General features: G+C 39.1%; 1 long non-coding RNA gene across 1 annotated transcript; it reads right to left on the bottom strand.

Moving 5' to 3' along the window:
- Positions 11,183-59,514, bottom strand: LOC110396810. Its single transcript, XR_002437278.1, has 7 exons — positions 57,078-59,514; positions 54,642-54,845; positions 51,189-51,400; positions 20,255-20,368; positions 18,493-18,615; positions 13,903-14,078; positions 11,183-11,368 (listed from the first exon to the last, which is right to left on the bottom strand). It is a non-coding gene; the product is annotated as an uncharacterized LOC110396810 (long non-coding RNA).

The raw sequence follows: 60,948 nt of genomic DNA on the forward strand, positions 1-60,948 counted from the left end.
GACATCTCACTAAAAATATCTTCAGGGAGCATCTGAAAGATCTTTTCTTCCCAACACAAAAAGAAAACTCTCTTGACCTCAAGAACAGGATAGACAAACTCAGCTTGCAAAAGACAAGCAAGTTAATTTCTTGACTGAAGTACAACTCATAGTCTCATACTATACATACAACTCATATTCTGCTTTGGGGACAACTCGGAATGCATCTGCAGGAACTTTCTTTACCTAGAAAACATTATACAGAAGGAGCCAGTCAAAAGGTGTCAGATAACTCTTAGTGTCTCACAAAAGCAAATTAAGAAAGACCTCCAGACTTTGAGACAGTCTGCTAAAAGTCCTGAGGACTAAGCTGAAGGCTATTGTGGACCAACGTCTCTTTCGCAGGTATGGGCACCTTAACCATCCTAATCTGCTAAAGAATTTACAGGTAGAGAGTTGTGAGATATAAAAGATTTCCTCAGTGGCAGACTGTTGGACCAAAATCAGCACTTCAAAAAGCCAGACTTAATTCTCTGAAAACTTCAAGTAATATTTATTTTCCATTACTGGTCATGAATTCTTGCTCAGGAGAAGTGCAAGCATAATGTGGTACATGACAGTCAAACAGCATCCATCATGTGACAAGCAGAGAGAGAACAGTTAATAAGTATTCCGAAGTTTCATTTTAGCAGTTGCAGGACAAGAGACAGAAGCCTTGAAACAAGGCTAAGAGGCACAGGAAGCACTGACACTGGAACTGACTTGGCCAGATGGAGTATGCAGAACAATCCATGCTGCAACAGAACATCATCAGGACAAAAAGAACTGAAGGAAAGATGTAAACGACTGTTTGTACTTACAGGAGCAACAAATATACCATGGATCCAAAACAGTGGCCAATTCCAGAGCTGAGCATCCAAAGGTGCTGTTTTAACTTCATCAGAACACCTAAACCAACAGTTGTTAATGTAACTGTAAAAAAGATCAGGCGGTGCATTCCCAGTATAGTCCCAGCTTTCTGCACGTGGAATTGACTCACCTTTGTGCTGGCCTGACATAGTAAAATGACTCAGCCATATGCTTGAGAACTTGCCACATACAACCTGCTGACAGGTAGTCAGATGACACTTCAAACAGTTGACCTCCTCCCAGTAGCTACCAATTGTGCTATACAAAGAGGCTCAAAGGCTTCAGAGCCAACAGACATGCTGTTAAAAAGGTAAAGGAGATAGTGGTCTTTCTAAAAACATCCCAGAGGGCTTGAAAACACCCTATGACATCATTAGTAGAGAGAGAGAAGGATGCTCCAGTGCCTGAGAGGCCTGCAGCAGACAAACAGTATGCTCCTCCTCTGCTTTGCGTTTTTACAGCAGAGTTTGCCAAAAGGTGATAAGCAAATTCTAGTGATTGGAAGCTGTCCTTCTGCAGGGTCTTCAGGAGTCCTGTTGCAATATGAATCCTCAAACTGCTGATTCAAATGTGAAATATTCATCTCCAATTTCTTTATCTTAATGGCAGAAAGTTGAAGGTCCTGGTGGGCCTACAACTCGTTATGTGAGAGTATTGTTGAAGGATGCATTAAGCATGGCACTGAAAGTGGTATTCAGGGTCAGAATTCAGAGCAATGGTTAAACATATGTTTGACATCCCTACAACACTCGGCCTCTTTTGAAAAGTGTGTGGAGGTCCTCAAGGCTCTGAGACAAAAGAACAGACTACAGAAATGAGCTTTTGGAGCTGTAGGAATATGCTGCCAGTTTTGAGGATGTGTGACAGCAAAGACAAGGCGATCCCATGTGCTGCTTTAAAATTTATGTAGGTGGGGACTTAAGAACAGAAAGGCCAATTAGTTGGAGAGGAAGGAAAAGTTTCAAGATGATCTGGGACAGTATGCATCACTAACACAACTGCTGACTTCAGATATTCCTGTCTCGAGAGCTGCAGAGAGAGAAATGTGAGCTTTGTACAGGGTATCCTCTGTTTTACAAAACAGTGCGCTTAAATATGAAGGAAGATAGGCAGTGGATATGCCTCCAAGGATGTATTAGGGTAAACTATTACTGGGGTTCAAGCAAGAGGAAATACATGCCCAGAGTCAGAGTATACATCTTGCAAATATATATAAAAATATATTTTTAAGGGAAACAAAGCTCATTCCACTATGATAGGTGATTTTTTGTTTGTTTTTGTGTTTTCCTCTGGATTATGCACACATTTCTGTGTATTCAAAAGTAAGAAGTGAGAAGAATCAGTGGTACATACATCTTTGAAACCAGGGTGCCAATATCAATGACACTGGCTGGTTCAGACAGGTAAAGGCCATAGATCGAGGCCTGCAGTAGCCACAATCATCAGATGCACCACTGTTCCTGATCCTCTAAGAATGTCCAAATACAGTTCCTCAGTAATGAGCCACGCTGATTCTACAGAGGATCACAAGCTTACTCATCAGATGTTATCTAGAGGGCAAAACCCCAATTTCTGAACAATGCAGTGAGACATAATCCTTATGAATTCTGTAAAGTGAGCTCAATCACTTTTACCTGAATCCTCGAGTCTTTGATGAATGATCCATATGTGTTTGCTCTCCTGATGCAATGCTTTGAGTGTTGTACAATTCTGAATATATCTCTGTGAAATGAGAGATCAGCCTAGGACAGTGCTTACATTACAAAACCAGCATGTACCCTCAGTCTTTACAAAGGCCTCCTTTCTATATGTATTTTTTCTTTACATTAAATAGAACATTGTCTATATTAATAACAGCACCTTTTTGAAAGCTGTTTGCCTTTTTTCTTCTCTTTGTTGGCTTCCCTTTGATATATGTGAGCTGATACCATTTAAGTCACTAGGAAGAACAGCAACTTTTAAGTTATCTTTTAAGCATCTTCTAAAAAATCCCATCAGATGTATTAGCCTGATATTTATAGCATAACTTTGATAAAATGAGAATTTAAAAATAATTTGTGAGGTTAAGAACAATGCATAATACTATGTCTTAAGGCAAAGATGATCAAAGTAGCACATGTCCTTTTCATATACAGTTAAGGTCATTATTAAGAAGGCTATCTTCTAGGTACTGGAAACTAGCTTTCCTTGGCTCCTTCTGAAAACTACAGAGAAAGGAGGAACCTAATTCAAACAGTACCTGGAAGAGCAACTTTGACTAGAACAAGCCTAGGGAGAAAAGCGTCTCCTACCTGCAGTAAGCCTCTGTGAATACTTTGTGTAGTTAACACTTGAATTATACAATGGATCCTTGAAGAAACTTGGCTCAATTAACATCAGCCTGTCAAACTTCAATGCATTGGTGGAAAAGGCAGCTAACATCATAGCCACTGCACCACTAAACCTGACAGAAGTCATGAATGAAAGCCCTTGTTTACCGTAACTTGACATCTGGCATAGGAATGTAGAATGCAATCGTTAATAGCTTAACTGAATACTCCTAGCTGCGAATGCTGGCAGCCTGGGAGCAGACACACTGTTCAGCCTCTTCCATTATACTGCAGGTATAACAGAAGGTCGAGTGGGTAGCTCCTTGGACCTACTGAATCACCCTCAAATCTTTCCTATATACATGAGCAGAGGACATGAATTAAAGCCTATGTCATCAAGTCCTCACTGCTGCTTCGCTGAGCTGTTTAGACTTCCAGGATTGTGTTCATCTTCACAGAGCTTTGGGGCATTCCTGGATGAAAGCAGAAGGCTCATGTCTTTGTACTGAGGAAGCATGGCATTCTCTGCACCACTTAGCACAAGGGCTAGACTGACACTAGAAAAACAGCTGTGGTAAAAAGACACCGGTAACTTAACATGCCACGTGCCTCAGTGCCTTCCTTCTGAAAAAAAAAAAAAAAAAAAAAAATACAAGCTTTCATTTATTTTGAGAAATCTAATCCACACCATATACATAATGGGGGAGAAAGTATCAGAAGGGTGGTGAGAGGGAGGGAAAAGAGTCTCCATTTTCTAGTATTTGTTAAAAGAAGTAAAGCCTTCACTTAGAAAATGGCTGTCAACACTGCACAGCAACATCTGCTTTGTGAGTGTAATCCATAAAAGGCTTCCAAATGCCCTTAAAAATTGTTCCCTCTTTTCTCCATTCTGAATGTCATCTCACAGGAAGCCATCTGGGACAAGCATGCCAGCTATTCTGCTGCAGTGATAGCAGTATTGTCCTCAAGTGCCTCAGGATGAGTCACGTCAATGCAAAAGTCCAATTATAGTAGAAGCCCCCCAAAGCAGAAGTATCATTTCAAATAAATAAGACTGAACCAGTGGATTCAGAATGTAATTCAGTCACTTAATCACCTTTTGCTCAAAAACTCTGCATCCCTTAAAGCACCTGTGCTAAATCCCCAATCTGGTTGTGACATTCCCAGCACAGATGTGATAGTCTTAAGCCCAATATGTATGCATTTGGAGGAGTCAATAACAAGGGGTTTAGATTATTTTTTAAAAATATAGCATTTTTAAACTTAGCATTTCCTACTACTTTAGAGCAGCGAATGAACAGTGCCATCCACTGTTCCTCTGCATAATCCACTATACTTTCCTAGGACAGTCTTAAATAAGTTTTAACATGTAAAAAAGCCACATTTAAAACAAAGAAATACACAGTGGTAAAAAGATGCAAGTCAAAAATACTTTTAAGGATAAATCATAGAATTACACCTCTAGAAGCAGATTAAAACAAAGTAGATTTTCAAAATATCTCTCAAATGTGGATGAGCCATTCTAACTTAATTAGTTATCTTTTACTCATTTATCCTGAAACTAAACATTTCTCCAATCAATTAGGCCATCTACTGCAGTGTTGAGTATAAATTCTCTCTTCACCTTACTATAAGAACTATATTTCTTCTTCAGTGTGATCATCAGCTCTCTGGAACATGATCCTGATGAATGATATTGCTAAAAACAGGTACTTTTAGAGAGGCTTACTAGAGAAGAATAAATAATACAGTGTTAATGAAACTCTGCATTCGTGGATTAATATGATCAGTACAAGACTGTATGCTCCTGAATGTCTTTGACAACAGAATTCAGTCTTTGCCTTTTAGATGTACATTTTAGAAGCCATTCCCATGAAAAGATTTCAAATTCATCCGATCTATGGTGATGCACATCTTGTTTGCTAAAAACAGGTAGCTGCATTGTATAACAATGCTGCAGTTCAATAATGCAAATATGCTCTATGTTCACCAAACCAGAAATCCTAAAAGTATTATACCCATTTTTTTCTGTTCGCTAGAACACAACTTCAGCACTTAGCATTTTGCTAGACAGATTTCACAACACTTACCTTACATCCTTTTAAAACAAAGGTATAATATTCATTGACCACAATGATGAATGAATTAAACCCCACCAGTTTGCCTTTCACTGCTTTACTCTGTATCATTTTATTGCAGGGAATGTCTAGACTCTCAAGTAAAGACCAGTTTACAATTCAAAGTGACTATAATTCCCAATTTTTCTTGCATTACAGATCTCTCATTGACACAAATAATGGTAGAAATACTCTTTAGAAAATTGTATAACTGCTGAGTCCCAGGTAATTCAAAGGATAATTACTTGTTCATGATCCATGACCACTGACTATATGCCGCATAGTGCAGAGCTATAAAACTGACAGGTTATAAAAACATATACTTATAACATGCTGTGCTGGCAACATGACTTTTATGAACCCTATGTGTAGTACCCAAAGTTTTCTCCAAGACATTTATAGAATGGAGAAAATGTACAGTAGAATTGGTTTTACTGATCAGGCTCATGCTCATTCATATTTCAGGATCAAAGATTATTTTCCAAAAGCCATTTCCTATTGATGCTGTTGTGTTTGCTGCTCACTCACAACGATCAGCAGGACACTAGGTCAGACTGGAACTGATTTCTTTGATTTTCCTATTATGTTTTCAAAGGTAGGAGAGAATTTCAGATCTTTCTGAAAGTCACTGGCTGTACGCAGAGAAAGCTAGAGCTCCTTCGAGAGTAGATTAGACCCGATTATAACTTGACTGAAATGTTATTGCAATAAAATATCGAACACAATTCCCTCTTCTTTCCACATAGATATTTTGACACATTCTCCCCATACTTGTAGATATTTAGACTCCCACAAGTTGGGGAGCCTACTCATATTGAAAATGAGATTTAAAGTTAACAATATTTAATTTCAATTACCTGTTCTTTACTACAATAGTCTACTGAGGAAAAACATAACATAAATTGAATTTTTTTTTATTTTTTACATTATGTTTGGAATTACAAAACAATCATAGAATCATAGAATCATAGATTAGCTAGGTTGGAAAAGACCTACAAGATCACCTAGTCCAACCATCCACCTACCACCAATAACCCCACTAAACCATGTCTCTCAATGCTATATCTAAACGTTTCTTGAACACCTCCAGGGACGGTGACTCCACCACATCCCTGGGCAGCCCACTCCAGCACCTGAACACTCTTTCAGATAAGCAGTATTTCCTAATATCCAGCCTAAATCTCCCCTGGTGCAACTTGAGGCCATTCCCCCTCGTCCTGTCACCAGTTGCAAGAGAGAAGAGGCTGACCCCCAGCTCACTACAACCTCCCTTCAGGTAGTTATAGAGAGCGATAAGGTCTCCCCTGAGCCTCCTCTTCTCCAGACTGAACAATCCCAGCTCCCTCAGCCACTCCTCATCAGGCCTGTGCTCCAGACCCCTCACCAGCTTCGTTGCCCTCCTCTGAACATGCTCCAGGGCCTCAATGTCTTTCTTGCAATGAAAGGCCCAAAACTGGACACAGTACTCGAGGTGCAGCCTCACCAGAGCTGAGTACAGAGGGACAATTATTTCCCTACTCCTACTGGCAACACTATTTCTGATACAAGCCAGGATGCCACTGGTCTTCTTGGCCACCTGGGCACACTGCTGGCTCATGCTCAGTCGAGCATCGACTAATACCCCCAGGTCCGTTTCCTCCACACAACTTTCCAGCCACTCTGCCCCAAGCCTGTAGCATTGCCTGGAGTTGTTGCAGCCAAAGTGCAGGACCCGGCACTTGGTCTTGTTGAACCTCATCCCATTGGCTTCAGCCCAGAGATCCAGCCTGTCCATATCTCTGTGTAGGGCCTCTCTACCCCCAGGCAGATCGACACTTCCTGCCAGCTTGGTGTTGTCTGCAAACTTACTGAGGGTGAACAATACTTACTTAACTTACTGAGGGTGAACAACATTTGATAATGGCCTGGATCTCCAGTTCATTAATTGCCCCTTCGTAGAAGAGAGTTCTCTCCCACTGAAATGGTGAAATTATGCCAAACTCTTCAGTTTCCAACATGTAATTGTCATAGAAAGAAATAAGAGATTTACAAGTTGCTCATATGAGGAATGGAGCAGTTGTTAGGATGCGCAGGGAGAAAATTAGGAAGGCAAAAGCCCAGCTTGTACTCAACTTTACCGCTGGGGTAAAAGGGAAGAAGAAACTCTTTTACAAATATATTAACAGTAAGAGGAGGACCAAGGAGAATCTCCATTCTTTACTGGATGCGGCTGGGAACATGACCACTGAGGATGAGGAAAAGGCTGAGGTTCTCAATGCCTTCTTCACGTCTGTCTTTAAAAGTCAGACCAGTTATCCTTGGGGTACTCTACCCCCTGACCTGGAAGTCTTGGGTGGGGAGCAGAATAAACCCCCCAGGATTCAGGAGGAAACAGTCAGAGACCTGCTACTCCACCTGGAACACCGCAAGTCTGTGGGGCCAGATGAGATCCACCCAAGAGTGCTGAGGGAACTGGTGGAGGTGATGATAGCCAAGCTGTTTTCCATCATCTATCAGCGTTCCTGGTCAACTGGAGAGGTCCCAGAAGACTGGAGCCTTGCCAGTCTGACTTGCATCTACAAGAAGGGTCATAAGGAGGATCAGGGGAACTACAGGCCTGTCAACCTGGCCTCACTGCCAGGGAAGGTTACGGAGCAGATTGTCTTGAGGGAGATCATACAGCATGTGCGGGACAACTGGGGGATCAGGCCTAGCCAGCATAGGTTCATGAAAAGCAGGTCCTGCTTCACCAACCTGATCTCCTTCCGTGATCTAGTGACCCACCTGATGGATGAAGGAAAGGCTGTTGATGTGGTCTACATCGACTTCAGCAAAGCCTTCAACACTGTCTCCCACAGAATTCTCCTGGAGAAGCTGGCAGCCCATGGCTTGGGCAGGTACACTCTTTGCTGGGTAAAGAACTGGCTGGAGGGCTGGGCCCAGATTGTGATGGTGACTGGAGTTAAATCCAGCTGGCAACGGGACACGAGTGGTCGGTACTGAGGCCTGTCCTCTTCAATATCTTTATTGATGACCTGGATGAAGGCATTGAGAGCACCCTCAGTAAGTTTGCAGATGACACCAAGCTGAAAGGAAGTGTCAGTCTGCCTGGGGGTAGGAAGGCTCTACAGAAGGGGTAGCTGACCTTTGGTCAGCATTAAGGAAGGATGGCAGAGGGGGGTCTGAGTGTTAGCTACAGCTGCTACTGGGAGCGTGGAAGAAGACGGAGCCTGGCTTTTCTCACAGGTGCTTGATGGTGGCAGGAACCTGGAGGAGTCCAGCGTATGGACCTGAGCTCCCCGGGGCTTCCAGGGGAGTTCCTGTGGACAAGCAGAAGACTTTGGTTCTGACAGGAAGAAGGATTTTTTTCAAGTACGGTCAAGGATTTAAAAAAATAGAAAACAATTTAAAAATGAACAATATTTAAAAAAAAAACACTAAACCCACAAAATTTACCAAATTAATGATTGTTCCCCTGATTTTTTGGAACTCAAGTGTCTGTATGCGAAATCCTGTGTCCACTCCTGGTCTCCCTAGTCCAGAGATGAATGCTGCTTCCATGTTTTTTCTGTAGCTGCCACGTTGCAGCAGTGGCAAGAGAGATGTGAAAGACAAGCCACATTCTGGATGGCCATGCACCATATTCACATTACAAAACGAAGAGCATTTTGATCAGCTCATGCACAAATCGGCTAATGGTGGGGACTATGTTGAAAAACAGTGTGCTGTAGCTGAGAATTTGCTCTCTCAGAGACTGCGGTTGTACTCTTTGTATCTGTTGCAGTGTCTATGGAAACAAATAGGAGGTGTTAAATTCAGAGCAACCTATACGTATATCTCTGTCTCTTGTATTTTTATTTCTTATGCAAAAATATCTTTCTTGTTCAAAACTTGGAATTTTCTATGTTTCCTATCCCTGATGCTCACTGTGGTCTTCAGGGACAGTGCCCAAAAGATTTAAAAAAATAAATTCTGCACACCAGGCAGACAATTTTTAAATTCAACAAAACCACAGCACCAGAAGACTTTTAAAAATCTATTCTGAAATGAATAAGTAAATAAATAAGGAAAGCCTAGACTGATGCACAAACAAAGTAGGTTTTATGTGGCTTGCAGAGGAGTGTGAGTTGATAGCTACTCATATAGTAGTGTGATTTTTATATGAAGTACGTGTTGAAGGATTTTTGAGTTACACAGGATATAGATGTTTCTAAATCATCTTTGGAGGTACCACTGTACACATTACCCACTTGTTTGGGCAAACTGTTTTGGGCACCAGTAGCTAGCTATGATCTCTCAGAGCTCTGATGCTTTACCAAGGATTAATCCCTGCATCTTCTGTTATGGCCCCTGTAGAGCTGCCCAGCAACTGTAACCAGACCAATAGATTAAATGCTGCTCAGCCCTTCACACAGCTTTGCAACTGGTTCTGCCCCAGCGACAGTAGCAGCTCCACATCCAGGTGGCTCCATCTACAGGCAGCTTGGCTGGGGGTAGTGGAGACTTCCCGTCCCTCTTGGAACACGCTTGCCACTATCTCATGGAAGGGATCTCACACATGGGTTGAAGAGGTGGCTGGAGCCCCTTTCTTTAGCAAGCAAAATGGCACAAGGGAGCCACCCTCAGGAAAGGGGCCCTCAGCACCCCCATCCTCCTCCTTCAAAACTGGGACAACTCTTAGGCCAGAGGCCCCAACTCCCAACACTGTCATGTTTTGGACACCATGGGACATTTTTAGTCAACATAAACATGTTAACCATGAATACTCAAATGGAATGTACAAAGTTGCAATTGGATACTCAACTCAAAAATCTCATCATGCCTCTTTACCAGAGTTTTAAAACCTCTATCACAACCATGCCTTATTCAACACTTTTTGGTACTATGTACATTTGTGCACAACTATTGTCAAGGATGAAGCAGCGGAAGAGTAAAATTTCATAAGAAATTTCTGACAAACACTTTGAGACCTCACTAAGAATGGCAACCAGTGACATTAAAAGAAGACTGATGCATTGGTTGTGCAAAAACAAAGTCAAATATCCCACTAGATTTATAGATGTGTTGCTCTCTTTTTAAAATATTTTAATAAAAGATATTTAAAAATAAAATGTTTTGTTACTTACATAGATTCACTGTATCGCATATTTTATGAGGGCTGGTCCAGAAGTAATGCCTCCTGTTTTATCATGTTGGCTCACTACATCAGAGGTGGACATCGGTGGTATGGCAGTAGAGGCTGAACCTTCCCACCAATATTCGATTACATCTTGTTGCTGTGTGACAGATGGCAGCAGAGGGGCAGTCCGACAAGATGGCGACTGACGCGGAAGTGCATATGAAGCAAAGGTGCGTCACTGAGTTCCTTCACGTGGAAAAATGGCACCCACTGACATTCATCCACACTTGCTGAATGTTAATGGAGACCAAACAGTGGATGTGAGCACAGTGAGGCAGTGGCTGATGCGTTGCAGCGGTGGCAAGAGCGATGTGAAAGATGAGCCACATTCTGGATGGCCACGTACCATTGTCACATTACAAAATGAAGAGCATCTTGATCAGCTCATGCACAAATTGGCTAATGAAAACCAACCCTAGTGAGGCCACACCTCGAAAATGTGTTCAGTTTTGGGCCTTTCATTGCAAGAAAGACATTCAGGCCCTGGAGCATGGTCAGAGAAGAGCAACAAAGCTGGTGAGGGGTCTGGAGCACAGGCCTTTTGAGGAGCAAGTGACGGAACTGGGATTGTTGAGTCTGGAGAAGAGGAGACCTTATCGCTCTCTATAACTACCTGAAGGGAGGTTGTAGTAGAAAGAGTGTTCAGGTGCTGGAATGGGCTGCCCAGGGAGGTGGTGGAGTCACCGACCCTGGAGGAGTTCAAGAAACGTTTAGACATTGTACTTGGGGACATGGTCTAGTGGGAACTATTGATAATAGGTAGGCAGTAGAACTGGATGATCTTGCAGGTCTTTTCCAACCTTGGTGATTCTATGATTCTATCCACCAACTATATCTCTTCCACCAACTTTTTCTTTTCCATATGCTTAAGATGAACCAAAAGCTTCTAGAGACAGCTGTCATATTAAAAGACAGGAAGAAATTTGTGGTATGAAAAGAAATTACATTGTCTATTGCAATTCATACATCATCAATTTACTTTGTAAATTGCTGATCTATCAATGAAGGACAACACAGGTGCAGGACTTTTCTGAGATAATTTCTGTTAATAATGCCTGTACACTTATGTTCATATGATTGCAAAGCCTTATGAAACTTTCCAATTATCTGTGATTTTATCCAAAAGAATCTCCTCCACCTAAGAATTGAATGAATTAGAAATGCAGGAAATAACAAAAGAGCCCCACAGGCTGGACAGTGATAGTGTTACCTCATCAAAAAATGTACTACAATAACAAACCTAGTGTTGGAAGACCAACACTTGCTAAAAATGAATTATGTTATTACTTACAACATAGAACAAGAGGAACAGACTTGTTAGTTTCCTTTTCCTACTACACCATTTATAAACTAAGTTAATAGAAAGTTATTTTCAACCAAAACAATTTCAGTGTATTGATTCCAAAGCATGATGCAGCGTTAGGCCCCTAGTTTACTTTTTGAAATGTTTGTTCTGCAAACTGACTAAAAAGTGACTGTGCAGGAAACTGAATATCTCACTTCATATATCTGCTCCTTTAAGTGACTGAAGAATCATACCTGCTGACTGACAATGCCAAATTTTTACGATTTCCCCTCAGTCCTATAAAACACAGTTCACTAGGACTAAATGACTTGCAAGAGGAACTCAACTTACTCAAGGCATAATTTGAAGACAATGGGCTTCCATAGGAGAAAAATCTAACTGTAGATGTCCCTGTTCAATGCAGGTGAGTTAGACTACATGACCCTTAAAGGTCCCTTCCAATTCAAATAATACTATGATTCGATGAAAATAACAACAAAAACTGTTTTATTTAACTTCCTTTAGGATCTGTCTGTAGCACTAGCAGTTAGAATAAAAGTAATTTTTCACTTGTAAATTGAGTTTACATTAAAAACAAAGTTCTGAGAAGAAAAAAATAGGATCACCATTTTGACAGTAAATCTGAGATCTGACAGCATAACTGCAGATCTGACCAACCACTGTACCACACACTTTCAGGTGAAAGGAAGGAGATGGAGAAGCTTTTTGGATTGTCTTTTCTTCTGGGAGCCTAGACTGGTTCCAGGTTTTGCCACTGCTTCTTTTAAGATTCCTCTGACTGAATATCTTCCTCTTTTACTTGTACAATCTTTTATCTGCCTTTTGTATAATAAGAGCCATGGTGATGAAGCTGGAGTTACCACTCAGGACACAAAAAGTAAGGACTCCCAGACACTCAGGCTTACTTGCAGTTGTTTTAATCAAAACCTGGGAACAAATCAGCCATGTAGTCTAGAACAGATCTTCTCAGAGCAGAATCACTCACCAGGTTTGAAACCAGAGTTTACATGGTAACATATGGCTACTGTGTTATCCTAGGTGGTATTTCATCCCAAGGTGACAATGATCCATGATGTTTAACATTTCCTTTACCTACCTTCTCTCATACTAACATTTAGTTCATTTGTGTTGCTTATTTTAAATGATAAAAATGGTCGCTTATCTCTGTACCTCCCTAATTTCAGCCAGACCGTTATTCTACTAAAAACCAGTTGGAATGGACCTGAGCTGATGCATCAAATGTTTCTATTGTTGGAGCCATTAGGGCGGAATTAATCCCCCCTAACATTACAGACTTTCAAAGCAATGCACAACATTCAGGGCTGTTTAATGCAACCTTCTTTTTCTGCATCTAATACCTCTTGACACTGCTATGCTCCTTTGATATCTCTCCAAAACACTGTCCAGACTAGCCAGCACAAAGCTAAACACAGAGTTACTCAGCTGATATACTAATGCAAACCTAAGAGATGTGATAGTGAAAATTATGAACAGCTTCTTAATATGAAGAAGTAGACAAACCACAAACTGCAGTTCAGGTTATGTCTTAGAATAATTTGCTAACCAAAAATGTATTGACTTATCTACATCAAAGGAACCTGGCACAGTGAATTGAAGTTTTGACTGCAGGATTCAGTGTGTAGTCTCTATGTATGTATAGTGAATGGTTCTAAAGGAAAACATGATAAGGAGGCTGAAAATTCAGAAGGTGTCAGTGCTGTTCTCAGGAAAATATACAACCTCTATGTAGCATATAGCATACATTTTGAACATATACATATTATAAAGAATGATAGATAAAACAAGAAATAGCAAAACCTCAGTGAAACACATCTGACACCTGAAAGCTAAGAAGTATTCCTGTACCACATCTGTGGTAGGCACATACATAAGCTAGTGATTCTGCGTAAGATTTCAGAAACTTTCAGTGAGCATGAGACTGCTTCCCAATTGATGACTCAGTAGAAAGAGTCTACAAGTACTGACTATGAAGAAGATTTACATTGCTGGAAAGTATGTGAACATACCAACATGGACAAAAACTGTATGCAGAGTGTGAATTTTAATAAAACACAATCTGGCCTCAGTCATTATAGAAAAGGTTATTAAAGAAATGACCCTTACCACAGATTCTTTTTCTTCAAACGAATTGAAAAATTCATGATATTGAAGGTGTCCAGTCTGATCTGGATCAGTTATTTGGATTAGCTCTTGGAAGTCTTTAACTTGAAACACAATGTAATGCAAAACACATGTAAAAATGTAATCCCAAAAGTAATTTCTTGTGATTGTTGTTTCATCTTCCAAAAAAAAAAAAAAAAGAAGAAAAAAACATACATTAGCATGCATTAAAAAGAGCAAATCTTTACCATTTATTAAGCCAGTGATGATACTAACATGTTATTCTACATGTCTAGATCACATCTGCATGTCTACAACAAGTCTGTAGTTTTTTTAAATTGCCTTTGTATATTGACTCTAGTACTTTTATTCTAGTTGCTGGTGAAAATACAACTGAAATACCTACTGGATGGAAGTCTAGAACTATGGAATGAAACTATAATGACCTTTCTATTACCTTGATATAGATTATTTAGTTTGCTAATAAACTGTGCCAACAGTGAATGAATATATAAACTTGATTTGCACAGACAGGCTCAAATTCAGGTCAGCTTATCAGCTGCATTTCATTCCTTATCTGATCCAGAATCACTAAGTACTTGGTGAACCTTGAGAAATTCTGAATCTTAAATGTAATGCGTTAATTAAAACATTTGAGACCTGCTCCAGGGACTTTGCCATTTTTTTCTCATGCTCCTTTTGTATCTTAATATGCAATTTTTAAATCAATTGTGCCACTAGGTTGGGTCTGTTGGCATTCCTGACCTGGATACCAAGGGTGCATCAGCTTTCAGGGAAAATCTTTATCTAGAGCCTGATGCCCTGTCACATTGTCATGTGAATGGATATGAATTTAGATAGTAAGGCAACAGGCGATGGATGTATTCATGCAAGAGAATCAAGATATTTTTATTTTGCTACACTTAAAACAAAGATTTTATCTCAGTTCCCATGGCAAGTAATATCCATAATTTATGTAGGAGAGCTTTAAATAAAGGTTTGTACCAACACGTATCTATGATTGTCTACTGCATTTTATAAATTTGCCCTTGAACTTTTACTTTTTCTAAAATATTAAATTGTTTGTTTATTTTCTCTAAAGAAACCTAAGGAAGGATAATAGAGGGAAAGATAAAAAAAAAAGTGGAATAAAGTCTTTGGAACAATAACAGAAACATTAGGAGTAAATAGTTCCTTCAGTGATTCAGCTCCTGGCTAAGCACTAGACAAATATCTTTTTGTTCATAAAATTCACCCTAAGAAAATTCTGTTTCCCTTTAGTCCCCGAAAGAGATCCTGGGTGGCAGTAATAATATAGAGGATGAGCAATTATTTACTTCATCAGTTGGTCTGGGAAATACTTTAAAGTTTTGCAATCAAAAGATAATGGTCTTCTGAAACTACTTTTGGCTGCTTGAATTTTCTTCAGAGACTGTTGTCACTGCATTAAATCATATGGAAACGAAACTTGATAATATACCTACCTCCCCCGGTAAATAAGTTAGGGAATCTGGTACGGAAGCTAGAAAGATAGCTTGTGCTTCATAAGAAACAATTATACAGAATGACTATATCTTACCCATGAAGATGAAGTATCTGTTGTGATACAAATATTTTGTTTAACCCTTAGACAATATGGGAAAGCTAAGGTATACTGCATCAGTATTTATTAAGTTGTTTACATTTTTTTTTGCCAACTTGCAGTTTAATTTTATTTATTTAAAATAGTTTAATTTTATTTCCTAGATCGTTATATAATTCAGTTCCAGCATCAGCAATGTGCATGGGGATGCACTAGTTTATTCCAGCAACAAAAAATCATTATGTTCCGTATAAATATAAGCGATTCTTACAGGTCTTTCTTTCAATGTGGGAGCCTCCAGATGCTGGTGATTAAGTGGTTGTTTCATCAGCCTGTCTTTCCTTTCTACAGTCTCAAACATCTCTCCCTTTGTTAACAATTTCATTCAGTAAAGCCCCAATTCAGTAAATGACTAAATATCATGCAGTAAGGAGCCTTACTGAATGATGGCCTGAATGCCGCAGTTGTGATTATTATCTACTGCAATCTATGAAACTGATTTCTTTTCTTATAAATTGCTAGGTGAATTCTTTCTTACTGTGGTCATATATATATGTGTACAGATGATATACTGCAGAGCTAAGGAGAATAGTTTTTATGTAATTATATTAGAAAGGAATTGTGATACATCATCTATATAAAACTATCTAATAAAAAATGCCAACAGTCCTTCTGAAGATATGCCCAGTGCTCATTTTGCTTGTGTCAACCAGACTGAAAGCTTTAATTTTTTTCAGACTATTATTTGCTCATTGGATTCAGAAATAGAGTCTTCAATTTAAGAAGTGCAATATGTAGCAAATCAAAGTAACAAAAAAAAATCCAGCTGTGCACTTCAGGGACAATCACACCATCCACTGCATGAGACATACATATCATGACATTCCATCAAAGCTGACAGGCATTTTAGCATAGTTCTTTACATAGTGAAGGCCACAGAACTGGTGAAAATAGACAGCTCCTTATCAAAAGTTCATGTTCTAAAAATACCCATAAAAAGGCAATTCAGACTCTACAGAAAGTCAGATTAAGTTATTTTTGAATACGGAGTGAACTGTGCAGCAGTAGGCTTGATACCATGTCAGTGTCAGACATACGTTACAATCTGTCAGATGACAAACCGCAAACACAAATATTTTACAAGTATATTTTATAAATATGAGCTTATAATAATTACTACACAGTTATAATTCTAATTAACTTCATATTTCGTACTGATTTTATCCTTGCATCAAAACAGATTCCCTTTGTCTGTCATGTCTCCCATGTGCACAAGAACCACAGGGATATATATTCACAGCTACACAGTGTGTTTGGATGTACACACGGCATCGCCCTTCTTTTACAAAATGCTGCATCTCAAATTAAGGTGTAGTTTTATCCAGCATATATTTATGTCTATCTTTAATTTAAACATCAATCGTAAGCAATTGGTCTCCTTCATCAGGTAAAGTCAGATAGGTATTCATACTCTGTAACATTAAGATACAATTCTAAAACTAGTAACTATGTACCTGTAAACCTTTTACAGTTCTAGGAACACTCTGAAGTTTACCTGATGCCAAGCTTCAGCACAAGATAGAAAACAATCTAGTTTCTGTTATGAATCTCATGTATCTAAGAACTTCAAGTTAGGAGACTTTCCAATAACAGCAGAATTCCTTGCCCTGAGATAAACAATCTCTTTAAATAAAAATATGTATATATTTAAAGATTTTAAAATAAAGAAATCTTGCAGATGAAAGATGACAATTCAGTACCGCAATTCTAAATATCTTCACACAAAGGAGATGCAACAAGATGACTCTGAAAGAACTACAGTGTCACATTTTCAAATGACACAAATGCGAATGCCTTAGGTGGCTGGGACACCACATGCAATCAAGAGCAAGAACTATCAAACAATGCACATCCTTATGATGGGATATATAAAAATAAGAATATAGTAATAATGACTAGAAAAAAGCACAAAACAAGGCTCAAAGCTCAACTAATGTAAACTGAATATTGCCCACTCCAATTATTTTAATGTCTTTTTCTTTCTGTGTTTCAGAATATATGGACAAACATTTTCAAAACACTCTAGAAGCCAGACAGTTTGCTTTACTATTAATTCCTTGGTGTTGAAACGCTTGCATAACTGTTTTTTCATGTTTTTTTTTTTGTTTTGAGAATCTCAATTTTAAAGTAGATCGCAAAATATTGCAAAACTTGATGAAGAACATCAAAGGGAACTTCACTCATCTTTTATAAAAATATCCATCTGATTCAACATTTTAAAGTCAAATGTGTAGCTATAGTTACAGGAAATATTGTAATTCTAGACTGTACATTAGAAAGTGCTTGTAGTAGGTTAGGACTTAGTTTCAGAATATGGATTAACAGCAAGGAACTAGTGGCATTTTTTATACCAATACGACAGGAATAGCTCAGGAAAAAAATTTAGTTGGAAGAAAAAGGCAGCAGGCACTTGCCCATGAACTGGGCAGTGATATGAAGAATCCAAAGTGTGCTGAATGAACCTATTAAAACCTTTTAGATAAGAATTTGAATTTATTTTAAGTCTGGGAACCGAAGAAACTCAAGTTGAAATCTATTTCTATCTTCTGAAATAAAAAGGGAAAGAAACATACTTCTGTTAACTCTAAGACATGATAAAATTTCTTTACTTGGTTTATATGTTTTGTTGTTGCTGTTGCTGTTGTTTTTACAAAAGCTGAAAACCTGCTCACACAACTGCATAAATATGTAAGAAAGCTACAGATTCACACAGATAGAGATATTAAATGATGAGTTCGCAGGTGAGATCAGTGCTCTACTATTACTACTACTGCAAACAGCAGCTGAGCAGAATAACAGTATTTGCTAAATGTTACAATGTGGACTTTAGCATGGAAAGGAAATATGGCATCCAAAAAGATTTCTCTTGTGTTGTCACATGATATTAAACATATCACACAATTTTTAATGCACTAAATGTCTAAGCCAGTAGCTATCACGTTTCTTCTTACCAATATGGAAATCATCTAGCATTCAGCATTTCTAGGAACTACCACATTTGACAAGAGACTGTGGTAGGCGGAAAGAGGCAGCGATCTACTTGGGCCCAGGGACAGCCCTGAGCAGGGAGAAGACTGTGGAGAGAGGGAACACAGAGACAGGTTTGGTGATTAACACTTCATACAGAACATATTGCCCAACACAAAAAAAAACTAATTGCACCAGTCAACAGAGGGGTAGCAACAGCTGCAAACTGACACATCTGGATCCCTCCCTTGGCGGTAGTAGCCAATAAGTGTGTCTGGTCCCTATCTGAGCTGCTCTTCTGGGGCAGTCTGCTGTCCTGGGAATTGTATACCTTGCTCATGTCTCGTGGCATGCCTTTTGATTAAGAAATGAGAACAGTATAGAATCAAATAGCAGATATTAAACAAACATGACAGATAAACCAGATAACAGAAACTTCCACATGAAACTGTAGACAATAATCTATTCTCAAGCAGTTCTATTTTCAGTGAGGTCTTGCAGTGGCTGATCTGAATCCTTCTTATGCATACATATGCACATACTTGTATCTGCGTGTGATTGTGTATCAACAGAGAAAAGAAAGCATTTACACCTGCTCGCTCTCACTCCATATACATTTGTACAAATAACCTGAAAAAAATAAAACTTTTAAATATGAGAAGACCATATATAACTGAAAAAACGAATAGTAAAATGACAAAGGAAACAAACCAGTGATACAGCATGACTAGGAAAAATAAGCACAAAGAACAAGATTTCTAATAAAGTTCTACATTGAGAAATGGAGAAAATAGACCTGAATCGAAGAGGAATCTTAATTATAAGCAGCAGTAACTCTGAAAGATTTGCAGGCCATAACATATAATCAAAGCATAAATAAATTGCCAGCATGATGTTAGGCCTCAGGGACTCAGGCAATCCTTGAGTGTAGAAACAAGGGAACACTTAGCAGTATCTGCAAAGTTATTTTATTTACTTTTCTGGTACCAGTAAAACTTCTATGAAAGCACCAATTCTCTTTTCTCTCATAACATTTCATGAAATATACAGAAAAAACTAGCAAGGGTTCAAAGGGAGCCACAGGGATGATTAAAAAACTGTCCAACATGACTTCCAGTGAAAATCTTGGAGGTCAGTAATTTCTGTTTATCAGAGAGTTTGTACGAGATTATTTAGTCCCCAGTTGCACGTAGCTATGTTAAGGAAACTTGAACGGCAGAGTCTGTAAGCTACTGTAAAACAAAACAAAGACTGGCAACCACTACATTGCTTTAAAGCTGATACAGACACAAATGGTTAGTTATGAGAGTGGTTAACCAAGGCAACACCTAAAAATAATTGCTTTTACTTCATCAGACATAAGGAATGCCTGCTTTAAAGAGGGATAAGCATCTGGGATGTATCCACGCAGCTTCTGGAGAACAGTGTCACTGGAAAAACTTTCATCTCATCTAGCTGGATTTACTCTGCAATAGGAAAAAGACCATCTTAGCAGCACTTTCATGCCTCACTCTCTTCTCCTCAATATATTCTTTCTGGAGCAGGAAGAATAAATCACCTCATTAAGACTCAGGGTTTGACAGGACTCAAAATAAGACTTTGCACTTAGAAGAAGTATTGCCAAAAAATTATTTAACTGCATTTAATCTAGGGTGATCACCAAATGGATACACTTTCCTCATTTTTGATAACCATGTATGCCACACATTATTCAGAACTCATACAAAAAAGGAACTTCCTACTTACCTTTTTTTTTTTTCTCATAGGAATTGGCTGCCTGTTTTCAAAGGTGCTCCCAGGATCTCTGAGTTTTTCTAAAAATTATTGCCACCAATTTTACCTGTGTCTTTCAGTCCAAACCTGAGAAAAAGAAAACAGTTTTAAAAGACTTTCTTATAAATACACTATGTTCCACGAAGAATTTTGAAGTAGAAACATTACAACATCATTACAGTATCAGCATGTGCAACATTCATGTTTAGAATAAACTTCCATAGCTTTTCTTTGTTACTAAAAATGTAAGCTGAGCCAACTTATTTTCTCAGTTCCAAATGTCTAGCTGTGGAAGAACTAGACCCCAAGCGAGAATTCATCTAACCATATGTACATGCCTGCACCTGAGCAAGTCACACTATCCCTTTATAGTCATCAGGAAGAACAGGCACTTTCAGGACAGAATTCATCTCATTCTAAAGTAGATAACTAAAACCAGTTAGATGAATCCTGCCCGTTGTTTCTCTCCAGCGACTATAAAATGGAGTCTAGGAGGAGCAGTTCAGATGTAGATGTTCACATTACAGATGTCTAGAATGCATCCCTTCTCATTATTTACACATAACAGTGGAGGAACTAACTAAGGGGAATATATGTTTGTTTTTTCTTTAATCGTATGGTGCTGATTGCATCCATACTTAAAAACTCCAAAAGTACTGGAAGTGTTAAACTGTGTTAAAAATCATGGGAATTTAACTAGTATCATTTTCAATGAATAATTACTTGAAAATTAATAAGGAACTGATCCCATGACCATCCAAATCATTGGCATACTTCCTATTCAGTTTCAATGGTACTGCAGAAAGGTCCAAGTGAGCACGGCTCACTTGGCTAAATGCACTCCTACTTCACAAAGTTCTTCATAGGCAATTACATCTCTCATATATTAGCAGAAATGTGCTGACTCGCTACTCTGATAATCTCAGAAAAGCTTTTAGAACTTCTATTGCTCCTTAGAATGGTGGCAGATGGTGTTTAGAGCATTTGCTAACCCAAAGTGCCAAGGACAAAGCTAAAAAATACCCAGATACAATCACAGGTATGCAAGACTTTGTGGGTCTTTTACAAAACAAACAAACAAACAAAAACCACAAAACAAAACAACCTCCAGTTTCAGGATTACATGGCAGTTTCTCAAGCTCAGTCAACAAGGCAAAACATGCAAGTTACTGGAATCGCAGAATTAACTCCAGCTTCTGAAACTGGACAGCACAGAGTATTTAAGGGGAGGGAATGGAACTGGTCTGTATGCAATGTTCCTGCACAAGAACAGAGTGCAAGCACCACATTCAGTGTCTCAAGGGACAAACACCTCAGAGTGCACAAGCAGCATGGCTGCACCAGAGCCCAAAACAGGAGCTGGGAAGAGACATGCACCAAAGTATCGAGGTAAATGAAGGTAGGGGCAGTGCTGGCATTTGAATTTCACCAGGGGAGTCACCTCATTCCTTCTTTGCCAACAGTGCTACTGAGGGATGGGTTATTTAAAAAAAGCTGTAGAAAGAAGAAATATTTCATATCTGATTATTGGCTAGGATTAATGAATATGAAACAAACAGTATGAAATAAGAGACGATCTTTAAAATTAAGGCCAAGATAACAACTGTTATTTTGAACCCCCAGCTGAGATCCCATCCCACCCAAATGTCTATGGTCTACTGAATCACTCAAATTACACTGTAGAGAGTAATTCTGAATGAAAATGAGCAACCAGCCAATGCTGCATCTATCAGAGCAACAGATCTCTCCACTTCTACCTCCTTTTTCAGACACCCTACTCTCACCTGTTGGACTTCAGCAATTACAGTTGCCAAAACCTCGGGAGCTGACATAAAGTTAGGAAGAAATGCTGATGTGGTTATGTGAAGGTCTGGCATGATTAACCATAATTTGTGGTGCCACTGATCATTCCACAAGGCATAGTGTTTTCCCCCATTCTCCAGATGGTTAATGGATCATGGAGCCCTTCAAGTTTCACTTGTCTTCCTGTGGTAGTCCAACACAGCCTTTTCTCTTGCAAGTTAGAAAGGGATGAATCAGGCCCATACAGGGGGTGAAGAGGAATTTCCCAGCAGTAAGCTTTATGGATCAAATTAAGGAAAGCCTTATTTATACAAAGCTCATTGAAGTCAGAGGAAATAAAAACTGAGGAAGGACATCAGTGGATTTTATTGATTTCAAAGTAATTCCTCTTTGTAGATGCAACACTGACCCTCAGTTTTCAAACTGTGTTAAAAAGGCAATAATATGTACAGTACTTAGATCAGGAGTGCCCAACTTGCCCGTGGGCCGCATGTGGCCTGGCACAGCTTGCAGTGTGGACTTCCCTGTGCCGTGCGTTATAAAGGCGGTGGCTCTTCCCCAGCAAGCGGCCCAGTCCAGCCCCAGGCACACACCCATCACTCAGCAACAACCAAACACTGGTGTCCTATTAACGCTATCTGAGCTAAAACTGGGGCACCGGGAGGGCACAGTGCACTCAAGTTATGGGAAATAATTTTATGCACTTTGATACATTGGCAAAACACAGTCCTGTGAACAGAGAAAAATATGCAGCACTGTTTTCTGTTTTGATTAAAAAAATTGAGAATAGGTTTCAAAATTGCAAAAAAAAAAAATCAATTTATGCTTGCAAATCCATAGTCAGTTGACACAATTAAATTACCTGCCAGTTTTCAAATGGAATGCTGCAATCTGCTACTCTACTCAAAAATTTGATCATGTCTCCTTATCAGACTTTACCAGATGAGAAAAATATCCCTTGCTTCACAGTCATGCCTTATTCATGTCATCACTTTTGGCAGTATGCACATTCGTGAGCAATTGTTAAGGATGAAGCACAGGAAGAGAAAAATTTCATCAAAAATCTCTGATGAACCCCTTAAGATCTCACTAAGAATGGCAACCACTGCCATTGAAACAGACTGATGTGCTAGTTTCACAAGAACAAAGCCAAATATGCTACCAGTTTTACGGTTTTGTTGCCACCTTTTTTGTTATTTTAATTTAAAAAAATTAAAAAATAAAATGTTCTCTTACTTATATATTAACTATACTGTATATTTTACGAGGGCTGTTTCAAAAGTAATGCTTCCTGTTTTATGATGTTGGTCCATAATGTCAGAGGTGGATGCTGGTGATATGGCAGTAGAGGTTGAACCTTCTTGCCAGTATTCCATTATAGGTTGTTGCCATGTGACATATGGCAGCAGAGGGACAGTGTGACAAAATGATATGTGACGTGGAAGTGCCGATGAAGCAAAGGTGCGTCACTGAATTCCTCCATGCAGAAAACATGGTACCTATTGACATTCCTTGATGCTTGCTGAATGTTTATGGAGACCAAGCAGTGGATGTGAGCAAAGTGAGGTGGCGGGTGGTGCATTTCAGCAGTGTTGACAGTGACCTTGGGTCACCTCCACTGGTACAGGTTTTGACAAGCATAGCATGCAGATTCCTGTTCATTACTGGTGAAAATGCATAGTTAATGGTGGTGACTATGTTGAAAAATAGTGTTTTGTAGCTGAGAATTTTTTTCTATCAAGTAGTGGTCTTTGTATCTGTTGAAGTTTCCATGGAAATAAATAGGAGGCATTACTTTTGGAGCAATATATGTATATTTGGCCCAAGTCAATTCCTCTTCACTTAGTGCAGCCCAGGCAAGCCAAAAGGCTGGATACTCATTATTTAGATGCTATAGGTGGAATAACTGAGGCACATAAAGACCATTTCTCTGTAGGGTTAGAAAAAGTGCAAGCGTTTTTAGAGTGGTAATCCAGCATTTTTTCTACTATAGTATGCCAACTAACTTGTTAAAGTAATTAGTAAAAAACAACACTGCATGCCTTTTTAGAAATACTTATGGTTATATTCAAATGAAAAGGAATATACTTCCAAAAAAATTGCCAAATTAGAGCTGTAACAACATGGATATCCAACAAAATCGTCTGATAAATCATCTCATAGTGATCCTTTACAAAACATTTTCCACTGAAAAATTTTCAGCCATCACTACCCTAACATCTGGTACTTTCATACAAATCTTAAATCAAAGAAATGAAACATGAGGGTAACACAGAAAGTTTAAAAATCTCTCTGATGCTGAAAAATGTCCTTATCTTTTTAACTGATACTTCATTCACCAAAATCCTGACAAAGTGACAAGGATGAGTTTCCTCATATCACAAATGAAATCCACCAGTTAGAAATCTGGGTAGACTCAAGAAAATTAAGTCTTAGAAGATTCAGCTCTTCATTTATACAGCCTTCATAGTGGTCATGTATGATTTCTCAACAAGAACACCATCATAACCCTCCACCTGTGAAGGGATATAATGCACAGCACAACTCTAAAACACAATCAGAAATACTTCTCATGTGGCAATAGGAAAATACTGTGAAATTTATTCCTTCAGTTTATACCACTCTTTGCATAATCTCAAGCTCACAATGTTTTATTTCTGACTCAAATAATTTTCAAGAGTAGCAACAATGGAATTCAGGGAATTTGGGTTTCAACTGAGTGATATCCTTCAAGTAAAGTACATCTCAGTGGTCTGTGTCTGATGTATTTGATCTTGCTGCAGTTGGGACATACACTGAGAAAGAACTGTGTAGGTAATCTGGTCCTAAATGAGTCAAGGATGAAATCCTTGCTTAAGTCTAAGGCAAAATTGCATCAACCTCAATGGGCCTGAATTTTATAACAGGAGCCCATGAGATGTAAATACCTCCAACATCCATAAAATGCTAGAATGTATTATTTCTTATAAACACCTCCCTGACACATCTCATGTCATGTTATTAAAATACAATCTTAAAAACCTTGAAATCATATCCCTTGCCCATTAATTACTATTACAATTATTATCAGCTATAGTGAAGTTACTTTGTTATAAGAATTAAATAACTATGAAGAACTTTTCCTCCAACTGGTAGATCTTTTGAATAACATTACCTGAGAAGTACCTCCTGAGAGATGCAGCATACACAGGCTCAAACATTTCTGTTTACAGCATCATTAAAATGTCACCATATTTTTCATATGCTAGAGAAGGTTCCAGTGGAAGAATACATGCAGAAATCTTTCCATTATGTAACTACTCTTAAGAGCAAGATTTACGTGAAGATTTAAACATGTAAGTGACGTGAATTGAAAAAACTACAATAGCAATTTTTTGACAAATAGTTGATCATTGTTATATCATACTATGAATAACTAGAAGCAAATACGATATATCTGACAAACACACAGAGCAATACAGTTACTGCAGATGATACTCTCCTACAGCACCTGCTGCTGTAAAACATATCTGCACTGAGGTCCTTACAGCTAACTATTGCATATGAAGAAAAAAATAATTCAGCCCTTTATTTATATGGATGATTCCATTATTCAAACAATTTCCATATACATTATGAACTGTGGAAACATTAACAGTGATGCATGATCTGGTTATTGACCTCCTCACACTCTGTGGTTTGAGTGCCTTGTCCTGCTGCTGTAAGCTCAAGCAATATCTCGTAGTAAAAATAGTGTGTAAGAGTTAAGCTGTTCTTCACTTCTCTTTGGCCATATGCCCTTGGCAATGTTGCCAAGGAGTACAGAGTGTATCCTGGAAGTTTCCTTCTCACAGTTTTTGCTTTCTGAGTATAAAAGATTAATCATGAGAGATCCTGGTCTAGATTTAGCCAAGAGCCACATTCCTGTGATATTTTGTCTTTATAAAGTAAATATGAGTTTAGGAAGCTAGTCTACATAAAGGAACTGAAATAATGTTCAGGAAATCAGATCCTGAAAAGTGTCCCACGGCCTAAACTCAGATCTGCTGAGATCCTCGAGGCAAGGCACGAAAACGTTTTCTATTCATTTATCCTCTGAATGCTATACTACCCACAAGATAGTTTGAGTTTTGGTAATACTGAGAGGATGCCTGGTAAAAGTAAAATAGCATACTGTCTTGAATGCAGTAGTTGGCATTATTTCTCAACCGTCACACCAAATTTATAAAAAATATTTGCCTCATTTAGTTTACATTCAAAATTCCAGGTATGAAATTTATTCACTATGCTGCACAGGAGGGTCCCTTTGGTTACCTTTCTCAGTGCAAACAATGAACAGGGCAGAGTGAAAGCTTTCAGCATTAGCTCCTTCATTGCCCTTAGTTGTATTTCTCCCTTTCTTTTCCTTGCCACACTAGCATACTTTAAAAGGAAAGGCTTGTAGAGTCACACTATCACTATGCAATTATGGTACTAACAGTTGTGAAGCTGTTCTTCCAGGAAATTCACACCATCCCACATCACTACTCATTCAAATGCAAGACAGTAATGCTCCCTTTAGGATATTAAATACAAATTTTTGAGCATATAGAAGTAATAAAGCAGTGACTTAAAGATTCTACTCCATTAAACCTATATACATTACTGAAAAAACAAAAAAACAAAAAAACAAACAAACAAAAAAAACCCTGGGCTTTATATCCAGTTTTATCAGCTTTTACACACTGCGCCATATGCACTGCAACACAGGCACAAGTAAGATGAATTAGTGATGGTAGTCACAATAAGTCAATGGTAGTCGCATATGGTAGATGGTAGTTGCAATAATAAAGTTATAAAACAGCACTGCTAAAAAATGTCCCCTAAGAAAGTAATATGGTTCTTACCTATTCATTAGATCCTGAAAAGTTTCATTTGGTAAAGGAAATATAATGCTATTTCTGACTGACTTCAAGTAATGCAAAGACACAAATCCACTCCAACTGACATCAATTGCTCTGAAGGCTTTTTCAATGTCCTGATAGGCTGAACGCAGCTGTAATGAACACAATTTATGGTGTTTTGTTCAAAAAAATCAAGCTCATGAAGCTTTTAAAACAATAATGCATTTTTTACAAGACCTATTCAAATGTTTTTCTTTGTGAACTGATCAAATAGGTTACCCTGGCATGCTCTGACCGTCAGATGTTTAATTAATAAGCTCACTGCAAAACAGTATTCCCAATCACACACTCTCAAATGACAAGTCAGACAAGTTTCTCAAACAATAAATCTGCCTCAAAATTCCAAGCTAAAAATACTTGGTGGATCAGCCCGCTTGATAACATCTCTCTTAAATAACTTTAAAACCGTCCATCACATAATCTAGTATCAATGTTCCCCTTATTAAAATGGGTCCTTAGCACCACGAATACTGGAAAATTTTAGGAAAAATGTAATAGTTAACATAGCTTGTTGTATAAAAATATTACACGTTTCTTTGGTTATTTCTTCTTAATTCACGTGCTGTTGCAACAGAGCTATGCGGATGTGTTTTTGCTTGTGGGACTTGTAAAATGCCTGAAAGTTGACTTACTGCAGATTTTGATAAGGCTCATGAAACAATAGGAGTCTGGTTTGTTTTCCTGAAATGTTAGCTCACACTGGGTTGCTGAATACTGCAAGCATCCCTGAGGCTTTTCTCCCCCCACGATTTTTTGACAAGTACCCCATCTGCTTCTAAGCTGATTATTGTTTATTCAGAACTGCCAAAATCACAGAGTGAAGATAATGTATGGAGAGATTTTAGAAAGCCCAAAATAAACATGAAACACTGGGAGTGCTTGTAAGGTGAGATGTAGCATACTTCCAGTCCGGGCCTTGACCTCCATATGAAAGATAGAAAAGACAAAAAACAGTCAAGAAGTTGAATGTCCCTGAGGCTTGTGTGTCCCTCTTGTCTTTCCAAGGTTGAGAAAGCACAGCTACAGGTCTATGTAACCCAGTTTGTAGTAAAACATGCAGTTTTGATGCGCAGCCTGACTTCTGAGTCAGGATTTCCACAGCATGAAGGCACATGAGTGAGTATTGGAAAGCTTTTTTCTTTTCACCTTCCCATAAAGCAGGTGAAGCACAGTAATACAGTGACAGTTATGTTCATCCATCATACTCCACAACTTTCTTCAGTTAAGATCACATCTAAAATCACAAGAGGTCACTGGTCATGTCTGTTCCATCTTCAACCTCAGTTCTAAGCTTGCTACCACATATAAAAAAAATACATGTTTCTGCAGCAACACCTATCCCCTAACAATTTATTTCATGTAAATTAGGAAATAATTGTCAGATAATGGTAACTAGACATTACTCGAAGGAAGACATTACTTACTTTTATCTGACAGAACAGTCTAGCAATTCACATTATGAAATACTACAGCCATCAAGCTTCGATGCAGTCACATTTTGTTTTAGCCCAAGGAATCTGGAGTTCTAATATTGTTTTTAATACTGTGAATCTAAAAAGCAAAATTGGAACATGCAAAATAAAACAGAAGTTTGGCTTCTGCTATCTGGCTTTAGAAACAAACAAGAAACCCTGTGCATGGAACACGTGCATTCCCATGACGTCTTGCTCATCTTCTCCATCTATCAAAGTATTCTGAATTATTAATGGTACTCCCTTAACTTTTCTCTAAATGACCTCTCAGCGCTCTCCAGACCACACTCTGTTACAGTGCACTCAGCTGGTAAATGCTGTCAAAAACTTTTTCCTGGTGAAGGTTGTAGAAAAAGTTTTTCCTGCTTTTTCTCTTCTACCTTCTGGCAGAGTAGAACTGATTTAGCAGAGTTTGTATCATTCTCATCTTCAAAGAAATAAAGCTACCTAAAACTCCTAAGGCTGTTTTTGTTTTTGCATAAATCATTATGTACAAAAAGAATAAAAACAGAAATAAAACATTTGTATTTTCTTGTATTTCAAACTTGATCAGTATTTAAAATTGATGGTAACTTATCTCTGCATTTGTTGTAGTAGATTTTCATTTAATATTTCTTTAAAACATTGACTCAAATCCCTTACAATCTTAATAGGTAACTTTATTAAATTTCGTTTTATAAAAATACATCAGAAGATGCTTCTAGAAACTCTCACTCTTTGTCAATATGAATCATAGAATCATTTCAGTTGGCCATCATAGAGGGCTACTAAATTGTTCAGGCAGGACTTGCCCTTGGTGAAGCCATGCTGGTTGTCTCTTCTCACCTCCCTCTCTTCCACTAGCCTTAGCATAGCTTCCTGGAAGATCTATTCCATGATCTTCCCTGGCAGAGATGAAGCTGACAGGTCACCAGTTCCCTGGCTTATCGCCTTGACATCCCCTCCCTGCCCAAGTTCACCATCTTGTCACTGTCTCAGAGTGTAAGTTATTTCTTAAAAAGATGACCTGCCAAACTTGGTATAATTGAGTACTGAGTGAAAAACAAGGTTCCCACATGTGAAAAGACTGTAGGAACAAACTCACTATCTGGGATTCACGCGCTTGTAGTCATGATTTAATTTTTTGTCATATGTAAAGTGTCATCTTTTGATTTTAAAGGCAGATTTAACACACGGTAGAATTTTCCAGGCCAAGGGAGATTGTCTTTCTTCTCATCACTGTATTAGTTGGAACTGCTGAGAATCAGGGCTGTAAAGTCCTACAAAATTCCAAACTAGATCCATCAAGACCAACAGAAATACTTCTACTGATATCAATGGAAAGAGGAAAAATAACCCAAGAATTCCACTCTTTTTCTGAGCCATATCTGGAATTTGTTTTTCTGTAGTGCTTCCTGTTTGTTTTATTGCTTAACTGTATCTGTACTTATGCTGAAATTCTTCCGAAATTCTTTATAGTCCATCATATCTAGCTCACTAGTGGTTCCACAGCAAAGAGAAAAGGCACAGCTTTTAGGGAACACTGCTATGCTATATCGCATTTGTAGTGAATTGAATAAATATTTATGAAAACTTTGGAAACACTATACATAAAGAATGTGAAAAACAAGCAAATAACGACTTTTTTTTCTAACTCCCCATTACATTCTTTTCTGGTCTCTTTTCTCTGCACAAGATTACGTCTATACTATGTGAGCTGTCTGCATAATATTCAAATTCTACATACACAGCCATTTGGTTGGTCATCTACATGAACATGAATTTTAATATATCTGCACAAAGACCAATAACATAAGAATATTATGGTATTCTTAAACAAATTCCAGCATAACTTATGGTAAATCATGCCTAAACTCTGTAACAAGTTGTCTAGATGTTATAGTAGGCTAGAAATTTTGCAGCAGCTTAATTCAGATTAAATATGAATGGCATTTTGCAATTAGAACTCATTTCCACATGGTATTCATTTCCACAGCTTTGAAATTAACCTTTGATTGCAAGTGGTTATTTTCCAGATATTTCCCCTGATCAGCAGTGAAACTGTTAATACTGTTAATACTGTTTACACTTGTCATCCTCAAACCGTATCCAATTGCTTGGAAAGAATGAGCAGTTTTCACCTTTCAGAATGACAGTCTGCTAGAGAACTCAGAACCAGTTTATCACAATTTACCGTGGGATTTACCTCCAATCCCCATCAGACAACAGGGTCGTGACTCATGTTCATATTTTATCTTCCTAATAAAGAACTCCTGAAATATTTTTAAAATTCTGTTGCATAAAGAGAATCCATAAACTCTGAAGTTGAAATGGTATATCATTAGAACATCTTGTATATCACAGGCAACCAACATTCTCTCAGCTTTCTATGCCTTTAGCTCCATAATTAGTGTTTAAAGAAAATTAAACTCATGGTCAATTTAAGTTTTTCTGACAGAAATGCATCCAGCTAATCCTGATCAATTTGTTCTATAAACTAATAGGAGGAGAATAGCCTTATTTTTCAATTTGACTGTGTCTATCTAGTGAAGATACAACACCAGATGATGCAGTCACCTCTTCAACTCCTTTTCCAAAGGCTAAATGGATTGCCTGCTAGCATTAATGTCTAAAACATTTGCATCATCCCTTGAATCATGATGGTGACTTTTTTTTTGTACAATTTTCCAACAGCCTGGGAATGAGAGCACCCGATGTGAAAGCATTCAGGTTTTGACTTTGTCAACATATGAAAATAAAAGCCCTATTTCTTATCAGATGTCTTTGGGACATTCATGTTTTCAGAGCCTCATAGTAGAAGCCACAATCTTATTAAAAAAAAAGAGACATACCCTGCTATTCGCACCACCGTGGGAGGCCAAATTCTGCTGGCAATATATGAGACCATTTATGTCATAAAAAGAACCTGGTTGTCTATTTTTCAAATTCCATTTGCAACAAGTAGAGAGAGAGAGCTGCCCTGTAACATTCCCTGTTTACCTCTCTATTAGCAATCTGGGAAGGAATAACCAGCTGCTAAGATCACCATAAACTCTCTTTTGCGGGGTACTGAAAGAGGAATTTCTGAACCCAGTATTAGATTTTCTTAAACAGTTTGGAAGTCACTGGCTTGTCTCTTGCCTCAGTTTCCCACCTGTAAAACTAGAACAATAATGCTGTCCTAGCCATGGCCCTACGTTGGTTATCACAGTAAACCATGCACCTTTGTTTTGATGCATGTAAGCTATGGCTATAAATTCTTCTCCCCAGCAATTCCTTCACATCGTATTTCCCCTCAAGACTTTTATTTGTGTTATTAGAGGATGAGAATTATCTGCAAATTCATTTTCAAGGAAATTTTAAAGGGATTAAGATTAGCCATAAGCAGTACATACAGAAATACAGAATGAATACACAGACTATATATCTCTATATAGACTACTCTGACATCTGTGAAGTGCAGTAAAAGCATACATGATAAAATGGATTCCAATTTGAACAAGCTTTTCCCACATACATTCAAAACAAAAGGAATACTTCAAAAACATTTCTGTGATTGGACTATTTGAAGACTAATAGCTCTATTTCATGAAAATGCCATGAGAAACATCAGCTTAATAGCATACTTCAGCATCAGGAATGATACTTGGGAATATCTGAGGAGTGTCTGAAATTCTGCCTTGTTTATAGCTCCATTTTTGATCTACCAAAAAAACTCCACAACCTACAACAAAAAACAGATACATATACAAATTACCATGGCCTTACTACAAAACAGGAACACTCTCCAGTCATTATCCTACATTAGTGACAGTTTGCAGTACCCATGGTGTACTCAGTATTCTGTCACATGAAAACTGTTGCTTTCCCTACTCTAGAAACTGGAAAGAAAATGGAAATTATTACTCTCAGGCAATTTCTGTTGTTTTGAACAAAATGGCTTATTATGGATCTGCATATATCAAGGCTGGAAAGTCAATTCCATTTAGCAAATAGAAACACAGAATTAATTATTGGTACAAAACTGTACTTTTGCCAGTGGAAAAGTTCTTTATATTCCAGCCCCTAATACAGGAGCACAAATCTCCAAGAACAGGCAAGGATCTCATCATCATGCAGTGGTGAAGACAATCAGCCACATCAGTACAGAAGAGGTGGGATACAATCTGGATATGCAATGCGGAGAATGAGTTGGCCAGAGCAGTTGTCCCCAAAATTGGAGCAGAGGTTGTTTGGTGATAAAAATCAACAGACTTGCCACTGCTGTCATATGGACATTTAAGGAGAACACAAATTATGTAACTTAATTCCTGACTGATCTATGTTACTATGCCTTAAAAACCAGTTATCAGCCCTTACCATCACAATGATTAGCCTTGCATAAATTTACTGACCAAAGAATATATTCCCAATGACTACCTTCCAGCACTGACAGCAGTCTCTTTCCCCCTTCTCTGTAGAGTGAAGGAGGAAGACAAGCACTAACACAGGGTGACTCAGAAATCCTAAGTTATGATCCTCATATGCTTCCTCTATGGAGATGCTATCTTCCCACTTATGAGAAAGAGTAGCAAGCTGGCAGTGCTTTAAGCTAGCCTTTGGATTACTTTGCCCTTCTTGCTCTTAAACAATTTTACTATTTCTTTCTATCCCCACTTTATTTATTGTTGTATTTATATAACTTAAACCAATTCATAAGTTATCATAAAAAAAATTATTCCAGTAACTCCTAAAGTCCAGCATGTTTACATTTGATCACTGTTTCCACTGTACAAACAAGATGGAAGGACTGGATTGAAACAAGTCACAAACAATGAAAACTATGGATCAGATACTCTCTAAAGCCCTGTTCTTGCAAATACAGTCTTTCAGAGCACACAGATGACAGCTACATTTAACTTTGATGCTAAGTAGGTCACTCCGAAAGTAATGCCTCCTATTTACTTCCAGGGAAATCACAACTGGTACAAAGAGCACAATAATGCTATTTGACAGAACTAATTCTCAGTTACAAAACACTGTTTTCCAGCATAGTCACCACCATTAGCTATGCATTTTTGCCAGCAATGAACAAGAGTCTGCATGTCATGCTTGTAAAAATCTGCATAGCCATCTGGAACATGGCTCATCTTTCATATCGCTGTCACCACTGCTGAAATGCAACACCCACCACCTCACTGTACTCACAGCCACTGTTTCGTCTCCATAAATGTTCAGCAGGAATTGATGAATGTCAGTAGGTGCAATTTTTTTCCTTTTTCTGCATGGAGGAATTCAATGACACATCTTTGCTTCATCGACACTTCTGTGACAGACCCCATTTTCTCAGACTGCCCCTCTGCTGCCATCTGTCACACGGCAACAACATGTAACAGAATATTGATGGGAAGGTTCAACCTCTACTGCCATACCGCCAACATCCACCTCTGATGTCATGGGCCAATGTAATAAAATAGGAGGCATTCATTTTGGAGCAGCTCTTCTAGCTTTGGCTCTGATAAACTGAACCATCCAATCACGTGCAGCCATAATATTCTGGAATCAGTGCCATGAATACAGCTGGACTACACAAACCCAGAATGGGAGATCTTTGCACAAGTTCTTAAAAGTCAGAAGGCTAGCACGTATCTCAGTGCTGACACAATCAGGCAGAAGAAAGCTAAATATTGTCCTATACACTTAAAGTTTGAGCTTCCTTTTCATTTCAGTATATATTCCTTAAGAAACTCTCCACCTGAAATTACTTTTTAGCTAGTAATATTAAAAAAAATTGAAGCTGACAATGCACATCTAATAAATGTAGAAATAGGCTCTGTTTTCCTAAGGATAAAAACATGCTAATTATAAACACAACTATTCATTATTTTCCTACTTGCTATTTTTACACATACAAATGTCCCTCTAATTGTTAAAACTGAAAAACAAACAAATGTACCCATTATTCTTTTTATGAATCCAGCCCATTGTTCAAGGAAAAGAAATCATTCTTTACACAAAGATTTGCTCTGAAATTGCTGCCAATGAAAACAACCTTGAGTTATTTGCTGTATAACTGCCACATGAGTACATTAAAGGTGCCTGGAGACAGTTTTGTCTTGAGCACATGAATTCTAAAAAAAAGCTTTTAAGTCCAATATTTAAAAACCTCTGCTATATCACTTTTCTTTCTCTAATTTTTACATTAACTTCAGTTATCACATACAGGAAGAAATCAGATGCCATTTGTTCCTATGTTTTCAGTCATTTATCTAAAAATGAAAGCTCGTATTACTTGGCTGCAGTGAATTCCTGATATTATTGGGATGTTAAGGAAATGGCATATATATATTTCGTAAATTTTGTTTCCCACAAAACTGGGGAATACAGCACTGGTATGAAACCTCAGTAACTTTCCAGACCATTAGGACTAGCTGATCAAGACTGCCTAAATGTGAAAGCCTAAAAGCTTGAGGATCTGGACCTAGGATCTGGTCTTATTTTTCACATAATAAAGCAAATTCTTAGATGGGAGTTCCATCTAAAAAGGCTTATGTCTTCCTAACAGAGACTTGGTTTCAGAACTGCTAAACTTCTGGGTGGTTTTTTTTTTTTCAGTAAAAAATTAATATCCTTTTGGTGAGATAAAACAATTTTCTGTCACTCTAGGTTTGGGCTGACCCATTTAAAAGAAATGCTATGAGCACAAATAGGGATCTCTGGCAGAGTTTGTGGATCCAAAATACATCTTTGGAAATGAATGTTTTCACCAGATTGTACCATAAGCATCCCCAGCCCAAAAGATATGCATGGGTAGTGCCTTATATCAACATCTTGACAGAAAAAGCCCTCTGAATAATTACAGGACTAGTCCAAAGTCCATTAAAGTTAATTGAGAGACTCGACACTGCATCCCAGAACAACCATAGCAGGATTATGGGAAAAAATAATTGTTAATCAATCCAAGGCAAATATTCATCGGGCTCTGGCTTGAATCAGAATCAGCTGCAGAGTCCAAAAGCAGAAATAAGTTCAAGGGACCACACTTCAGTAGGAAGAAAGGTGGCAGCAGAACTTGGTCCAAGGAACAATATTGTTTTCTTTTTGTTGTAGATCAGTGCAGAAAGAAGCATTTGAAGTGGATTCTATGATAATTTCATTCAACACTAGAAATCTGAAGGAGTGTCCCAGGCATTTTCTCTAAAACCACATTCATAGGCCTATGTTATGAAAGCTGTATTGTCCAGAGAAACGTGATACACAAAGATATGGAATAAGCATGGGGTAGCAGCTAGTTGAACATACAGTACCCTAGAGTATCCCTGGAACCACAGCTTTGAAGAAGGGGCCTTTAGATTTACCAAAACAACAGTGGGAAACTCTAAAATAGAAAATAATTTCTTTCTGATTAAACTGACTTGTTAGGCTGCTGGCTTTGGTATATGGCATTCCAGTCATTTGCCTGAGGGAGGGAGTAGGAAGAAGGTGGCACAGATACATCTAAACAGTCTAGAAAGACTGTTAGCATTTATTTCACCTCACAGCCTATCTGCCCCTGATGTGCTAAAAATTAAAGAGAGAGAGAGAGAGAGAACTTCAGGTATTTTTGCTACAGGGAATTTCCTGGATGGTGATTTGGAGAATCTAAATATTCCATTGAAGACCCAGAAATCTGTCCTGGTTTACTGTTTGCTTTGGATTTCTGCCATTTCTCAGCTATTATCATCACTGTCAGCAGTGCAGATCTTTCGAGTGGTCAAATGAACCAACGCGGTTCCCAATATGAGAGAAAGAAAGTATTGTTCTTACTCAATTAATCAGGATATACTCAAAAGAGAGCTGAGTACATTTAGATTCAAATTTCTTGGGCTGCCCGTTCCTTCCCTAAATAGGATTCCTTCTTAAATAGGATACACACAAAACAAATGCAGTCAGCCCAATCAAAGTTGCTCCCTTGGACAATATTCTTTTAAGACATAATGATTACAGGAAATACAACTTTTGTACATTAATAAATGTGCATACAGAAGAGTAGATTTACCAGTACTCACACCTGCTTTATGTTTTCCTTGAGGTTTAACTGGATCAGTGCAAAACTACCAGCACAGAAGTGAATTTGACTCATGATTTTAACTGCACTTTCAAAAGAAAAGCATTTTATTCCTTCCTTAAATGTATTATTAAAATTAATGAACTTGAACTTTAGGAAAAAAACACTTTCAGTTGCTTTAAGATTTACCCATAATAAGACATTTAGAGATATTTGATCACTCTCAATTTCCATTGGCTTCTTGAACAGAATATTTCAGTTAGTTTGTGTGATATTATTAGTTTGTGTGAGAAATGTTACATTTCAACTGTTTTATTTCTAATATTCTGTTGTTTCACACAGAGATGACTCTGTACCATACTTTTAATTGATAAGCTTCAGAAGTTCTGATAAAATTCCATCATTTTAGAGCTTTAAAACTCCCCAAATAAAAATTTGTGATCTTTTTTATTATTCAGTACTTATGAAATGTAGTAACATTTTTATAGATTTATCACCTTTCAGATTGCAATGCCAAACACAAGGTTTATTGTCAAATAAAGCATCATTTTGGCTTTTTTGATTGCCTGCTTTAGAAAAGTATTGCTTCTGTTCTATAATTGCCCATACCAAATTATTTAATTGCTTTTGTTGATTTCTAATTCTGGAAAGTATCTCAATCAGAAAATACACAGAAAGTATAATAGCATGGCCAGGCGATATGAACTGAAAGAAATTATTCGGAAATTTGCTCATAATGAAAAAAACATCCAAATAAAAAACATCAAGCAACAAAGTACCATCCTAAATTGCTTAATTTTCTTTCAGATCCCCTTCCAGTAAATGCTATTTCCAACCGTACTTCCTGATGGATTTCATAGACTCCACAGAAAGTCATTCAAAACTATAAGACACTAAACATTCTTTGGAAACAGAGTATGGAGATTCAGTTTTGTGTTGGTTTAATGCAGCTTGTAGCTGATCTCCATGCATGCTATCGGCATCAATTCACAGGCATTGTCATCACTCAATCTCTTTCAACATTTCTATCATACTGGCTTGTAAGCATAATTTCACAAAGATGTTGGCAAAGATACAAAGGAAATACACCACATGCTCCTTCACCATCATGCCTGGGCTGTTTTTCATCCTGCAAGCCCTATTACAGGCAAATGTCCGGCTCTGTCCTATTTCCACACCTCTGCTATGAGAGAGCAAGCTTTGCTACACCTCCTGCCCATGCAAGAGGCCTTGGATTCATCATGTCTGAAGTATCATGTGGACTCTCAAGATTAATACTTGTCCACTGCTCTGACATCAGGATCTTCTTGAGAGACCATTTCTTGGGACTCATCTTGGGAGTCCATATGATTGGAGATGGCAGAGAAATCCTGTTTCTAAATGCTCTACAAACATTAATTAACATTCACATTGTTCTTCTGAGGTAAGCAGGTATTATTCCCTCATGCAGCTGTGCAAACTACAACCCTAAAAGGTTAAGTGTATTTTTCTGAGGTTCCCAGTGAATCAAGTGCCAGCCTTAGAGTACTGCAGCACTGAATCAAGCCTCTCCTGGCTTTCTGGCTTTATCCTGCAGGCAGTCTCTGAGTTTCCATTTCACTGTATCATTTTACATCAAAACCATGCTAAGGGGAGAGGAAGCAAATCAGAGTATACCCATGATAGAAGATTTCCCTGTTCACTGTCTCAAGTTGCACAGGATGTGGAGATGTGCTGTGGTACCGTTCTATTTCAAACAACTGCATTCTTCTATCCTGTGGTTAAAAAAAACCCAGTCATATTCACAACACCTGCTGGAATTGAACAAAAGCATGAAACAGGGTCAGAGCTGTTTCCTCTCAAATAGGAGTTCACTAGTCACCTGGTTATCAGAAGCTTTTTTTCAGAGAGAGGAAAAGGACTCATAGCTTTCACCACTCTGATCTCAGTGGGAGTGGGACACCCCTTTCTAGTTCAGAAGCCAACAATTTCAAATCAGCTGTGAAAGGGCGGAGGCCTGGCTCCAGCAGGTAATGTTTGCATAAACATTTCATCTTTTTCACCTGGTAAGTTGATTCTGATGAATATTTCCAAGAGGTTTTATGTGTATCCTACATCAGTCAAAGAAAGTGAAGGGGTCAAACAACAGGCTGTCCTAACACCTCTTATAAGCAGAGAAAGGAAATCCTTCCCTCTGTTCACTACACCTTCCTCTGAAAAGAGCCTGTGTGATTCTCACTATCTGTTCAGTTCTGCTTTCAGAATGAAACGAAGAGGCACCAGTATCTCTATTTAAGCTCCTCAACCCTGCCATGATTCTGAGGCCAAGAAAGTCCACCCCAAATGAGACTGCAGGCAAGCTGATTTAATCTGGGACAAATTCTGATGCTATACTATTATACCCTCATAGTCAGAGAAAGGCTGAAGGATGCAACTTGCATAAAGAAGATAAAGGGGCAAATTAGCCTTCTGCAAGCAGTCACTGTCACTCAGAAAATCAAAAAATCCCATTATTTACTATAATTATTACTACTCTCAAAGAAAAAAAATAGCTGTTTCTTTACTTACTTTTCAAATTCTAAGTCCTTTGCCCTAAAACAGGTGATCTCAGGAATTTGCCTTAGTGCAGGTATGTCCAACTCGCAACCCACAGGCAAGATGCGTCCCAGCCAAGCCTGTCCTTTGGCCACCCCACACCACCGTTTTTCTATACTTGTGATTCTGTTTTCAATTGGCATAAATAAATCACCTGCAAATTTTCAAATGGAATGTACAGAGTTGCAAGCAGATATTCAGCTCAAAAATCTGATCATGTCTCCTTACCAGACTTTCATAAGATCTCTCTTACCAGAGAAAAATATCACTCGCTTCTCCATCACACCTTATTGAATGTCATTGTTCTCTGGCAGTATGTACATTTGTGAACAACTATTTTCAAGGATGAAGCACAGGAAGAATAAAATTTCTTAAAAATTCTCATATGAGCACTTTGAGAACTCACTAAGAATTGCAAACACTGCCATCGAACCAGACTGATACGGTAGTTTCACAAAAACAAGATCACATATCCCACTTGTTTTATGGTTTTGTTGACCTCTTTTTTTTTGGATTTAATAAAAAGTAAAAAAAAAAAAAATTGTTACTTATATACATTAACTATATAATATATTTCAAAAGGGCTGCTCCAAAACTAATGCCTCCTATTCTGTTATCTTGGTCCATGATATCAGAGGCGGATGTTGGTGGTATGGCAGTACAGGTTAAACCTTCCCACCAGTATTACATCTTGTTGCCGTGTGACAGATGGCAGCAGAGGGGCAGTCTGACAAAATGGGGTCTGTCACGGAATTGTCAGTGAAGAAAAGGTGTGTCACTGAATTCTTCCATGCAGAAAAAAAGGCACCCACTGACATTCATCAATGCTTGCTGAACATTTATGGAGACCAAACAGTGGCTGTGAGCACAGTGAGGCAGTGGGTACTGCTCTTCCGCAGTGGTGATAGTGACAGTAGATCATCTTCTCTGGTGCAGATTTTGATGAGAGCAGCATGCAGGCTCTTGTTCATCTCTGGTGAAAATGCACAGCTAATGGTGGTGACTATGTTGAAAAATATTGTTTTGTAGTTAAGAATGTGCTCTATCAAATAGTGTTATTGTGCTCTTTGTATTTGTTGTAGTTTCCATGGAAATAAACAGAAGGCATTGTTTTTGGTGTAAACTATGTATACGCAGAACAAGACAATTCCTCTTCACTAAACGCGGCACAGGCAAGCCAAAAGGTTGGATATCCATAGCTTAGTGCATGCCTATGAATCCACCCTGCATGGCTGTAGCCAAAAAGTCTGCAGCACTTGATAATGTTTTTCACATTCATTGCAATCTACAAATAACAGTTGATTTCGATAAACAAGAAGCTAACACTGACATACCTGACACAAATGCAAGCACTGGAAAACTGTGCTAACATATATATAAAATATATATAAAAGCTATTTTATAGCTATTTTGATAATACAGGACCACCTTTCCTGGTACAGTAGGAAATGTTACAATAACACTCCATAAGAAATGAATATTTTGCATTTAGTGATGGTCTAAGGCAATTTCCTCTTCAAATGGCACTAGTAAACTTCAGAATTCTTTTAGGCAAGGAAATGGATTTCAGACAAAATCCATATTTTTTAAACAGTAGGCTGAGGATGATCTTCCTTCAACATCTGAGCCTAGAGTTTTGCTAGAAACCAAATACCAAATATGAAGGCAGGTATACACTTCATAAGTATCAGTGCATTTCCTAATACAAGTGAATTCTTTGTTCTTACATGTATTGAGGTATTTTTTTCCTTCACTTCAAAAATTATGAGAAATCGAGATTTAGGTGATTGAAAGAAAGAGTATACATGAGAAAAACTAATAACTAAACGTTTAAGCAATTGCAACCCTCTTCACCAAGTCTGTTAAAAATTTCAGCGATCTGGACTTCAGAGTAAATGTAAAAACTGAAAACGGACAATAAAAATTATATCAAAGGGTTCCATGCTTACTTTGGCCTGTGTTGAATTTTCTCAGCCCACAAGTATAAAGACTTGTTTAAAAATATCACTCTTTGTAACTGCTATTTCTGCAAATACAGCCAGGGAATGGAAAGTCAGGCTGTGGCTGTGTTCCTTCTGGCCCACATAATGGCAGCAATCATCAAGATTCTGCCACTGCTCCTTTCTCATTCATTTGAACACAGCTGCCTGAGACAGAATTAAAGCTAGCTCAGTTGCATATGTTCTGCAGTGTTACCAGGAGTAAGGAGGAAGAAAGTCCTTGGAGGAAATCCTGATTACAGTGAAGTCAGGATTTCAGTGGAGCCAAGATTTTATGCCCCAGTTTAATCGAAACAGTTGAGATTCCAAGTCCAGTACTCCCACTACTAAGCATCCAAACAGAGTGAAGAGACCTATTTCTGGCAATAGATATCTGCTGATGTAAGCAAAGGCTGCCCAAAGGTGGGAAGCTATGAATAAGCCAGATGTTACTGCTCCTAGGCAACTCTGCCTGGTGGAAAAGGATGGAAGAGGAGATAGCTTTTTATCTTGCTAAAGACACGAAAAAAACTATTATTCATAAAAAAAGTCATTTCCTTGCAGTGATAGATAGAAGACAAGGGAAAGTCAAATAAAAAAGGAGTAGACTTCCTCAGAGTAGGCCACAATATCTTGTCTTGCCATGATTGGCAAAATATTTCCACCACAACTCCAAGCTTTTCATGGAGAAAAAGTACAGCAGTATTGACTCATTTCTCTCTGTAAACAGACTTAATTAACAAGTTTTCTTTAATGGATGAAACAAAGGTTTGGATACTGTGGTTCCTGGCATTGGTGGTGTATTCTTCTGCCAGTTTAACAGGAACGCCTGTCCTTACAGGTTAGATAAGCTAAGTAACAAGTAGTTTATGCTATCCATATCTTTCAGCAGAGAAGGGCAATGTTCCTGTTTGTTCTCCAGAGAATTAGTGATATCACAGCACTTTTAGCAACCACAAGGCTTTGCCATAGTGTCTTTGGCATAATGTTCTCTGTTGTCACTGTCACATGCCAGCTGGCTGCTGCTCCCCACCCCAGCACTGACTGCATTTCAGTGGCGTTTATGCATGTGAAGCACTTGGGGATCCCTTGGGAAGAAAGAATACAATGAATATTTTAAATATTATCTTATACTTCAGGAGAAATATTTTCTTAGACTTCAGGAGCACAAAGGATATCCATTGAAAACACATCCTCTACAGACATTGTAACAGAAAGAAGTTTAAAACACAACCTTATGCAGATTTCCTGTCACAAATTACAAAGTTCATTTTGCTTGTAATGCAAGTATTGCCAATCACTGCATATCAAAACATTTTCCTTAGCAACCACATGTTCCATGGATCTGGGCTTAGAAGGTATCACCTGCATTGCATACTGCTTCACTCACACAGCTTTGTGGAACTTTCTTGGTGCCTCAGGGTATTTGGCAAGGGCAGGAAGAGATCTGACCAAAGAGCTTTCTTGAATTCCTATTACCCCAAAATCTTGAATTCTCTCTACAGTAACACATGCAAACACTCTTTCGGGTGCTGATGGGTCTGAGAGCTGTTTCAGGGAATCCCTGAGACAAGCAGACACCTAACGTTAAAATTAGGAGAAGAATTGCACTTTGCAGAGAAGGCAGAAGGCTGAATGGTGGGACAGAGATGATCTGCACAGATGTGCTTCAATGCCTTGTCTCTTTAGGGGGATATGCATGGAGGAGACTGGGACAGACCCAGTGCTTCCTCCGCAGGAAACAAAAGCTGCTTGCCCTTAGTACTACGATCAGAATCAAAAATCTGTGTTCAAACTTGTGGCTGCTGCCCCTCGTAAGAGCTGCACAGTCACCCTAATAAACAACATATGGGAAATCTGGGGTTATTAGTTGCCAAAAAAGCAAAAATAGCAAAAATTTAATGGCAGCTGTGGCATATTCTACAGAAACATGCTGCAAGGAATAATTTGGGGATAGAGCAGTAAAACATGCCGGTTTCTTCCATTTTTTTGTGAAAATGTGTCAAAAATGCATAAATTAGTAAAGTAAAACCCATAGTATAACACCTGGCATTCTCTCTGGCAAAAGGACTAGAGCTCAGATGTGCTTTCAAGGCAAATCCTGCAATGTAAAACAGCTTGGAAGCTTACCACCCTTCCGACCACTCCTGAAGGGACTGTGCATGAGATTCAATCTTCAAAATGCCTTTCTAAAGAGAGGAGGAGGTGCAGTCCTCCATGTCAGGGAAAATGGACAGGGCGGGAAAAGGAAGGCCCTCAGTCATGCTGCTTCCAGTCTTCTACTCAGGACAATCTGACAGTTGTCTGTAGCAGCCTTTCTCTCTGTCCCCTTCCCTTCAGCCCACGCAGAGATATAAACCTGGATTTCTAGCCCTTCATAGCATCCTGCTGTAACAGGCACAAGGGAAAGAAAAGGCATGATGGGGAAGCTTTTAGAGTTATGGTTGTGTGCCTTAGCACCAAATGGAAGATTTCAATCTGCAAAGATCTATCAATCTTGCATATTATGAGCAGAGAGATACACACATCAGCTTTTGTTTGTTTAAAAAAAAAAAGAAAGAAAATAAATGCCTGAAAAAATATTCTTCTCTTGCTACAAACACATCAGTGCTCATTTTCCCCATATTCTACTTTGGGCCATTTTGTGTAAAATCTTTAATTAAAGTTTTTCTTTGAAATTGTCATCATCAAACCAGAAGAAAGAAAGTGAAAAACGGAAGGACACAGCTGTGCATATATGAAGTGCTATTCAGTACCAAATGAATTGGAACAAAATAAGTATCGTGACTGTTATGCACTTAGTTTTGGCTCTGTATTCTCAGTAGCACAGTCTAACTTGTCACTTTATATTGATTCCATCTGTTTACACTCTGCAGAGTATTGGCTTCCTACAGTGAACATTTCCTATTTACCAGCTGGTAAAGATAGGCCCAAACCAGATAGAAAAGAATTAGACTATTTTCAGATCCTCATAAACATAAAATCAAAAATTAATGGGGGAGGGGAGAGAAGAGTAGGGGGAGTGAGGAAAATATATAGGCCTGATGCTTGCTCATATTGATAGCTTTTTATAAGCCAATAGCAATTTTTAGAGACCTTGAAATTTGTGCAGTGAGTATACAAAACAAATCAATTTCCAGTCCTCTTTTACACTGCAATTTACTTGAAGTGCTCTGTTGTAAATGTGCATGAATCCCAATACTTCACTAATCTTTAAAGAGAAATACTCAGGGTCTGAACTTAGCTAACATAATATTCCCATTCACACAAGCCAGCCATGGGTAGAAGACTTCAATATAAAATGGATGTGCACATGCAGCACAGAGCCATCTTTGCACTCTGACAATTTGAGTTTTCATTATTTCTTCTTCTTACTTGCTGGACTCTTTCTTAATGAAATGCTATGATTTGGGGGGACTGACTCACTTCGGGAGAGCCCCTTTGCTGTTATAAAGCAAACAAGTAAAACAACAACAACAACAAAAACAACAACTAAAACCACCCTAGAAAAAAAACAAAAAACAAAAAAACCGGCAACCCATGGTTCCAAGTTGCAAGCCTTTCCTAATGGTTTTATTTTTTAACATTCAGAAACACCATCTCATTGAAGTTTAGGCTTCTTTCTGTGGTGACATGTCCTTTTTCAAGTATTACTGGGGAAGAGTAATACTTGTCCCCTATATTTGGCATCCCAGCAGTCAAGCCAGCACTCTATAAAGAAAAAGAAGGTAGATTTGGTTGCTTAGAAGATAAGCTGCCCTTTATTGAAAAGGTCTCAGACAGGCCACCAGCCACCCAGAATCATGGAAAAGAAGGGTCTGGACTGCTGGTATTACATGTAAATCCTGTTTCTTGTTACCCACAGCACATAAAGAAGTGCTAACTATTCCAACTACAATGCTGCCTTACCTTCTTGAACACTCACTGAGTCACTAGAAAAAGAGCTCATTCATGCACCATCATTTATTATCTCAGGTTCACATCTGTTCAGCATTTGGCCCTCCTTCCTGGGCTTAGTTCTTTGCTTAGAAGGCAGCACTGGGGATCCTAAACATCATGGTCATTTTTCTACAGTTTGCTGTTACTTCTCTTTTCTGATTATTTTTTCCCCTCATTTCTCTATTTAAATCTGCCCTTCCCAAGACTGTGATTTTCAGTAGTTGCATGTGACTACAGATGACAAGAGAACTCCTATAGTCAAAACTAAACTTAGAGCTTTGCCCTGGCATTTGAAGTATTCAAAATCTTCCTGGCTTATCAATGCTTTACTGAGCAGGTAAGAATAACTACAGAGGCAGTAAGGCTTGCTTCCTGCAGATACAATGAATAGCTTCGGGGTCATAAAAATACGAAGGACAAGCTTGGATCATTTGTTTAAATGAACTGTCATCATGGCTTGAATTTCTAAGTTTAGGACAGTGATGAGAAACTCAGGGTTGTGAGTCAGGTCTTGGCTCCCCTATGTCTTTTCACTAGCTAGAACATGCTCTGTATCACCTGCTGCTTTCTTGATCTCTTGATCAGCATTCATTATGATGTCTAAATAGAGGTATGTATGGTAAGTGGCCCTAATGTAACTTTCTGCCTATACAAGGAGAAAATTACTGATCCTTATTTTATTGAGGACATTAGTTACTTAAAAATTAAAAACAAACAAACAAACAAAACAACAACATGAATGCAGATACAAATTCAGAACCAACCACAATCACCAGTATAAATGAACCCTTGACTGATGACATAGATCAAAAGAAGCAGAATAAGGTTTAGCTTAGGAAGTACCTGTGTAATATGTTACAGATGAATATTTAAAAGATTGTATGAACTCTTAGTGCCTGAATAATTATGTGTACGCAATTCGTTAATAAATCTTGCAGTACTTAGTTAACTGAATTGTTCCTAGAAAATATAGTCGCAGTAACTTTTCCCTTAAGTTAATGATGTTTTCTGCTAATGTACTAAAATATATATAACTGTTGTATTTCACAAAGCTGTTAATAAATAAATATTAACCTCGTAAATTTAATGTAGCAGACCTCTAATTAGGACTTTGGAGGATATTTTCAATACATAAACTCTGTAATAAGAATATATTTCAGCTCTTCCTTTTGTGATATGAAATACTTAACATGAAAACATAAATGTTAATCTTCAGTTAGCTGCATATAGCCAAATGAATAAAAGCTATGACACTAATAACAACTATACCCAGTTATGATTGATAGGCCTTTCTACAGTGAGAAAAGATTGTCTTGGATACAATCTGTCCTAACAGCCTTGCGATATGTTAATATTTTATTCAGGCTAGAGTGAGGATATATTCAGATGTCCTACCCACTGGAAGGGAAGCAAATGGGTTGCAAATACTACTGCAGCCCTGAGGTGCAATAACAGCTGTGAAATCAGAAAGATTTTATTTCCCCCTCCCAAATTACAGGCCAAGTCCATGCCAAGCTCAGCAGGAGGTTGAAATTTCCTTGAATTTTACATTAGGTTATGTTTAATGTATTTCTTCTTCTATGAAGTGTCTTATTACAGAGGCAGTAAGACTGTCAGACAGTTCTCTAGAAGGGACAGAATACTTTTCTTTGTGCTTGCAAACAGCAACTATTATCATGATATGTGACATCAGGTTAATCTGTAAATGTCCAAATGCAGTAGATTGTGATGCTAACTGACAGATTTGCATGGTTCAGTTTCTTATATAAATTAGTAACTTTATGTTTCCTGTAGCCATATCACTGCCTCTTCTTCGATTCAAAAAAGTGTTTTCATGCTGTTCAGCAATGTGTCTGAGATGTAAGCAGCCTGAGCTCTCAGGCAGCTGAATACTTTTAAGAATACAAAATGGTTAAAATGCAATTCTTCCAATGTGATTGAATGTTTTACTTCAGTCTTGCAAAGGTATAAACAATTACAGAAGTTGTACTGGCACGAAGAATCTAGTTTCCTAGCTAAGTCAAGCATTGTAATTCAAGCCATAAACATCGAGTAACTAAGAAATAAAATCACAGTGGGAATATGCTAGTCTTGTGCCAGAGGTTTATTGTGAGACCTGAAGAGCGCTTTGGTTTTTGATGCTAAAAAGGGATTCACAGATTAGAGACAAGAAGCTTTTAAAACACTTAGTACTTTAGCATAATAAAAAACCCAGAACAACCAAACCTTAAGCATACCTGTATGACAAGATCTTCAGAATGCAACAAGTCAGTGTACTCTTATGTACATTACTGAATTGATAGCAATACACCAAGAGCACTACCTACTTATTATCTGAAATGAACTACTATGCCAGCATGAGGTTTCTGTCATTACCCTGGTCAACGTACCTTCTCGTTGAGCAGGAATTCCAGCTGACTTAATGTCATTCTTTGGTAACCTTGGCTTAATAAACCAAAAATAGCAAACTAAAAAGTTTAAATGAACATAAACCACAAGTGCATCACAGTACTGTTGAAGACCACTGCACTGACATCACTGGGAGAGTTCTGTCTTAGCATGCAAACAACTGAAAATGCAAGAAAGCAGCTTGATCCTGCCTTCATTCTGTCTGCTCTTCAGTTCTGCGTCTCTCATGGACAAAATCACAAAATCTGGATCCTTGCACAGGACAGATGTGGAAGTTGTCTCTCAACCACAAGCATGATGACTGTTAAGAGTGGAATATTTTTTGTTCAAGAATGCTTATTTTTATTTTTTGCTGCTGTACGGGACACAAAGGGCTGGATCTCACCCTTGGGATGATACAGCAATCACGTGGTCAAGAAAACTGCGGTGCCAGTTCTTCCCTCTCTCTCTCATCAAGTGCTCCTCAGAGAACTTTAATAGCAAGCCTCCTTCCCCTCCCTCCCAGCACAACTCTGAGATCTACTATCATTAGTAACATTTTAAAATCTTTAAAAACTCTTTTTAAAAATAAAAATGCATTGCCTTCCCTTTACCTTTGTTTCCAAAACCATTGGCTTGCACCAACCAACAGGCCAGGTCATTTTCAGAGTCAAATGCCATCCAAACGTACTTCTCTAGTAGACTTAGCAGGCGCCAAATCCTACTCTCTGCACGCTTGTCTCCTGTCTCAGCCTTAAGTAACTGCTTCTGAAAAACGCTGCACAATCTTATTCATATTGCTATATGTGGGATGAAGTCCTCAAAGCAAACTTCTGCATATTTTCAGCCTCTGAATTCAGTGGAATTGGCAGATTTTTGAACAAGGAGATAAAGTCGTTCTCATAATCCTTCCTAGAAAAACTTTTGGAAAACAGCACCTGTACTGCCCTCCAGTGGTGGATGTATAGATATCTATTTCTAATCGCTCCCAATTGCACCGTTACCTTTGCTTCCCTGTGCTGCACTGTTTCAGAAAAGATCTCTAATCAACTAACTGGCCAAACGACAAGATCTTCAAAGAATGGTCCCTATTTTCCACATTTTAGCGAGTTTAAAAGGGAATCAAGAGTAACATTCCCCTTGAACGTCAGAGGAAAATTCAAACCCAAGTGTATAAAAAGCTTTACCATTTTATTCTATTCCACGTAATAAAGAAAAGATTAACCTTTTATTCCAGGAAAGATCCTTCATTTGTTATTTAATTAGCTTTATCTAATTAATTAGAATTTTTAAGCTCTCCTGTCTCTCTGGGAGAGAGTCCCTCCCTTTTTTCTGCTTTTCTTTTGCTGCTTCTCCTCTTCCTCCTGCCTCCTTTCAAAGTCCTAATCCCATTTTTGTATCCCCAGTATTACACTCCTTCATTCTCTCTTTGTCTGAGAGTTTTCTTAGCTTTACACTTGCTGGGAACAAAGTTAGACTGGAATTTACAGCATATTTTTTGAGGCCCAGATCATGGAAACCCAGTACAAACTGAAGGAAAAAGAACTGCCCTGCAGATCCCCTTTCAAAATTACAACCTTTATATTCCACTGGGGGGAACAGGGAGGGGTAGAAAGTGTGGTGGTGAAAAAATATTTAGTGCTTCACTAAGAATGCTGCTGTGAGAGCACAACTTTGTTTTTTATAATTATTATTTTTGTGTAAAGTGTGGATCTGTTTTCCATTTTACTTCTCAAGTATCAACCTCCATTAAAAGGGAAGAATCCAAACTTAATCCTAGTTCACACAGAGTTGGCATCTTAATTTTATTGTTGAAAAGTTACTTGCACTGAGAACAAAGAAAAATGCAAGCTATTTAATCCTAAGGAACTGAATTCTGAAACATCTCAATATTCTGACTACCTTACCTTGGCTTCTGTGTTTCACTTAAAGACATGTCAGCTTTAGCAGCATGCTTTTTGCTCCTTATTAAGCTGCACTGGTTATAATTTCTTTCATATGGAGTAATTTACAGTGTTAATTCAGTGAAGAGACAGATTAAAGATTCATATTTTTCCAACAGCAGATCAGTAGTTTAAGAGATTTGTCCCTTCTCTTTGGCAATTAGTCAATTTTCGTACAGCAATTACATCAATTAAACATACAGAAAATGCATTTTTGGAAAAGAATTTATTGTATGACTATCTTACTAGATGCTCACATCAGCAGCTAGATTCTGCTTTGAGAGTTAGAATTCTTGCAAGTGATTCATGACTACAATTTAGGAGCAATTTGGCTGCTGCTACCTCCAAAAACTTTAGTGAACTTTGACAGGAAATCAAGATAGGGCACAATAACTTTGCCAGTATTTGGGATCTGTATTTCAATATAGATATATAAATACATGGATAGGAACATAAAGATATCCTACATGTACATAAACACGTACATAACATGCACAGAACATACACTCACATAAATATGTCCTACAGTGTTCAAGCATTGGAACAGGCTAGGCTGCCCAGGGAAATAGTGGAGTCCCCATCCCTGGAGGTGTTCAAGAAAAGGGTAGATGTGGCACTGAGGGACATGGTTTAGTGAGTATGGTGGTGTTAGATCAACAGTTGGACTGGATGATCTTAGAAGTCTTTTCCAACCTTAATGATTCTGTGATTCTACAGTGATATTAGATATTTTAAATAATTCATTTGTATTATTAATTTATAATTTTCTTAGTAAAACTAAATTCATCTTACTTTTTCTTTTGTTCTGTATATTATGCATTACTACTTCTCAGCAACTTGTCTATAATTATTCAGAATATAAATTTAATGCCTTGTAAATCCTCCAGCAAGAAAGTACAACCTACAAGTCTTTCCATCAAGTAAGACAAATATTTCTCAACACTCTAGTTCTGTGATCTTTCGTATGTACATATGAAAGCATATTCATTCCCATCAGTTCCTTCTCTTGTTCAAAAAGTGTGTTTAAAATGTTTCAGGTGTATGCGTCCCCCTAAGGGCAGTTTATTGTTAGCAAGAATTTTAATAACAGTCTTAGCTGAAATGGGCTTAACCTTTTAAAGACTAATTAGTTTAAAATGCAAATATTATTATATTTCGTTCAAGTATGTTAGGGGAAGGGAAAAAAAAAGAGATATAAAACGATTTCCTACATCTACAGGACAAAAATCAAAGTGTACAGTAATACTAGTACCAGTTGTGCAATAGAATCCACGTCGTTTATGACCAATGTCTCAGTTAGAATACCATATTAATGCCCAACATTCCTTCAAGTTCAGTCTGACTATGGTTCATAAGTTAACAAATTGTAAAGTGTGCTGACAAACTCCCCATCCAGACAAAAAGCATCTGGTCTCCATCTCAGAGTTCACAACCTAATCCATGCACGTTTGTAACACTGCATGTATATGAATTTAAGCTTTAAGCGGTGTCACAAAATGTGGTAGTAAACTGCAAATCTTTCAAATAGAGACATGCCGCAAACAAAATCTTCTTATATGTAGATCGCTCTGAAAGTAATGCCTGCTATTTATTTCCATGGAAACGACAACAGACACAAAAAGCACAATAACTCTGTTAGATAAATTCTCAGCTACAAAACACTATTTTTCAACATAATCACCACCACTAGCCAATTTGCATGGATTAGCTATTTATTCACAATGCTTTTCCAGGTTCTCTATCACTTTCACTCGAACTACTCATATAAGGTTTCAACCATACCTAAATGTCTTAAACCTGCTCCCACTGGAACATGGAAATTTTGCTTCTAACAGATGGGAATAGCCTCTAAATGGTTATAAACAGCAATGACTTAACATACCTCTGTCAGCATAGCATCAAATTCAGCGTTTGTTATATGGAAAAGTTTTGATCACTCTCCTGAATTCATCCTTTATGACTGTCAGGTTCCGAGCAACATCAAGCATCTGAAATGCTTTTTTCAGTTCATCTTCTTTTTCAGTTGTCTTTTGAAGATCTATCCAGTGTCCTGGGAGGAGAACACAGGATCTAGGACAGAGCTCACAGATGTAGCTGTAAAATATATTAGGCAGTCATCAGATACTCATAGCCAAAATCATATATTTTTTCTGAGAATTCAACAGAAACTAGTTAATTTGCAGATACATACAAGTAAATCAGCTACTGCTTCTTCACTGATTTGAAAGCAAAAAATAAATAAACACAGTTGTAATGACTTACTAACAGGTCTTTCGTTACTGAAAGGACTAGTTACTATTTTCTCTATTTTACACAGAATTTTAAAAAATGCTTCTGCACATCATTACTATAAAATCATCATATTCTATTAAAAGATTCCAAGGCCTGTCTTTCTGCAACTACAGCCAAAACACTTAAGTTTTAAAAGTTGAAAACAATAAAGAACAGTGCACAAGTGTGTTCTATGACAGTATCCCCCCTCCTTCAGACTACACATCTCTTTGCCCTGTATTTTATTCAGTTACTGAGCTTTGTATAGAGGCATCACATAGTAGAGGGTTCAGCATTCATTGTTGGTATGTTGAGCTTACAGGTAGCATGTATTTTAGTTCACGTCAGCCCTTTTCCCTCAAAAAACTTGCCCAGCAATGAAAAAAGAGCAGATGTCCCTGACAGTGCAGTGTAGCGTACAGAGATGCCTTGTGTTACTTTAGACACCTCCAGCTCTCATTGGACCTGAAAAAGAGCTACAAAAGGACCAGAAGATTTTGCCTGATGTTTCTTTTGGATTCATGAGTCAAATTCAGCCACAGCTATGAGTATTTAATTACCTGAAGAAATCTGAATACAGAGACTAGCTCATATGTATTTATGTTTGCTTGAAATTTAATCTAGGATCTGCTCTTAAACAAAAAGTAACTGCCTTCAGAAGAAGCTTTGTTTACAAAAAGGAAGATGGCAAAGTACAGGTTCTTCTTCTTGACAGCCTTGCTGCAGTAGTATGGGAGCCAAATGTATTTTTATGCTCATCTCTTTCTTGCATAGAAAAGATACAATCATGGATGCTGTGTATATTTAATTTCAGCTCCAACTCTTTCTGACAAAGTAAAGAACTCAAAAAGCACGGTTTGATATAGCTTCAGTGAAATCAGTAATGCCATCACTGCTTACTCCTACTCCTAATACCTATACCAAATGCTATATGGCAGGAGAGGAAGACGTGAGATGTGCTGTGACAGAGGAAGTCTTGCATGATAATAATTACAAATTACTTGCAAGAGGAATGTCCATGTTGAGATTAACAGCAAATTCATATTTGATTGGACCTAACCATTAATCTTATTGCTTCAGAAAATGAACTTTCTGCAGTAAAGGTAACAGTCATTTCAAGCGAGTACCCAAGGGACAAGATGTGTATCAGACCTGGTAAAGTGTTATGATTGGCAACAGTGATCTTGTAGTGATTTAGGAATATAAATGAAACAGTAGTCCAAAGATCGAATGGACTTAAAAGAAGGGAATAAGGTAAAGATGCTGTTTACCTACAGATACAGAAGCAATTGTAACAAGAATTAGGTGAGAAGGGCCGTGGTTCCCTCTTCCTCTTTCCACCAGTAGATCTAGATTTATGTTGTTAGGTCTACACCAGGAATGTCCAACCCACATCCTGGCCCAGCCTGTCCTGAGGCCGCCCCCCACCCCACACCATCATGGCAGTGGCTCTACCCTGCCAAGCATCCCAGCCCAGCCCAGCCCTGGGCGTGCACCCATCACTCAGCAACAACCACACATCAGTGGGCTATTAACACTGTCTCAGCTGAAACCAGGACATGGGGAGTGTTCAGTGCAGTGCCAACTCAAGTTATGGCAAATAACTGTATGCATTTTGATACATTGGTTGTACACATTTCTGTGAGCAGAGAAAAATACACAGCCACACTTTCCATTTTGATAAAGGAATTTGAGAACAGGTTTCAAGATTGCAGAAAAAATCATCTTTTTTTTTTGTATATATGAAACTCCATTTTCATTCAACATAAATACATTTTTCAAATATAGAAAATCTGATACTCAACTCAAAATTCTGAACATGCCTCTTTACCAGACTTCTATAAGATGTCTCGTACCAGATAATATCCCTTGCTTCACATTCACACCATATTCATGTCATCACTTTTGGTGGTATGTACATTTGTGAACAGCTATTGTCATGGATGAAGCACAGGAAGAGCAAAATTTCATTTAAGAAAAACTTTGATGAGTACCTTGAGAATTCACTAAGAATTACAACCACTGCCATTGAACTGATGCATTTGTTTCACAAAAAAAAAGGTCAAATATCGGAGCATTTTTATGTTTCTGTTGTTCTTTGTTTTTTTTTACAGATGTAATAAAAATATTAAAAATAAAATAAGTCTTCTTATTTATATATAGTAACTCTATTACATATTTCACGAGGGCTGCTCCAAAACTAATGCCTCCTATTTTATTATTTTGACAGTCAGATGCGGCTGTTAGTGATATGGCAGTAGAGGCTGAACCTTCCCACCAATATTCCATTACATTTTGTTGCCGTGTGACAGATGGCAGCAGAGGGGCAGTCTGACAACATGGCTTCTCACCTGGAAGTGTGCGTGAAGCAAAGGGGTGTCATTGAATTCCTCCATGAAGAAAAAATGGCTCCCACTGACATTCATTGACACTTGCTGAACATTAATGGAGCTTAAACAGTGGATATGAGCATTGTGAGGTGGTGGGTGGTATGTTTCAGCAGTGGCAACAGCGGATCACCTTCACTGGTGCTGGTTTTGACAAGCACAGCATGCAGGCTCTTGTTCATTGCTGGTGAAGATGCACAGTTAATGGTGGGGACTATGCTGAAAAATATTGTTTTGTAACTGAGAATTTGCTCTATTGAGCAGAGTTGCTGTGCTCTTTGTATCTTTTGTAGTTTCCGTGGAAATAAATAGGAGGCATTATTTTCAAAGCAACTTGAGTATATGTGGCCCAAGTCAATTCCTCTTCACTCAGTGCAGCCCAGGCAAGCCAAAAGGTTGGATACCCATGGTCTACAGAATCCAGCAACCATAGTTTATCAACCTGAGACGACTACCCTCAGAGTGCTGAAGAAAACATGCCCCAAATCCTAAATAGCAGAAGGGCTCCTTGGCTGTCACAAGTTGCTACACTGAAAGACACCACTGACCCCCAACAAATTGTGCGGAAAGGGCTGAGAGGACAAGGCTATCTGGAAGTTACAATATGTCCTCTAAATTGAAATCCTTCTATCACTCAAGAATCTTAATGATATGAAAGCCTAGATTTCAGTACAAACCTGCAGCTGATTTAATTGAGTGCTGCCAGTTGAATGCTCTGTTTGACTTAAAGCGAGGTCCTGGAGTAAATGTGACTCCTCGAGAAGACGAGTGTAAGGCACTGAAGTCTTCCATATTTGTCACTCTGGCCATGGTCTCCCCTGGGTTTATACCAGAATTATCAGAATATACAAGAATATAGGACATGAAAGGAAGTGGTATGGCTGGCAAAAGCAATGAGAGAAAAAGATTGATTTCTTGACACGAGACAAAATTTTCCTGATAAAAAATTTTGACTGTAGCAGTATCCAGTACAACCACAGAAATTTTGAACTCCTTTCATCTGGTTGCTGCTAGTCAGCAAGAGCCATCTCCTACACCAGCACTTTCAAATATAAAGTTTAGAGCAGGAAACGAGAGCACAAACTAACATCTTTAACAACACAGAATTATCAGTAAAAATGCTTTTAGCCACTATCTTTAAGGCTATGCACATTAATGCACTCAAAATCATTAAAAAAAAAAAAACAACACACACAAGAAACATTTTTCAATTAAAAAAGCCTGCTGTTTTATTAAACGGTTAAGTTGCTTAGATGTTTAGACTTCTAGGCTTTTGCAGGAGAAAACCACACGTACCAGACATCAGGTTATTGCACTAATTACTCTGTTTTAACAAGAGCTATTATGAATTTTTCACACCAGGAAATCTAAAACAAACTATATTGCAAGTATAAAAAGAAAAGCCAATGGGGAAAATAACAATCATCAGACAGGGACAGTATTGCATGGTATATACAACAGTTTCATAACTGTGGCTCACTGATGACCTACTGGGCAATGCTAACAGCAAGGTTAAATGGTCTGCATCTGCTCCGTGCAACCATAGAGCCTGAACAGTGCAATTGCAAACACTGTTTTGTGAGCTTCTGGCAGAAATTCTGAGAGATGACAATGCTCTACAGCTCAAAGCTTTGGGAGCTGTTGCCCTGTGGCATATTCAGATACGATGAGGCACAGTTTACACGCTACTGTGCCCAGTTCTGAGCCCCACCATACAAGAGAGACAGGGTGTCACTAGAAAGAATACAACGTAATGCTACCAAGTGATTAGGTGATTAGGCTGGAGAGCAACTTTGTGGAAAGGGATCTAGAGGTTCTGTGCCTTGGCAGACAAAAGGGTCGTTCATAGTCTGGGAAGCATCAGGCACATCACTGCTGGCTAATTTATGCTGGACAGTTCCTGCACAGTGCCCTACAGCTTCTCCAGAAGTGGGAAAAAAAAGGGGCAGGCACTGATCTCTGCTCTCTGATGACAGCAATGGCACCTTAGTGAATGGCATGAAGCTGTATCAGGGGAGAGTCAGGCTGGACGTTAGGAAAAAGTTCTTCACCAGAGGGTGGTTGGGCACCAGAGCAGGCTCCCCAGGGTTAGTGGGCACAGCCGCAAGTGCCGGAGTTAAAGAAACATTTGGACAGTGCTCTCAGACATAGGGTTTGAATTTGGAGTGGTTCTGTATGGAGGCAATGATCCTTGCAGGTCCATTCCAACTCAGGATATTCTATGATTCTGAGGGACTGGAGCATACCTCCTGTGAGTAAAGGCTTAGAAAGCTGAGCCTGTTTAGCCTAGAAAAGAGAAGGCTCATCAGTATGTACAGATACTCGAAAGGAGGGTACAAAGAGGGCAGAGCCAGTCTCTTTACAGTGGTGCACAGTGACATGAGCTGAGGCAATCATAAAACAAATTATAGAATGGCTGGGTTGGAAGGGACCTTAGAAATCTAGATCCAATTCTCTTGCCATGGGCAAGGTTGCCACACACTAGATCAGACCGCTCAGGGCCCCATCCAACCTGGCCTAGAAACCTCTAGGGATGGAGCTTCCCAACTTGCCTGGGCAGCCAGTGCCAGTGTCCAAATAAAGAATTTCCTCCCAACATCTAACCTAGATCTCCCCTCTTTTAATTCAAAACCATTCCCCCTTGTCCTATCACTACTAGACCAGGTAAAAAGTCAGTCTCCATCTTGTTTAAAAACTTCCTTTAGTACTGAAACACTGCTATGAGATCTCCTTGGAACCTACTCTTTTCGAGGCTGAACAAGCCCAGCTTCCTCAGCCTTTCTTCAGTGGAGAGGTGCTCCAGCCCTAAGAGCATCTTCATAGCTCTCCTCTGGACCTGCTCCAATAGCTCCATGTCTTTCATGTGCTTGGGGCCTCAGGTCCCCTCAGGCATCAGATCATCTACTGCAGATGGTGCCTCGTGAGGGCAGAGCAAAGAGGGACAATCACATCCCTCACGCTCCTGGCCACCACTCTTTTGATGGAGCCCAGAAGACAGTTGACTTTCCAGGCTGCAGCCACCTACTGCTGGTTCACATCAAGCTTTTCACCCACCAAAATCCCTATGTACTTCTTTGCAGTGCTGCTCTCAGTGAGTTCCCACATACACATACCTGAGATTGCCCTGATACAGGTGCAGAACCTTGCACTTGTTGAACCTCATTAGGTTTATGTGACTCCACTTCTCAAGCTTGTCCAGGTTCCTTTGGACAGCATCCCTTCCTTCTGTTGTATCAACCACTCAGTTTAGTGTCATCTGCAAACTTGCTGAGGTTTCACTCAATCATTCATAAAATCATTGATAAAAGATGTTGAAGAGCACTGGTTTCAAGACAGACCCAAGGGACGACATGTCACCAGCCCCCACCTGGACATAGAGCCATTGACTAAAGCGCTCTGGCTGCAACCATCTAACCAATTCTTCATCCACTGAGGTGTCCACCCTTCAAATCCATATCTCTCCAATTTAGAGATAATGATGTGGTGTGGGACCACATCACAGACCTTGCAGAATGTCCAGGTAGGCAACATTAGTTGCTCTTCCTTTGTCCGCTGATGTTGTCACTCTATCACTGAAGGCCTCCAGACTGGTCAGGCACGATCTGCCCTTGATGAAGTCATGACAACTGTCTCGGAACATCTCCTTGACTCGCATAAGTCTTGACATAGATTCCAGGAGGATCTGCTCCATGATCCTTCCAGGCACAGAGGTGAGGTTCACGGATCTGTAATTCCCAGGTCTTCCTGTCTACCCTACCAGTCAGCCATGACTTCTAAAATATGATTGAGAGTGGCTTGGCAACTACATCATCCAATTCCTTCAGAACACTGGGATACATGTTATCAAGCCCCATAGACTTGTACTCTTTCAGTCTCATCAGGTGGTCTCAAACTTGCTCTTTTCTTACAGTGGGAGGAATTTTGCTCCCTCAACCTCTGTTTAGAGGTTCAGGGATATGAGAGACATGGGAAGTCTGACTGCCAGTGAAGACTGAGGCAAAGAACTCACTGAGTACCTCAGCCTTCTCCATGTTTGTTGATAACACTTCTCCCTTTTCATTTATCAGAGGGGGTACAGTCTCCTTGGCCTTTCTCTCCTGACCAGTGTACCTATAGAATCTCTTTTTTTTGTTATTTTTCAATCCCTTGACAGGTTCAGTTCTGTCTGCACCTTGGCCTTCTGATTACATCTCTACACATCCAGAGGGCATCCCTGTACTCTTTCTAGGCCATATATCCCTGCTTCCACAGCCTGTGCATTTACTTCTTAGCCTTCAGTTTGACCAGCAAGTCTTTCCTCAGCCATGCCAGTTTCCTGCCTGCCCTGATTGATTTCATACACTGGGACATGGAAAGCTTTTGTGCTCCTAGCAAATAGTCCTTGAAGAGGTGCCAGCTATGCTCTGTTCTTCTGTCCTTAAGGACAGCTTCCCAGGTGATCTCACCCAATAACTCCTTAAACAGATAGAATTCTGCTCTTGTGAAGTTCACGGTCCTGACAATGCTTTTTACCAGGTCCTTATTCCTTGACATCACAAACTCAACCAGGGTATGGTTGCTGCAGCTCAGACCACCTCCAATTTTAACCTCTTCAGTGAACTCCCCTGCACTGGTGAGCACCAGGTCCAGTAACACTTCTCTCATTGGTTTGTCTAATACTCGGACCAGGAAGTTGTCCTCAGTGCACTCCAGGAAATCTTCTGGATCGCTTGCAGCCTGTTGCATTGCTTCCCCAGCAGATATCCAGATGGCTGAAATCCCCCATCAGGTGAGAGCCCACAAGCACAACGCAAGCTGCAACACTTCAAATAAGGAAGTGCAAGACATTTATATACACACAAGCTCCTTCCTCTTCTGTCCCATACTTCTGCACCATGAACAGGTCATTCTGGTGATCATAACATGCTCTAGGACAGACTACTGACCCATTTCCATCCTATATAAAGACTTTGTATCAAGTACCTCCAAGAAGAGGTGAAAGAACTCTCAGCTAATAGAACAGCAGAAGTGATGGTCCCATTCTAAAATCACTTCTTTATTCCCACTGAACACAACAGCGGAGGCTTTCAGCTGCCAGGCTGCCTTTCCTTAGCCCTGCTACAGCCCCAAAGCAAAGCCTGCAGCATCACTCCTGTGAGTGCACAAGGCTCAGCAGCACCCAGCCCGCTGCTGAGCTCGCAGGAAGTGCCTGCCCCAGCAGAGCCCCTTGTTCTGGCCTCCAGAGCAGAAAGCCGCGCAGCAGCACTCAGAATTTTGGTAGCCACAAGGCAATGCCATTAGCCACGTCCGCGCTTGCTCCGAGGCACCCTTTCCCTTCCCGCCGGACGACACGGGGCCTTTCTGCCGCGTCACTCCGAGCGGACCCCGCTGCTCCCGGACACATATCCTTGCTGAGCTTCGGGCGGGCTCTGGGTGCGGCAGCTGCAGGCGTTACCTGCCGCCCAGCGGAGGCGGGAAGCAGAGCCACCCGTAACAGCAGCACCCCACTCTACTTCCACCTTCTCCTGCCGCCGGGACGCTGTTGCCGTAGTAACGACGGTCTTCGCTCCTGATTGGGCAGAGGGCCCCGCCGTTGGCATGGCACTAGTAAGGCGGGCCCCCATTGGGTGCGGGGCTGAGCCTGGGGTCACATTGCTCTTGTAAACCGAGGAGTGAAGGTTCCCCTCAGAGTATATTTTCATCTCAGAGAAAAAGGACACAAACGTTTATCTCCAGCTCCTAAAGATGGTCTTTTCACTATAAATTATTGCCTGAAACCTCTAAAGTTTCCGAATCGCCCCCCTTGATAACCCTCACACAATCTCCAACACAACAAAGTCAAACAACCTTAGCAACCACACGGAAGTCCAACAAAAGACATCCCCCCATCACCCACCCACACACACACAAAAACCACTCCAGTGAAAAGTATCACAACAAATACAACCCCACACCCCACCATCCACAATACGCCAGTCTCCCCACACCTCAGCTTTGGTATAAACTACTGATCTTTTTCAAGGTGTGGTGACCCAAGGGAAGCAGCAGAAAGGAGTTTTCCTTATTGATTTAAGTGGTTTCTGTTAATTCCTGAGAGGAGCATGAAAATGATTGCAGTCTGACATGAGAGAAGAGGTCCCTTTTCCATGGCATTTGCCAAGATTTGGTGTGTTTTTTTTGTAAATGAAATGAGATATGTTAAAAGCTATATCATAGCCACTGTCTGTGGAAATAAATACAGCCTCATGAAGGGATAATGCTTTCTGTTTTCAGCAAGCAGGGTCAAGTATGTCCTGACAGATAACCTACAGGATGAACATCTTATTTTAAGAATTTGAGTAATGGAATCATGGAATGGCTTGATTTGGAAGGGAGTTTAAAGATCATCTAGATCCAATAGACTGGCCAAAGGAGGGATGAACGTGCCCCAGAGGGCCTGCCACACACAGAGACCTCAACTGCCTGGCACTGGAAGCCTACCATGAACTCTCCTTTGTGGGTGTGGGTCCTACTTCCTTGGCAGGGAATAGTCAGCACCATCCTTCCTTTCTCTGGTTTTTGTATATTCACTAAGCCGCATCCATTTGATGAGGAAAAAGTAAAATACCATCTTCCCCATGGGGCTTGAAATCCAAATGTTTTCCTTGGTTCTGACGTTGCTGTCATCAGTCCGCTCAAGCCAACTGCTTTGTGCTCACATCTCTTCCAGCTGTATGGAAACAGATGTAAAGCCTGCGAGGGCAGCAGTCACAGAACAGTCACACCAGCTGCATTGCCACTGTGTGTGAGGATCATGTTATTATCTTATGTACAGTGTTGGCAAGAGCTGGACTATGGGACAGAGCTGGTGACCATGGGTTTAATGTCTGTGTGGCAGGTTCTTTGTAGCTGATAGCAGAAGAGCTACGATGATTTGGGGAGAATGCTTCTGTGTAAGGTGCAGGACTGGAGGACATGCTCTGTCTCCTCACAACTGCAGCCCACAAATCAGCCTATGCTGAAACC

This window comes from Numida meleagris, chromosome 1 (assembly GCF_002078875.1).
Source record: "Numida meleagris isolate 19003 breed g44 Domestic line chromosome 1, NumMel1.0, whole genome shotgun sequence".
In the NCBI taxonomy this organism is placed as follows: domain Eukaryota; kingdom Metazoa; phylum Chordata; class Aves; order Galliformes; family Numididae; genus Numida; species Numida meleagris.